This window comes from Acipenser ruthenus, chromosome 36 (genome assembly GCF_902713425.1).
Source record: "Acipenser ruthenus chromosome 36, fAciRut3.2 maternal haplotype, whole genome shotgun sequence".
NCBI lineage: Eukaryota > Metazoa > Chordata > Actinopteri > Acipenseriformes > Acipenseridae > Acipenser > Acipenser ruthenus.
In genome coordinates, this window is record NC_081224.1 from 639,129 (window position 1) to 704,052 (window position 64,924).

A 64,924-nucleotide genomic window follows, 5' to 3' on the forward strand; every position below is an offset into this window, starting at 1 on the left:
AAGCAGTTGAACGATCGCAACAATTATTAATGTCTCTAAAATATCAATTCCTTCGCTGGATGAACCCTAACCGTGGGATACAGTGCTGGTGTCTGTAGGTCTCCCTCGTTTTTAGATATACAGTAAAACATTGCTTTAAGACCACCTCCTAATTTAAGGGCACTTTTTGCAGTCTCTCCTATTGATGTCAATGCAAAGTCACTGTGGGTATTAACCCATTAAGTGCCTTTGCCCTCATTTGAGGAACAGGCCACTTTGTAATATTTTGCAGCGTTTTTAACTGGCAGCATCTCCCTGTTATTTTAAAGTTTTCTAACAGTTGCTGTGATAACTTACTCCTCATTTTGTTAAGTCCTAAATGTTTGTTAATTCAGCAAACACAGACTCGATTTATAAAATGACGCCTCAATATATAATAGGAGACTGCAGGCTAATAAATGATACATGTCTTGGTGTTTTATTTTTTCCTACCCACGGTGACGGTAAAGCTCTGTTGTGAATCTGAGAACTGAAAGGGCGTTTTTATTTATTTATTTATTTATTATGTATCCCCCCCCCCTCCTCCTCCTCCTCCTCCTCCTCGTCTGTCTTGACCAGCCCGTTCTGTGAAGGTCAAGATCAAGCTGGGCCGCAAGGAGAAGAGTCAGGAGAAAGGCAAAGGCCGGCGTCGGCTGAGCCGCGGCTCCAGAGCCAGGCCGGTGGTCAGCGATGACGACAGCGAGGAGGAGCATGAGGAGGTGAGGGCCAGCAGGGGGCGCCGTGCTGAACACAGGAGTCAGGGGGTGGGATTCGGGTTCAATTCCTCCATTTCAGATTAAACACGTTTTGTAAAGTTTTTATGTAGCTGGTGTATCGGGATCTAACGTTGGCCTTTGTTGGATTCAGTTGAAATTCCTCAATGTTTGTTTAAACTTTTAAGATTAAACACATTTTTGAAGTTTTATGTATTGCGTTAGTCGTGTTTTTGGATTCGGTTTAAAAGTAGGATTAAACAAATCTGTTAAATTTTACGCAGTTGGTAAATTCGTATCTAATGTTAGTCGTGTGGATTCAGTATGAATTCATCAAGTTTAACTTAACTTTTTAAAAAGCATTTTAAACTTTTACATGTTGCATTTAGTGATGGTGGATTCAGTTTGAACGTTGTCAGGTTAAACACGTGTTTAAAACTTTTAGACATGAAACATGTTGGGAATGTTGGTGACAACTCGGATATCCTGTCTCAAAGCGCTGCAGCAGTTTAAAATAATCGCTGACAGATTAATGTGTTTATGTGTGTGTGTGTGTAAGACTACATGTGGCCAACACTGTGTGTGGAATAGACTCTGAATAAACACATGTGTTGCTTCGTGAAATCGTTCATAGATTAAATAGGGACCCCTTTCCCCCTCTCGCACTCCTTCTGTTCATTTGTGTTGTAATACAGGGTTCAAGTAAGAGACTAATAAAGTCTTTCATCTGTAGCCTTTTACCAAGTATGGGGAACAAGATCTGTGTTTCTCTTAACAAGATCTCTCTCTCTCTCTCTCTCTCTCTCTCTCTCTCTCTCTCTCCTCCCTCCCTCTCTCTCTCTCTCTCTCTCTCTCTCTCTCTCTTCTCTCTTTCTTTCTTTCTCTCTCTCTCTCTCTCCACACACAGGAGCGGTCTGCTAGCGGCAGTGAGGAAGACTGAGCGACTCAGAAGGAAACATTCCACGTCTACTTTTTCCGAAGCCCGACTCTGTGGTATTTTTACTTAGGAATAAACTGGGTAGTGATAATTAGTGGCAGATTTTTTTTAGCTTAAAAAAAAAGACAAAAAAAAAAAAAAACATATTTATACAAGTAAGATGTAGGACTGTTTTATTGTCTTGCCTCGTCCTGGAATCTGGAAAAGTTTCAACTTTACCTGTGCAGAAAAAAACCCCATCATGATCTTGTTAGGAACAGCTGAGTTTCTTTTTTGGTTTTTTAAAGTGTTTTTTTTCTGTTTTATTTCCAATGGCAGTTCTGTTTTTGTGAGATGCAGCTGAAGGGATCGTTGTAACTCTCTCAAACCGTGAATGCGTGTGTGTGTGTGTGTAGAAATGCACTCCTAGTATTGTTCTGTATTTTAATTAAATCAGGTCAACACCCCCCCCCCCCCCCCCCCACAGTCTTTGTATCTTCCCTCGGGCATTGGGGGGTGTCTCTCTGTTTGTGTCGGTGTCACTGGATCACAAATAATAAAGAACCCTTACAAAATATGTCAAAAGTCTTTATTCTTCAAAGAATTTCGAAAGGATTTCTGAACAAGGTCTAGAGGTAGAGTTGCAGTTCAAACTGCGTTCAGTGGTACCCTCCCTGCTTGATGAAATGTCGGTCTAATTTTAGTACGTTCTGCAACGCTTGTGTCCCGTTGGCATTTTCAAGAGTTTTTTCAGTTCTTGCTGCGGGACCCCTCCCTTCTGTCAGAATGGTGTTTCTGCACCCAAAGCGATTTCTAAGCAGTGTAGTGATTATAACCAACCCTCTGCATGGTACCACACCACCACCAGAGGTCTCCTGTTGCCTGTCTAGTCTTTGTAAAGGAAGTTTGCATGTCCCAGTTCAATCTCTTGCTGAATGTGTTTTTTATGAGAACTGCTTCCACAGTGCTTATTGTGAGCAGCTTAGAGAAAAACCAACAGCTGTGGTCAAAAGTTTAGCATCGCCTAGAATTGTAGGATCGAGACGTCATTTAAAAAAAATGTATGAACATCATTTTTATATCTTTTTTTTATTTCATGTAATCCAAGAAACTACAAAATGATATCCCGAAAAAAGTCTACCAGAAGCTGTAATAGCAGTACAGTGTTTCATGCTAGATTGCAACGTCCCATTTTTTTTCAGTGTCCGTTTTTTATTAAGTATATGGGAATATGTAATTCAATATGTTAACGTGACATTATTCAGCAGGTTTCATTCCACTTTATGAAGCAAAATTAGTTAATTCTATAGGGTGACTGTGCAAAACTTTTGGCCAGAGCTGTAGTTTCCCCTGGTTTGATAAGGAGTTTCTCCCCCCATTTTCTTCAGTATTGTAAAATTATTAAACTCTTAACTAGACGAATCCCTTATTTCATGGGCAGGGCTACATGGCACATGGATTTTTTTTTTGGAATGTCCTCGAAACTCCATTATCTGGTGCCATGCAAACATTGCGCTGCATACCTGAGTGTGTGTTCACTAAACCGCAGGTCTGCAGGGTACCCTGGACTCCTGCTTCCCTCATTCCAGGAATGTGTGAGGGCTTCCTTCCTCAAGTAAGAAATCAACGTCTGCAGGGATTTCCTGAGGAGCTGTCGAATTCCACAGTGTGTCGCTACGGCGGAGCGCTGAGAGGGAAGAGAGGATGTTCAGGGAGGGTTATGGAGCAACGCTTTCAATGTAGAATTTCGAAGTTGATAAAAGCGCTGGGTTGAAGGTTTTGCATTTATTTATTTTTTTTTTAATAAGACAGCGAAGTTTAAATGGACTGGCTGTGTGTACATTTAGCAAGGCCGTGTTCCCTGATTTATGCTGCACAGCAGTGCTGTGTTAGGAATGGGACAGACTGCCAAACTGTAAATTATAAAATGTAAAATTATTTAGGTGCGTGACATGGGCAAAGTATAAAAGAGGTGCATACAGTATGTGATTATTCCCAGTGATGGACGTATTCTGGAGGCTTATGTATGTATTACATACTGTGTGTGTTTATTTCTATTTTTTCCCCTCTCTCTTAACCCTTGAAGGTACACAATGAATCGAGCGTTGTTTGTTCGAAACGGTTTCTTCTTCAAACGCATTTTGAGAGCGTCACAAGGAGGAAACCGGCAATCTGGAAGACCAGATCCAACCAGTCAGTACATTTTAAAGCCTGTTTCGTGCACCTCATTGCAAAACATCATTTTATCGAAGGGTTAAAAGTCACTCGTCCTGTTGCGATGAAACTTGGTACGGGCGTTCCTTATTGCTATGTGTTAGATACGAACATCTAATTTTGAATTATTTAATTTTGCCGACACTTGTCTGCCCAGAGCCAAGCCCCCACAGTTACAATGCCACCAGTGTGCAAAAGCTGATCTTCTGTACACATCAGAGAGGCGCGGCACAAACAGACCACAGCCAGACTCAATCACTAAATTGCTTTGAGTTTTGAGTCATGGTGATTTGAACAAACATACAATACCAGTCAGTGCTGTCGGAAGAGGGCGTCTCCCTTAAAAACTCCCCCCCCCCCAATCCCGTTCATCTGTCCCAACCCATGCACTGAGAATATTAACCCTTTCCCTGCTGAGTTTGATTCAAAAGTTTTAAAAATGTATATCTGCTCTCTTTATACTCTCTGAACACATCCCCTCTGCTCTGTGCTGGTGAAGCAGAGAAAGAGAAAGGGAGGCTCTTATACTCTCTGAACAGCCTCCCTCTGCTCTGTGCTGGTGGAGCAGAGAAAGAGAAAGGGAGGCTCTTATACTCTGTGAACAGCCTCCCTCTGCTCTGTGCTGGTGGAGCAGAGAAAGAGAAAGGGAGGCTCTTATACTCTCTGAACAGCCTCCCTCTGCTCTGTGCTGGTGGAGCAGAGAAAGTGAAAGGGAGGCTCTTATACTCTCTGAACAGCCTCCCTCTGCTCTGTGCTGGTGGAGCAGAGAAAGAGAAAGGGAGGCTCTTATACTCTCTGAACAGCCTCCCTCTGCTCTGTGCTGGTGGAGCAGAGAAAGTGAAAGGGAGGCTCTTATACTCTCTGAACAGCCTCCCTCTGCTCTGTGCTGGTGGAGCAGAGAAAGAGAAAGGGAGGCTCTTATACTCTCTGAACAGCCTCCCTCTGCTCTGTGCTGGTGGAGCAGAGAAAGTGAAAGGGAGGCTCTTATACTCTCTGAACAGCCTCCCACTGCTCTGTGCTGGTGGAGCAGAGAAAGAGAAAGGGAGGCTCTTATACTCTCTGAACAGCCTCCCTCTGCTCTGTGCTGGTGGAGCAGAGAAAGTGAAAGGGAGGCTCTTATACTCTCTGAACAGCCTCCCTCTGATCTGTGCTGGTGGAGCAGAGAAAGAGAAAGGGAGGCTCTTATACTCTCTGAACAGCCTCCCTCTGCTCTGTGCCGGTGGAGCAGAGAAAGAGAAAGGGAGAGGCTCTTACACTCTCTGAACAGCCTCCCTCTGCTCTGTGCCGGTGGAGCAGAGAAAGAGAAAGGGAGAGGCTCTTACACTCTCTGAACAGCCTCCCTGTGCTGGTGGATGCAGAGAAAGGGAGGCAGTTGTATAAAAACAATGCAACGATTTTATATGTGTGTACTGCAAACATTAGCTTAAGGAAAAGATTCATGATAAAAAAAATCGAGGCTGGCTGAGATACATGTATAGTAAATTCAGTAAAGGAAAATGATTCACCTGTTTGAACTGTTTATCCCACTTCAAACATTTTGTAATGTAACTCATTCAAAATGCCATTGCCCAATACACACATACCAATGTATTGATCTCCAGAATCGCAATAAAAGTGTTGATGATTACCAATAGCAAGCTGAATTTTCAATTGCGTTCTTAACAGCACTGAACACTTTTTTTTGGGGGGGGGGGGGGGCTGGCTCCCACAATGTTTGTTTTTTATTTGCCCCATTCAGGCATTTTGGGGGGGGGGGGGGGGTTTACCATCCGCGCTGTTTTCTGCCTTCTCACTCACTTCCTTCCTGTGTGAGTGGAGGTGGGCGGGAGGTATTGTGCAAACAGGAAGTGACATAGCGGTGCTGTCCCTGAGGTTTCTTTGTTCGGCACTTCTGTGTCACGGGTTCCTGTTTGTGTCATGGTGTTGCCGTGTTTCTTATGTATATTAGGGACGGAATTCACGCTCCGGTTACTGTAACTCCCAGAGCCATCCTCCTCTGCAATGTACCGTGATTTGACAAAACACCATGCTTCACTTCACTGTGGTGTGCAGCAGCAAAGATACAATCTGTATAGAGAGCTCTGTGTGGTACAGGCTGGGTAGAGAGCATTCTGTATATGTGTGCTCTGTGTGGTGCAGGCTGGTGTACGGGTGTGCTCTGTGTGGTGCAGGCTGGTGTACGGGGGTGCTCTGTGTGGTGCAGGCTGGTGTACGGGGGTGCTCTGTGTGGTGCAGGCTGGTGTACGGGGGTGCTCTGTGTGGTGCAGGCTGGTGTACGGGGGTGCTCTGTGTGGTGCAGGCTGGTGTACGGGGGTGCTCTGTGTGGTGCAGGCTGGTGTACGGGGGTGCTCTGTGTGGTGCAGGCTGGTGTACGGGGGTGCTCTGTGTGGTGCAGGCTGGTGTACGGGGGTGCTCTGTGTGGTGCAGGCTGGTGTACGGGGGTGCTCTGTGTGGTGCAGGCTGGTGTACGGGGGTGCTCTGTGTGGTGCAGGCTGGTGTACGGGGGTGCTCTGTGTGGTGCAGGCTGGTGTACGGGGGTGCTCTGTGTGGTGCAGGCTGGTGTACGGGGGTGCTCTGTGTGGTGCAGGCTGGTGTACGGGGGTGCTCTGTGTGGTGCAGGCTGGTGTACGGGGGTGCTCTGTGTGGTGCAGGCTGGTGTACGGGGGTGCTCTGTGTGGTGCAGGCTGGTGTACGGGGGTGCTCTGTGTGGTGCAGGCTGGTGTACGGGTGTGCTCTGTGTGGTGCAGGCTGGTGTACGGGTGTGCTCTGTGTGGTGCAGGCTGGTGTACGGGGTTGCTCTGTGTGGTGCAGGCTGGTGTACGGGGGTGCTCTGTGTGGTGCAGGCTGGTGTACGGGGGTGCTCTGTGTGGTGCAGGCTGGTGTACGGGGGTGCTCTGTGTGGTGCAGGCTGGTGTACGGGGGTGCTCTTTGTGGTGCAGGCTGGTGTACGGGTGCGCTATTTGGATGATAGAACAGTTTTTATATTATAGAGTTAAATAAGACTGTAACACAACATAGCTAATAAGCCATGTGATTCCAACTTCCCTAATGGAAATGCATCATCAGGGTTTGCTGGGTGGTTCTGTTACTACAGTTTATATAATATATTATTTTGTTTTAAACTTGCTTGGATAATCCTAAATGTCGGCACTAAACAGCCTTTCTAATTCCGTTCAAGTCATGCGACACCCCTCTGCCAACCCATCACATACTTCACATGACTTCATAGTCGGCTCTTTTAGGATGGATCTGTCTCTGTCTCTTATCTCCTGAAAGGATGCCTTGTCTTTCAGGTTCAGCTCATGTGGGGGGGAAATAAGTCTTCAGTCAGCGAATCCAGAAGTTTTCTCTTATCTAAGATGGTTTGCTTTCCCTATTGGAAGAATCTTCCTGTCCGCAAGGCTGTGGTTTGAGTGCTGTGGTAAGGATGTCAGGCGTTCTGAAGCGAGTTTGCTGCTCCTTGCAGTCAGGATGTTACCGGTGTCTGTAAGTCACTGAGCAACCCTCAAACTCTCAAAACCTAAACCAGCAGCAGCATCAGTCAGGCCTGCCTGTTTCTACCATGCTACACGAAGGAGGCCGGAAGCCACAAACGCTGCAGCGGATTATTTAAATAGTGAGTGTTTCGGTTTGTTTTATTCTTTGTTATAGATAGGTGTGAAGCAGCAACAGAACCCGTTCAGAATGATTTCAAACTACAGAAGATATATTTTTTTTTTCTACTCATACCGCTGCCTTCTGTGATGGCTTCTTTAAATTTTTTTTTTTTTCGAATTTTAAAAACACATTTTTTTTCTTTCAATCTAGTTTCAAAGGAGTTCTGTTGCTTCAATATTATGTACTTTTTTTTTGTTTGCTTGCGGACTGGAAACAAACTGATTTGAAACGGCTCGGCCAATGAGATTGTGGCATTGTTGTCGTTCAGTTTGATGGGGTGTGAGGGAAAAGCCCCCCACTCTCTCGTCTCCTCACAAAGACCAGCTCTTCAGCCTGTGCCGGACTAACCCCTGCTGCCCTGCGTCGTGTCACAGCAGAGCCCTGACACACTGAAGTCTCTCTCTTCCCAGCACAGTCACATGAAACTCACTGGAGTCACAGGGGTCTGTGTGGACGTGCGCGTAATTCCAGCAAGTTACTTGTCATCAGATTGCTGCTGTATTACAGCAAGGTATTACTTTTTAAAAAAAATGTAATCTTGATAAAGTAATCAGATTACTTTTTTCAATGCCACCTCATTTGCTTCCCTGACGACACCTAGGTTTTAAATAAGTTATCTGATTTATTGTTTTTTTTTAAACTGTGCATTGCCATTTCCTCGTCCTGTACTGTCCTGTATATACCGTGGATGAATACGTCACGGAACTTCTTCCTCGGGCTTAGGGCTCTAATATAGATCCCAAGTTTCAGCAGCTGCAATGCTGTGGTTTAGGGGGGGGGGAGTTTTCGAGACAATTTTGGACCACGATTCATCGGAGCTAAATTTTACAAGTTTATATTTCGAATCAATAAATAGGAAAAGAAGAGAACCACGAGCCTGGTTCATTTAAAATGATATAATTGTCCATAACGACAACCTTCAATGTTTTCACCTCACCCGAACACTGATCTCACACATATACGTTTGATTTTTTGCAGGTTGTGCAGCATATGGCGGGTCACTTGGCTGGTCTTATTCTGAATGTCTAGGCGTGGCGAGGCACAGTATTGACGTACTTCTGCAAAATGTAATTTTTTACCACAGTTGGCAAATCCATGCAAACATGCAGTACAGATTACAAAGACTGTTCATTTCGTCTTGTCCTTGGTGTACAAAGGCCATGGCTGTGCGGTTTGCCTGACCTTCTAAATGCGTTGCTTCTTGTATTGTGATAAGATTTCCCCCAGTCATTTAAAAACTGATTTGTTGCTCAAGGACTACACCGGGAAAGGGGGCGGGGTCATTTCTGAAGTCATCTTCCCGGGAGCCAATGAGAGACGAGGTGTGAGACAGAAGGGGGTGGAGTCTGGAATGTGGTGTGATGTAGTGACAGTAAACGAGTAAGGCGAAGCCCGAACCATAAACAATACAGCTTCCTATACAATCACCAGGATGTCACCACATTCCACACCAGCCTCTCTCTCCATTAATCACAAGAGTACTGGTTTGCAATACAGGATCCAGCAAACACACACACACATTATGAAGTATTTTTTAGAGAAGAAAGCCATTCTGAAAGTTGTTTTTATATATGTTTCTGAAGAAACCATCCTTTTTTTTTAACTATCTATCTATCTATACCTATCTAATGTGTTATATAAGGTATGGGAGAGGAAGATTGTATGTTTGTTTGGGTTGATTTGGTGATGCTGTGTTACTTGCGCGCTTCCTGTTTTTGTGTAAATAACAGCTGTTCAGATTCCTCCACACAGTGTAACTGCACAGTTTCCAGGTCTAGTCGTGTGCTCCTCACTGTGGTTCCTGTTCAGATTCCTCCACACAGTGTAACTGCACAGTTTCCAGGTCTAGTCGTGTGCTCCTCACTGTGGTTCCTGTTCAGATTCCTCCACACAGTGTAACTGCACAGTTTCCAGGTCTAGTCGTGTGCTCCTCACTGTGGTTCCTGTTCAGATTCCTCCACACAGTGTAACTGCACAGTTTCCAGGTCTAGTCGTGTGCTCCTCACTGTGGTTCCTGTTCAGATTCCTCCACACAGTGTAACTGCACAGTTTCCAGGTCTAGTCGTGTGCTCCTCACTGTGGTTCCTGTTCAGATTCCTCCACACAGTGTAACTGCACAGTTTCCAGGTCTAGTCGTGTGCTCCTCACTGTGGTTCCTGTTCAGATTCCTCCACACAGTGTAACTGCACAGTTTCCAGGTCTAGTCGTGCGCTCCTCACTGTGGTTCCTGTTCAGATTCCTCCACACAGTGTAACTGCACAGTTTCCAGGTCTAGTCGTGTGGTCCTCACTGTGGTTCCTGTTCAGATTCATCCACACAGTGTAACTGCACAGTTTCCAGGTCTAGTCGTGTGCTCCTCACTGTGGTTCCTGTTCAGATTCCTCCACACAGTGTAACTGCACAGTTTCCAGGTCTAGTCGTGTGCTCCTCACTGTGGTTCCTGTTCAGATTCCTCCACACAGTGTAACTGCACAGTTTCCAGGTCTAGTCGTGTGCTCCTCACTGTGGTTCCTGTTCAGATTCCTCCACACAGTGTAACTGCACAGTTTCCAGGTCTAGTCGTGTGCTCCTCACTGTGGTTCCTGTTCAGTTGTCCTCCTCGCACTGTTTCCTCTGCCCTTTTGGCCCCTCGTTCCATAAAGCAGGTAAAATAACAACTGTAGCTAAGAACTCTGATAGTAAAGCTCCGAATGGGAACGTCAGTCAGCGTGTGTATTTACAGTGCAGCTCTCAGCAATTCATTGATTTATTTCTGTTGTCGTCTGACCAAAACACGTTCAATGTACAAAAAAGCCAGGTTGGAACAATTAGATGATCTATTATCATTTTAAACAGATTATATAATTAGGTTTTCTGACCTTTCCCCAGTTATTCTTCTGATTTTACTGAAGCTTATTGGTAAATGGTTTTACTTTTTCCTGCAGTGCTCCAGGTGCTTGTAATATTACAATTGGAAATGGCTAATGTTCAAGAAATATATTGCTTTTGGGACATTTACAGAAGGCTTATTGTTAAAGGCACTTGGTTATTCTTGATTTACTGGTAAATGTCTGAAGGAAAGCGTTATCATGTTTACTGCTTTACCAGTACATCTTGATTTGCCAATATGGCGGTTCAGTCCTGACAGTAGGATTCCCCAGGCAAGCCCTGCAGCAGGAAAAGAGAGATTCAGAGAAAAATGATTGGGGCAAGAACCTCCACACCCAGTCACCATGATTGCAAACAGCATGCAGTAAGAGAAAGATCATCACGCTGCAATGCCATCTGAAACCGCTGGAAACGGCTTTACCCAATCCACACACTGCGATGCCATCTGAAACTGAGTTTAAGGGTTTCTTAGAAGTTCTTTAGCGATCGACACGTCAACAGGGAGAGGTGAAAGCGAGGCCGGTGTTGTGATACATTGCAGAGTGAATCTGTGTGCTGGTTTTACCTCTGGACTGCGTACAGCTAAACCTTCAGACTAGGCGATAGCACAGCCTTGGCCTGAGAAGATAGCCCAGTTTGTTTCCATGGAAACGTGACGCAGGAGTGTTCTGGTACACATGTTAGTTATCTGGTCCTAAAAACAGAGGGGATCGAAAGGGGGAGCAGTTCAGTCTCCGTGCCTCAAGCCTGCCCTGGACTGGAGGGAGCACCCTTTCTCTTAGGGGGGTGAGGGAGGGAGGGAGGGAGCAGTTCAGTCTCCATGCCTCAAGCCTGCCCTGGACTGGAGGGAGCACCCTTTCTCTTAGGGGGGTGAGGGAGGGGAGCAGCTCAGTCTCCATGCCTCAAGTCTGTCCTGGAGTGGAGGGAGCACCCTTTCTCTTAGAGGGTGAGGGAGGGAGGGAGCAGTTCAGTCTCCATGCCTCAAGCCTGCCCTGGACTGGAGGGAGCACTCTTTCTCTTAGAGGGTGAGGGAGGGAGGGAGCAGTTCAGTCTCCATGCCTCAAGCTTGCCCTGGACTGGAGGGAGCACCCTTTCTCTTAGAGGGTGAGGGAGGGAGGGAGCAGTTCAGTCTCCATGTCTCAAGCCTGCCCTTGAGGGAGCAGTTAATTGTTCACTAAAAGCCTTGCTGTGCAAGATGTGTTTCAAAGCCATTGTGTACTAATGGTAATGCTGTATGCCCTCTGCTAATGATTTTTGCCCTGATTCTAATGGAGTCCCAATGCTGCTGTTCAAAAGTGCATTTGAAAAACCTGCATTAAAAATAAATAACCCTGCATAAACACAAACACGCACACACATACACACGGCTTGTGAAGACATTAAGAGACTGGAGCTGTCTTTCTTTGTTTTTTTAAGTTCGTAGTTCACGCAGCCAGCTTCGAACACGTTCCAGTAAACGCTTGTCAGAGTCATTTAAACTTGGCTGTCCACGGGCGATGTGAATTACCTGCGATCGATCCCAGGCTGCCTGGTAACTGAATCAAAAAGTCCCCTTAAAATCCCTCTGTTAATTATACACTACATTCAAATTTTTTTCTTATGTTCTTGTAGATTAAATAAAGGGGCATTCAGAACAGAAAATAGGAGGCACTTTTTTTTACACAGAGAATCGTGAGGGTTTGGAACCAACTCCCCAGTAATGTTGTTGAAGCTGACACCCTGGGATTCTTCAAGAATCTGCTTGGTGAGATTCTGGGATCAATAAGCTACTAACAACCAAACGAGCAAGATGGGCTGAATGGGGCCTCCTCTCGTTTGTAAACTTTCTTATGTTCTTGGTGTGCTCCTATCAAGGGCTAGACCCCATACCACGTGACCAGAACACCCCCCACCAACCTTCGGTTTAGGGTGAGGTTATTGTTAAGTAATAAACTTCGTTTGAGTGCCGACATTGATCACCCTTATCGTGTGATCGGGCTGTGGCATATAATGATGACGTCATTACGAGCTATACCCTGGGGGGGGAGCCTTCGTGCTGCAGCGAAACCCCTCTCTCACCTCTGCACTTAACCCGCAGGCACAGCATCGATTAAACACCAGAGCCGCGCTTCGACTTTATTATGATATGTTTATTTAGCAGATGCCTTTATCCAAGGCGACTTACAGAGACTAGGGTGTGTGAACTATGCATCAGCTGCAGAGTCACTTACAACTACGTCTCACCCGAAAGACGGAGCACAAGGAGGTTAAGTGACTTGCTCAGGGTCACACAGTGAGTCAGTGGCTGAGGTGGGATTTGAACCGGGGACCTCCTGGTTACAAGCCCTTTTCTTTAACCACTGGACCACACAGCCTCCTTCGACTTCCGATATTCAGTAACAAAACACAAAAATAAATAAATAAATAAATAAGACACCAGCAGCTTCTGTTAATAATTTTTATTTCACTGTCTGTACTGGGTTTGTTCCCGTTGGAGTGACAAGCACCGTTGGTGCATTGCCTCCTAGGAGCTATGAATTAAAAGCAACAAATAAAATAAAATAACAAAACTAGGACTGTTGTGAAAATGGCAGTCAGCTGGGAGACTGTGTATTTATTTATTTAACTTAGTAGCACGCCTATAGCAAGCCGGGGCCGGGGTCTGGGTGGGGGTCTAATTTGTCATTTTAATTTTTTCCGGACACGAATGGGTTAACCTAGAATGGAATATGGTGCGCTGCTGGCCCCGCCCCTGGATTGTGACGCTACTGCATTTCAAAAAATCACCCCATTCCGAAAGCACCGCCCCTTTTACAACCCCTGATTGAAATAGATTAGAAAAAGCTCCCCGTTCACACAGAGTATAAAACATCACAGGGAGTGGAGGTCTCGCAAGAAATAATAATAATAATAATAATAATAATAATAAATATCAAGCCAGGCGCGGGGTTGTAATTTTCAACACCAGACGGGAAAAGCAGGAGTTTTATAAACATGATTTCGATGGCAGATCGTGTGCAGAATCGCCTCTTCTTGTTGGTATCCACGCTGGCTGCTTTGGTGATCCTGAATACGGCAAAGTCAGGTAATTTTTCACTCAACGGGCTTGAAATGTTCCTTCAGAACAAAAATGTGAAGATGAACCTAATGTAAAAGCGGCTCAGTGTAATAACATTACTAGTGCTAACACTGTATGCATTTTAATGAACTGTCCCTTTTCAAACACGTGAAATGTTATACTGAATATGTGCTTTATTATAATGTTCTTATTACTGCAAAACAATTTCTAAATAATAATAATAATAATAATAAATAGGTATCTTTTGCACTGTACTAGTTAGATGATATTGTTTTACCTTTTAAGACCCTGTGGTGTTTTTTTAAGTACTGTACGCTATTAAAAATGAACATTAGGGGAGGGATATTTTGTTGTTCGTCCAGTCTAACCGCAGTGGCGTATACTTTATGAACTCCATCTAATTACATTTTTTTTTTGGACGGTATTCACTTTTTTATTTAAAGTACTGGGTTTGTTTAAGGAAGGCATTTTCATATGCTGGAATGAATGGGGAGAGAGACCGGGGTTCTGATTGGCTGTTCCAGGAACATGAGATCCTGCAGCCAATCAGTGTGTCCGCATGTCGAGGTGGGGGCCGGCCTCGGAGCTACGTCAGAAGTGCGTGCATGGGGCGCGGTATGCTTTATATACCGATAATATATAAATTTAAATAAAATTGCAATATCGATATAAATACTTGTTTTATCAAGAGCGTTGCTGTTGTTTAGCAACCAGATTGCACCCGTGCATATCTCGGCATACCTCGGAGTTGACAAAGGAAACATAGGCGGAAAGGAATCATAAATATATATAAAATATCCGAGAATTAATACTTTATTTTGCAATCGGGCAGTCGCGTATGTTAATGCAGCGTGTGTTTTTTTTGGGTCACACAGTGTATAAATATCCACATGTCGTTTTGATTTGGTTGGTGGTGCAGTATCGTTTGCAGGTTTTTTATTTTTTTACACGGGGGGCGCGGTTAGATGTCAGAAGGTGCGGTCGCGTTTAGATATCTAGCATGGGATGTGGTGTTAACAGCACGATATGGCGGAGCAATATCTATCGTTTCATAAGATTTACAAAAAAAAAATAAAAAAAAAACTCCAACCCACGCCGCCCGCGTGCATTCCAACTGCTTAAAAAAATATAATAAAAAAATTAAAAAAAAACGAGAAAGAAAGTTAAAAAAATTCCAAAGACCGTTTATGGTTTCGGTATAGTTTTTATTTTTGTTTGTTTCTTTCCCAGTAAGGTTTTTGCACAGTTTAAGTTGGTCACAGGAAGCTTGTTGGTAAATACTGTATCTATCTCGTTTGTAACCATCGTGTACGTGTGCGTGTGCGTGTACGTGTACGTGTACGTGTACGTGGGGAGGCGCGTTTCAGAGAAGTCTCTGGTTTCAACTCGGATACTATTTTTGTAAACGATTACAAAAACTGACTGGCCTGTCCTTCCTGGAAAAAAATAATAATATCCATCGAGAAACTACAGCCTAAACCCGAGGGAACAGGGATGCACTTTTCCAGGAACAGCGGCTTAAAAAACTGGTCCCGGGAGACCTAGTTTGGGGTCGCTGTATCAAACCCCCCCAAGTCTACCCTGGTGTGCCGATTGAAAATAAGCCCCAAACCACAGAGCATCTCCGTTTTCCCTCAGCTTTAAAGGGCGACATCTCAAACGATATTCTTCTTTAAAAACAAAATACAGCAGCTCAATTTTTTTTTTTTTTCCCTGAGCTCTGTTCGTTGTCTGAATAAAGTCGGGTGAAGTCCCGTTTTTAGGTGAAGCCCACAAGGCAACAGTTTCCAAACCCAGCGATCGCTTTGTCATTCGGTGAGTTTGAAGGTTTCAAATCTAATTTATCGCCCCCGCGTTGGTTCAGAGAGAGAAAGAGGCAGGCGGGTGTGATCGTGGGGTTGTTGAAATTATTTTGTTTCGTTCTTCTTTTTTTTCCCCCCTTGTTATCAAAAAATAAAACACAAACTCGCGGGTCAAGGTTATTTTGTGAGTTGAATGCACGATCAGATAATCTCAGGCCAGTTCTGGGAGCAGTCAATAGAAATCATGATCTCTACTCGTGCTTCGGCTTCGAGTTTTGTCCTGGCGATCCCCTTCAATAGTTTATAAAACCTAAGCATGCAGCTGTGTAATCGTTTAATTAAACCACGCAGTGCTCTATTTAAGATACTTCAATGCACAGACCCAAAAAAACAAGCACAAGACACATTTATAAAATCTGCTGCTGTATTGTGAGCAAGTGCCCTGGAGAATTTCTTGTAAGGCTCTTAAATTCTGCAGTGCTGTGCCGCCTTCTGTTAGGGAACTGCACTCCCGACTGTTTTATAAATCAAGATTGAAACCCTATTTTTTTTTATATGTATTAGTTGCATTAGTTATGCAACACGGGTACAGTGATTTGCAGAATTGGTATCTGCAACAGTTGCAATTTTCAAAACATCACCCGGGTAACTGCGCCCTGTGCAGGTTTCTATTGCTGACTCTGTTGCTCAAACAAGGTCTTTGGCATGCACACGTGGCCACGCCCCTTTCCCCCTCCTATTGCGCGTATGCTAATGTTTGACATCCTTTAAAATGCGTCTGTTCAGCCAGCCAATCCCGGAGCAGTGGTGTGATTGTCAAACCACGCCCCTGCACTTCAGCCTTAAAGAGACAGTGTACAATTAATCTCTCGCAGCTGTTTCTGTGCAACTGGTTTCAAAATGCATGTTTATTTACTTATTTACTTAGTTTTATTTATTTTGGTTTCTTAAATGAAATGGTCTGTTGCCATAAAAACTGTCGAGCACATTAAGTTGTTGTTGTTGTTGTTGTTTTTGTTGTTGTGGTTTCAAACCAATTTGATAATTTGTATCTGCTTTGAAATAAATCATAGGGAGGCTAAAAAAAAGTGTGCTTTCTGAGCTAAAACATTTTTTTTAGCTTTTTAGAAAAAGTGTAGCAACACATTTGGTATTTTTTTTTTATTTTTAAATATTGGTTTACAAATGATCTGAACACAACCCACACAGTTAAGATATTACCAGTTCTGGAGTTTCCTTAGCAAGACTTTTACAAATTCCCCCTTTTTCAAAACCTTAACTAGTTCAAAAGAGCCATGCTGCGGCTCTCAGTGACTCCCAAGTCTTCTTCGACAGTTTGCATTGCAAATACTGTGCTGTACACAGAGTTACAAACCTGCCTGCTTCCTGAATGCGAAACCCAGCCCTGGTTTTATTACTGAGACCAGTCCCGTGTCACTGTGGTGTGATTTCTCACCGTCCCTCCCACTGGCACACACCTTGTCTGATGCGTTCTCCATGCCCCAGGTGTCTAGAGCAATGCTAATACTGGGAGGCAGTGACACTCACACAGGGTGTTTCGATTGGTCAGAGTGGTGTAGCAAAGTCATAAAGACGGTCCTGTGAAACACAGGGGGAGTCTGCCGTGGTGTGCGCAGGCTTGTCAAGCCTGGAAGTAGAACATAAGAACATAAGAAAGTTTACAACCGAGAGGAGGCCCCATTCAGCCCATCTTGCTCGTTTGGTTGTTAGTAGCTTATTGATCCCAGAATCTCAGCAAGCAGCTTCTTGAAGGATCCCAGGGTGTCAGCTTCAACAACAATACTGGGGAGTTGGTTCCAGACCCTCACAATTCTGTGTGTAAAAAAGTGCCTCCTATTTTCTGTTCTGAATGCCCCTTTATCTAATCTCCATTTGTGACCCCTGGTCCTTGTTTTTCAGGTCGAAAAAGTCCCCTGGGTCGACATTGTCTATACCTTTTAGGATTTTGAATGTTTGAATCAGATCGCAACGTAGTTTGATTGTCACCCAGCCTATTGAAAGGTTTGATTGTCACTCAGCCTATTGAAATACACATACCCACCCCCCTCCGCCCCCCCAGGAAAATAAATAAAGCACCAGCAAAATAATCCACCGGTAAATAACCGCCCGTAATGTAATCGCTGAGATTATTGAGAAGCAATTAGCTAACAGTGTAAGTGGAATCCGTGCATTTTCATATTATTATACATATCATATATGAACTTTATTATTATTATTATTATTATTATTGTTGTTGTTGAAAAGCAAGAAGCCTTTTTTTATTAGCTTTGTACCCTTTCTCCTAAAAACCCCCCAAAATGCTTCATCTAGCAACCCACAAGGAAAGCGTGGGTTTCTGTGTGGCTGGGTCCGTTTTAGGGAGGGCGTGTGTTCACGTTCAGTTCTGCAGTGTGCCCAGCTGGCCGGGTGTACCGATCCCAGAAGCCCTGTCCTCTGAGGAGCTAACCCTGCTGGTTTTTCCTCTCTCTGACAGGGTCGGCCTCCACCACCTGCGGCTCCAACTTCTTCCAGTGTGCGAACGGACGGTGCGTGACGTCCCGCTGGATCTGTGACGGGACCGACGACTGCGAGGATGGGAGTGACGAGCTGGAGGAAACGTGCAGTGAGTGTGCAATTCCATACGTCAGCGCCACGTTATTCAGCAGGTTTCATTCCACTTTATGAAGCACAATGAGTTCTGTAGGGTGATGCTAAACCTCAGGTCCCTTAATAAAATGCTAGGAACCCGCGTGGAATGCTGGCTTTATTTCATTTTTCTCCTTAACCCTTGTGACTTCGTACCCTCACCTAATCTTGAATTTAGTGCCCCGATCCTGTAGTGACCCGGTGAAGTGACTCTCCCCTCCCCCTGTCCCCTTCGCCCTCTATAGGAGCAAAGACCTGCAAGCCCGATGAGTTTAGCTGTGGGGGGCGTCTCAACCAGTGTGTGCCCTCCGGATGGCGCTGTGACTACAAGACGGACTGCGAGAACGGAGCGGACGAGGAGGATTGTGGTGAGTCGTCTTGCGGGGGTCTTGGGCGCACGGTACGATCTTTTAAGACTATATATATTTTTTTTTTATAGTAAACGTTGGTCTCAGGGCTGATGTGACCTCCTTGAAGGGTCACCTGAGGAAATGAGAGCTTTTTTTTCAACCGGTTTTCTTCAGTTTCAATCTAATTGCCCCCCCCTCCCTGTTTTATCAGCCTTCCTCGCCAGGTAGCACGATAACCAAAACGCTTGCCTACTTTGACTTTCTTTATAAAAATGAATCCTCACATCTAACGCTGCTTTAGAAAACTCTCAACAACACTAGCAATGATGAAAACTCCCACTGGAGGAGGGGTGCGCAGGTCCTCAGTCACGTAGACTCACGCGCTCCCTCCTGTTCTTTCAGCCCCGAAGGTCTGCGCTGACGATGAATTCCGTTGCCGTGACGGCAAGTGCATCTCGCTGCAGTTCGTGTGCGACGAGGACCGGGACTGCGAGGACGGCAGCGACGAGGACTCCTGCCCCGCGCCGACCTGCGGCTCCGACATGTTCCAGTGCAACAACTCGGTGTGCATCCCGCGGCTCTGGGCTTGTGACGGAGACTCGGACTGCGCCGACCACTCGGACGAGTCTCCGCAGAGCTGCCAAGGACAAGCCCCGCCCCCGGCGCCCTCCCCCTGCTCCAAGCTGGAGTTCCACTGCGGGAGCGGGGAGTGCGTTCACGTGAGCTGGAGATGCGACGGGGGGAACGACTGCCTGGATCGCTCGGACGAGGCCGATTGCCGTGAGTCTCCGTTTTTTATTTTTTCACGCAAGGCTAAAAGTCAAGAATTTTCACCAGCCTTTGGAATTTCCAGTTTAGAATTTTGTCAGCCCAAAATGTGTTCCGTGCCCCCCCTTTTTTATTTATTTATTTTTCCCCCCGGGATAACTGCTCACCTGTCTGCTTACTGTTTAGAATCTGTTTAGGGGCAGCAGTGTAGAGTCATGGTTAGGACTCTGGACTCTTGACCGGAAGGTCGTGGGTTCAATCCCAGGTGGGGGGACACTGCTGCTGTACCCTTGAGCAAGGTACTTTACCTAGATTGCTCCAGTAAAAACCCAACTGTATAAATGGGGAATTGTATGTAAAAATAATGTGATGTCTTGTAACAATTGTAAGTCGCCCTGGATAAGGGCGTCTGCTAAGAAATAAATAATAATAATAATCTGAGGCTGAACGGTAAACCTCAATAAAGCGCTGTTATTAAGTTTTTTTTTTTTTTTTTTGCAGCTACTACAACCTGTCGCCCGGATGAGTTTCAGTGCGATGACGGGACGTGCATCCACGGGAGCCGTCAGTGCGACAAGGAATACGATTGCAAGGACTCCAGCGACGAGCGCGGCTGTGTCAATGGTGAGCACGCTCCCTCCCACGCTCTCACCTGATTCCACACGCAGCAGGGCGCAAATCTATTACAGCACCTCGCTGCTTCCTTGCCTGTCATTTGCTGTGCAAATGAAATCAAACCACTGGAACTGAAAATCTAGGCAAATTAGTGATTAGTCTAATTTAATTGATGATTTTAATAGGCCACCCGTGCAATTAATTTAAAACAGAGAGAGAAACACAGAGCCACACACGGTGAAACGCAGGAGACTTTTTAGAAGTTGTTTAAGATGCCTGATTAAAGCACAATGCGGTCTGACATTTTCACACAGGAGCGCCTGTTGTTTCTATATCCCTGATTACTGAGCTGACAATGTAAAATCTCCCCCCCCCCCCAGAGGTTTTCATGCAGTTTGGTGTGTAAAGGATGCGAATGACAGCTCTTGAGGCGTTTCTGATAAACTTGCATGGGTTTGAATGGGTGAAAAACTGCACTCAGCGTCTTTAACGTCTCCTGTGTGTGTTTTATTATTTTTTTTTGAACAGTAACCAAGTGTGAGGGGCCGTCGAGGTTCAAGTGCCACAGTGGGGAGTGCATCCACATGGACAAAGTGTGCGACAAGCAGAGAGACTGCCGGGACTGGTCTGACGAGCCCATCAAAGAGTGCGGTGAGGATAAATACCTGCGTGAAGCCTTGGGAACCGTGGGAGGAGGAGGAGGAGGAGGGGGAGACACGGGTATCCCCAGTGGATTGATCTTTATAGACTGAGATATAAGGATTCGCAGCTGGAGAGAGAACCGGGGGCGAGGGTGCAGAATTCCTGGGTCCGCAGCCTTAAATAAACGAAAGCATTCGTTCAGCCATCCAGGGTGCAAGGTGCCCTAGGCAAGGAAAGGGTGGACACGTCATCGTAAAGCACCCAGCCCTTTATAAAACGGAAACATGTTTCTGTATCTATCGCCGTCCCTGCTCAATGAACAGAGAAGTGTATAAACACACACAGTCGCCAGCAGAGGTTCCTTTTACAAACCGCCAAGATTCCTCACCCCCAAAAAAAAAGCCACGGCCATATCGATAGTTGTATTGATTTTTCCCTTTTTCTCATCAGGCGCCAACGAGTGTCTGAAAAACAACGGCGGCTGCTCTCACGTCTGCAACGACCTCAAGATCGGCTTCGAGTGCCTGTGTCCCTCCGGCTTCCGTCTGCTTGACCAGAAACGATGCGAAGGTAAGCAAGGGGCGAGGCCGGGGCTAAACGTCTGAACGTTCCGGGGTTTTCGAGGTCCGGCGTTCAGTGACGCGCTTGCAACCCCGCTGCGTTCTGACGCCTGCGGTATTTCTCTCCTGATCAGATATCGATGAGTGCGAGAACCCGGACGCTTGCAGTCAGATCTGTGTCAACCTCCAGGGAGGGTACAAATGCGAATGCAGCGAGGGCTACCACATGGACCCCTTTACCAAGGCATGCAGAGCCATCGGTGAGTATTCAAGAAACTCCTGCCAGCCAACCCCCTTCCGAGCTGAAACCGCAGCACAGGGGCAGAACGACACACACTAACACGCGCGACCACTCTGTCAATGGACATATAAACTTGCTGCAGTCCTAACTTGTAATTCATGTTGTGTTTCAGTGGGATTACTTACTGTAAACGACACTGTATTTAAAATATGAAGCTTGCACTGTAACTCTGTACTGCCCTGTAACACCCGTGTAAGTCGCCTTGGATAAAGGCATCTGCCAAATCAATAAAAATAATAATAATAACAATCAATAAATAATCACACGATGCATGCAGTGGTCCCCGTGGGATTCTTGGATGCTGCATAATGAGATCACAATGATCATTTTGTTAAATTGCAAAATGAACAGGTGTTAGAGTGGATGTAGGCATACCAGCTGTAAAAACACGCTTGTTCTTCATTCGAGATCCGCTTGGTGATCTGCCGTTGAGATACGGTGTGCGTTTTGGTCTTGTATCCCGATACGGGACTCTGCTAACGAAAGCAGTGTTATCGTGAAAGCAAATATAATCGCTGCACAGTGAAGCGATGCACCTCTAAATACTATAACACCACCTTGAGTTTGAATTGGCCCGCTAGTGGAAAAAGAGTTTGCCTGCTTATACAAACAATTCCGATATCCGCTGCGAATGACTTCGGCCTCCCGGGCTGTGGAGCTGTCCTTAAACTGAGACGCCAGCTCCTGAAGTCTTTTGATTCGGAGAGACCGATTGGCCACGGAAGGCAGAGCCGGTGGCTTCTCTTGTAGGCTTACATTGTGTTTGATGGCCCTCCCCGCAGGCACCGTGGCTTACCTCTTCTTCACAAACCGCCACGAGGTGCGGAAGATGACCCTGGACCGCAGCGAGTACACGAGACTCATCCCTCAGCTGAAGAATGTGGTGGCGCTGGACATGGAGATCAACGCCAACAAGATCTACTGGTCAGACCTCTCCCAGAAAAAGATCTACAGGTACGTCTTGCTTGGCCGTCTCCGTACCCGGGTCTTCCAAGTTCAGATTTCTTGCCGGTTTTGGGAACGCTTGTAAAATCTTCTGTGTATTTTTAGAGGGGGTAAGAAATAGTAATGGAGGAGGCACGTCGTTTTTTTAATATGAATTGGAATAGAAGAACATTCGCATTCTGAAACGGCTCATGTCAGATGGATTAATTGATCTCTCTCTCTCTCTCCCCCTCTCCTCTCTCCCCCCCTTTCCCTCTCCTCCCCTCTCTCTCTCTCTCTCTCTCTCTCTCTCTCTCTCTCTCTCTCTCTTTCGTTGGATACGTAGCGCCCACATGGACAAGGCTCACAACTCCTCTCACCACGCCACGGTGATCGGCGAGTCGATCCAGGCTCCGGACGGCATCGCTGTCGACTGGATCCACGGCAACATCTACTGGACGGACTCCCAGATCAGCACCATCTCCGTGGCAACCACCGACGGCAGCCGCCGCAAAACGCTGTTCGTGGACGGGCTGACCCGGCCGCGGGCCATCGTGGTGGACCCACTGCACGGGTAGGTGGCATGTTCTTAAAAAAAAAAAAAAGAGAGGTTTAAGAGAAATCGTATTTTTAGGGGGGGGGTTTGTTACTGTTTTTTAGATGCCTAAATGATTTTAATTTTTTTTTAAAAGCTTCATGTACTGGACCGACTGGGGTACCCCTGCCAAGATCGAGAAGGGCGGGCTGAACGGCGTTGATCGAGTCACTTTGGTCTCCGAAGGAATCGAGTGGCCCAACGGCATCACGTTAGGTACGAGAGCACGTCTCAGCTGAAAGAAGTTTACAGAGTTAATCGACAGAGCAACATTACCTGAGCATCGCTCTGTCTCTACAGCTCTGGACAAAAGTTTAGCATCACCCTCTATATAGAGTGAACTCATTTCACTTCATGAAGTCGAAACCTGCTGAATAACATGCATATTGCATTACAAAGGGCTTTGTAGTTTTCAATATACTTAAAATCTAACATGAAATACTACTGTAGACCTTTTACGATATCATTTTGTAGTTTCTTTTGAGTACATGGTGTTAAATAAAAGATCTAAATTGTGTTCCTATAGTTTAAAACAAAAAGATGTCCTAAAATGATGCAATCCTTTTAACCACAGCTGGAGTTATTTTTTCAGAGCGATTAATATTCCGGTTCTGTCGATCGCTTTTTGTTCTCCGCAGAGTGGCGCCCACGCGGCGTTACGGGCGACCGCAGCCCGGGTCCTGTGCATTGCACAGCCCCTCTCACACTCTGTGCCTCTCTCTCTCTCTCTCTCGATCTCCAGACATGCTAAACCAGAGGCTTTACTGGGTTGACTCGAAGCTCCACACCCTGTCCAGCATCGATGTGCAGGGAGGCAACAGAAGAACGGTCATCATGAGCGAGAACAAGCTGGCCCATCCCTTCTCCCTCACCGTCTTTGAGGTGAGCCACCGCGGGCACGCCCTTCAACACCCTCGTTCATTCCCCTTTAGAAAGGACGGAGGCTTTTTTTTTTTGCAAACAGATTTTTACTGAACGCACGTACAGATAACTGCTGTTGCTACAGCCATTTGTTTACAGCGCAAGGCTCAAGAGGGCGGAGTCAGAGACTGAATCGTTAGCTGTTGCGATTTGATTACGAGGAAAGTTTTAAAAAGAGTCCCGAAAAAAGAGTTTGGGTGCCATTCAGTGTTGAACCCATGCTGTAGTTTTACTGTAGTTATTATTATTATTATTATTATTATTTATTTCTTAGCCGACGCCCTTATCCAGGGCGACTTACAATTGTTAAAAGATATCACATTATTTTTAGATACAATTACATTATTTTTTTACATACAATTAGCCATTTATACAGTTGGGTTTTTACTGGAGCAATCTAGGTAAAGTACCTTGCTCAAGGGTACAGCAGCAGTGTCCCCCCACCTGGGATTGAACCCACAACCCTCCGGTCAAGAGTCCAGAGCCCTAACCACTACTCCACACTGCTGCCCTGTTGGCCTGCTGTGTAAATGTGTCACCCGCGGCTAAGATGAAGTGTGAGATTGTGCCGCTAACGCACAACCGTTTTTGTCCTCCTCGAACAGGAGAAGGTTTTCTGGACGGACATTGAAAACGAAGCCATCTTCAGCGCCAACCGCCTGACGGGAGGTGACATCGTCGCGGTGGCAGAGAATGTGGCGTCTCCCGAAGACATCGTCCTCTACCACAATCTGAAACAACCCACCGGTATGCAGTCAGCACATGCTGCAGCTTTAGAGCAAACTGGGGGAAGAGGTTGAGGCAGTCTCCAATGCCTCAAGCCTGCCCTGGACTGGAGGGAGCACCCTTTCTCTTAGGGAGGGAGGGAGGGAGCAGTTCAGTCTCCGTGCCTCAAGCCTGCCCTGGATTGGAAGGAGCACCCTTTCTCTTAGGGGAGGTGAGGGAGGGAGGGAGCAGTTCAGTCTCCATGCCTCAAGCCTGCCCTGGACTGGAGGGAGCACCCTTTCTCTTAGGTGGGTGAGGGTGCAGTTCAGTCTCCGTGCCTCAAGCCTGCCCTGGATTGGAAGGAGCACCCTTTCTCTTAGGGGAGGTGAGGGAGGGAGGGAGGGAGCAGTTCAGTCTCCAATGCCTCAAGCCTGCCCTGGACTGGAGGGAGCACCCTTTCTCTTAGGGAGGGAGGGACGGAGGGAGGGAGCAGTTCAGTCTCCATGCCTCAAGCCTGCCCTGGACTGGAGGGAGCACCCTTTCTCTTAGAAGGACGAAGGAGCAGTTCAGTCTCTAACCTCCTGTCTCTCCTCTTATTTTCCCCTGTAGGTGTGAACTGGTGCGCGAAGAGTAACCTCCTGAACGGAGGCTGCGAGTACCTGTGCCTTCCCGCCCCCCAGATCACCAGGCACTCTGCCAAGTACACCTGTGCCTGCCCGGATCACATGAGGCTGGCTGCGGACATGAGCAAGTGTGTGCCAGGTGAGCGAGCGCCTTTAACTGGAATAGCTCAAGAAAACAGGGAGCAGGTTTGTTCCGTCTTTATTGAAGAGTGGTTCTGGGTTCTGGTGCTCCAGGATTTATTTATTTTTTTGTTGACTGCCTTCACCTGGTTTTGCCTGTCTTGGAGAATCCTAACTGCCCGGCAGCGAGCAGCCGTATTCGCTCCATTCAAGACGGCGTTACCCTTTTTCATCTGCTTTTATATAGAGAGAGAGGGGAAGGAAAGCGAAAGGGGCGGTCTTGTCAGGACACAGGCAGGTTAAACACGGACAGAGAAATAAACCCAATATCCCAGACAGAACCGACAAGCTAAAGATGAAATGACATAACTTGATACAACACGTGGGGGTGGGGCGGGATGTAAGCCAGGACTGGGATGTTTCTCTTATTAACGACCTGCTTTGTTTCCCTCTTTGGTACAGAAGGGGAGGACTCTGTGACCCCCACGAAGGCTCCCACGCAGCCCACAACCTCCACCGCCGCCACCTCCACCTCCACCACCTCCACCGCCTCCCCAAAGAGCAGCACTGAAGCTGGGGCTAGCAGGATCTCTCCGCCCAGCGACCGCGCACTGATCACCCTCTCCCATCAAGGTGAGTGAGTTTCCCTTCCTCGGAAGCAAAGATCACCTGGTCCTTTTTTAAAGAGGTCCCGTTCACAGTGTTTTTTTTTTTTTTCTCGTTTATGATTTTATCATGTTTTAATTTCTCTCTATTTTTTCTTTTCTTCCAAACAGCTCAGAATGGTGTGAATGCCGAAGCCAACACAGAAAGCCATTCCTCTCCAACTGCACTTTACATTGTATTACCAATAGGTACGTATTGTTGAACTCCTATCTATCTATCTATCTATCTAGCTATCTATCTATCTATCTATCTATCTATCTATCTATCTAGCTATCTATCTGTCTATCTGTGCCTCAAGCCTGCCCTGGACTGGAGGGAGCACCCTTTCTCTTAGGGGGGTGAGGGAGGGGGGGAGCAGTTCAGTCTCCATGCCTCAAGCCTATCTATCTATCTATCTATCTATCTATCTATCTATCTATCTATCTATCTCTTTTTAATATTTTTAGATACAATAATCAAACACGTCCGACTTCTACTCATTTGTAAATGTGGTTTATTTGGGGTTTGGCTCGTGAAACAGACAGAATCATTTTTACAACCAGGATCTTTGAGAGTATGTCTTTGTGCTCCAGTGCGGTTGGTTGTAGATTTTGAATCTTTAATAACCGTGTGTATAATCTCGCTTCATCCCGTGCTGCTGTCTAACCCCGATCTCTGTGTTTTCTTTCTCAGTGATCCTCTGTCTGGTTGGGTTTGGTGCAGTCTTGCTGTGGAAGAACTGGAAATTGAAAAACACAAACAGCATCAACTTCGATAATCCCGTCTACCAGAAAACAACCGAGGACGAGATCCATATCTGCAGAACCCAGGAGGGATACTCGTACCCCTCGGTAAGCAGCTTCTGCATGCGCGCCCGAGCTCCGAGCGCGGAGCCGGGAAGACACGGGGCAAGCAGGAGCTGATTCTGCAACTCTATGAGCAGGAAACAGCACCCTGATCTCAACAAATGCACGCCTGCTTCACAGTGTGCAGCCCGATAGAATGAACGCGAGTGAACCTGCGGAAATAATGTTAACCTACTGAATGACGTATTTGTGGTTTCCCCAGATGTGACATTTCAAAATTATAATTATTTATTTATTTCTTAGCAGACGCCCTTATCCAGGGCGACTTACAATTGTTACAAGATATCACATTATTTTTACAGGCAATTGCATTATTTTTTACACATTATCTAACATGAAATACTACTGTACTGCGATTATGGCTTCCAGGTAGACTTTTGCGATATCGTTCTGTAGTTTCTTTGATGTTAAATAAGATATGTTCATATAGTTTTAAAATATATATATAAGATGTCTCAATCCTAAAATTCTAGGTGATGCAAAACCTTTGGCCAGAGCTGTCTAGGTAACAAGCTCAGGTGTGTCTTATTAAACTCCCAGTGAAACCAGAATGGAGTCTTTCCATCCCTGGTAACTGATATTTCATACACGTGGCTGATCGCAATTTAGTCATCGTTTAAAACTTTGAAATCACTTTTGTTAACAGGTTTTTGACTGACTTTTCAACGTGTTTGTTTTACAGAGACAGATGGTCAGTCTGGAAGATGAGGAAGCGTGATCACAGACCACGAGAACGAAAAACAAATCTGGCGTGGTGGTGATGGTGGTGGAGGGGGGGGTTGAATATAATGCTGCTTTAGGGTCGATTCCTGAGACTGCTCACCTCCTGTGTCCTTAGAAGACCAAAAAAAAAAAAACTTGTGAGTGCGGACTTCACCAAGCTACAGACTTGAACTGCGGAGTTTGGTTATAGCCAAAAATCCTTTTATTTTGTATTTTTATTTTCATCTTGCATATGAAGGAGGCATGTCTGGAAACACTCTGGATGAAAAGGACACCTGGGGCGTCCGGTCACGATTATTATTATTACTATTTTTCTGGGGAGAAAGTTGTCAAGAAACAGCGAGAGAATCTGTCTCATAAACATGAGCAGTCCCTTAGACAGCAGGCGCTGCGCTCTGAAGACTTTGTTTTGTGCCTGTTGTGATCTCTTGCACACTGCGTCTGTTTATTTTGAGATCCACTCAAGTTTACTGTTTGTTAATAACATCAGGATGTATGTTTTTATTTAGATTTGTACGTATGACTGCATTGCACTTTTTTTTTTTGTTCAATCAGCAGCCAGCGAGAGCCGTGCCGCGTTTCACATTGCAAGAGGTTTTCCTTTCGTTTATTTTATTCAGTCGCGTGTGTGAGTTCTAGAAGGATCGTGCGTGTTTGTATCTGTTTAAAAAAAAAATCACTAAAGCCTTAAAAACAGAACCACTAAGGGTTAACGTTACTACAGCAATTGCCTATCTGTGTAAAGCAGGCTTGGTCGTGTTTCAATGCAATATCAGCTCAGGTCAGTAACACCTTCCAGTTGCCTTATTTTTTGATGTTTTAAAACAGACTCGGGAATGGCAACAATACTGAAGTTTGGCCAATTTAAAAAAACAAACCACTGTTGTATTCTGGCCAATCTGTTTGTTTTTAAAAGACACTAAAATGAAGGCGAGTGGTGAATATGGAGACGCTTGTGGTGGTGGTTGCATGTCTCCCACAAAAACATTTTGTTTAGAAAAGGAAAAACTGATTTTTTTTTTTTTTTTTTTTTTCTGAGATTTTATAAACTGTATATATGTTGTAAATATTCCTGTACAGAATTTTTTTTTTTTTTTGCACAGTTTATTCGTTTGTACATTTGTGTTGGAACTGGCCATCGTGGCTCTATAATATATTATTTATTGCATAAACCACTAGTGACCATATATGCTTCATTTTAAAAATGATCCATGACTGTTAAACACTGTGCCACATTTGGAAATACCAAAAGAATCTGAAATTCAAGCCTCTGAAATGTCTGGTCCTAGCGACAGGTGGTTTGTTTTCTTTTTAATTTCACATCTTATTCTAAAAGCATTGAAACCCCACTGTGCAGTGTTTCAATTCTTGCACTGTTTGAAATGTCAGTGCCTTCAAAAAGGGGTTTATTTTCGGTGAAACTATGTTTGTACCTTTTGCCTTTCCATCAAAGGTATGTTTTGCACACTATCTCGCTTCAGGTACAACAAACATTTTTTTTTTTAAAATATATCCACGATTTCGTCCAAGTGTGTTTAACTATTGCAGATCATCTAGGGTGTGAAATGAAGCTCACTGATGCAGTTTGAAGTTGATAAATCACACGGTACCATCTGTAGCATCCGTCCGTACAGATTAGCACAAGAACCAACGCGTTTACAGCAACGAGGATATCAGCTGTGAGGTCTCTTCTGACTTTCTTAAAAAAACAAAAAAACCGACATGTGTGTATAACGTATTTATTTATCAAATTGTACAGAGATGCATTGTAAAAAAGATGAAAATGATACTTGTCCCTTGTGTATATTATAAACAAATTACATTTAAAAAAAAAAAAAAAAAAAAAAAATCTCGTTCTTCTTGTTTTTGTGACTGTATGTCTGGTGATGGGGTTGTTCAGTCGGTTTGTACAGAAGGTGGACAGTGAAGGATTGTGGTTGTCTCTAAAAAAATAAAATTAAAATAAAAAATACCAGGACTGTGCACCACAGCTCTGGCCAAAAATTTTGCCTCACCCTATAGAATGAACTCCTGTTGCTTCACGAAGTCGAGTGAAACCTGCTGAATAATGTTACAGTTAACATATTGAATTACACACCACCGCGTTGTAGTTTTCCATGACTACACATTGAAAAAATGTTTCGAAATCTGACATGAAATACTACTGTACTACTATTATGGCTTCCAGGTAGATTTCATTTTGTAGTTTCTTTGACATGATGTTAAATAAAAGATCTAAATTCTATTCATATAGTTGATTTTTTAAAATGGTTTCAGCAAATATCTTCCTACACGTTTTTATGTAGCTTCAATCTGAGCTTTTCAAGTTTTTAAGTGTCACTTGGACCTCAGTTGGCTGTATTTTAATATCAAATGAAAGGCTGTGTGTATCTGGGAAAAACACTCCAGTGTGGAGTAGCGGTCAGGGCTCTGGACTCTTGACCGGAGGGTCGTGGGTTCAATCCCAGGTGGGGGACACTGCTGCTGTACCCTTGAGCAAGGTACTTTACCTAGATTGCTCCAGTAAAAACCCAACTGTATAAATGGGTAATTGTATGTAAAAATAATGTGCTATCTTGTAACAATTGTAAGTCGCCCTGGATAAGGGCGTCTGCTAAGAAATAAATAACAATAATAATGTATACATTCCCTAAAAAGCAGGTTCGCCCACAGATTAAAAACAAACGTTGCTCGTGCATCTGTAATCGCTGCACAGAACGAGAGCTTTGCCATCTTGCCGTCCTTTTAATGTGGCAACAGACCACACCAAACATGCTTATTAGGTTTTATAAACGGTCTGAAAGCTGTGTTTCCACCAGGCTGTCAGAATTCAGAAATATATAAACGCTTCTATATTTGAACGGTGTTGCGGTAGCTTCAGGTTTTGCACTGCGCCACTGATTGGGAGTTCAGAGCAAGGTTGAAAAAAAGCACACGGGACTGCAAAGAGGCCAGGTGTGCAAAACTGACACACACTGATATGTTCTCAGACTGTGCTGTTTGCTTTGGCTGAAAAACAAGAACCAATGTATCTATATTGGCAAGACGCCCCACAGAAATGATTAACATCGCTGCGTACCGGTCAGAGACAGGAAGGCACAGGGGTCATCCCGGACCATGAACAGCACAAGGAATATAAAGTATTACTAATATAAAAAGAAGGGATACCGCGTCGTCATCAGTGCCTTGAGTCGTAGGAAACGTAAATCAGACGTTACCGTGGTGTCCTAATTTATTTATATACAGAACTGTCTTTCTCTGCAGATGTGGTCAAAGGTTTTGCATCAAGTTTTAGGAATGAGATATCATTTAGAACATAATTTAGATATTTTATTTAACACCATGTAATCAAAGAAACTACACAATGATATCGCAAAAGTCTACCGGAAGCCATGATAGCAGTACAGTAGTATTTCATGTTTTTAATTGTCAGTTTTTCATTAAGTAGATGGGAAAACTACAAAGCGGTGTGTAATTCATTATGTTAAAGTTACATTATTCAGCAGGTTTCATTCGACTTTATGATGCAAAATGAGTTCTAGGGCGATGCTAAACTTTTGGCCAGAGCTGTACAAACATGCCCAGGGACACAAATAAAGCTAAAAAAAAAGAGCTCTGAAGTGCTTGCAAAGGGGAAATCAATCGTTTTAATCTTAGAAAGTTGCTCTTTGAACCTAGAAGTTATTTTCAAGGCAAAGAAGCTTGAGATGTAAGAACTGGCTTTGCAGCGTTTCGAAAGAGTTCTTGGAATGATTAAATCACTCTTATCAGCAGATCTCAGATGACAGGCTGGCTTCTAAAGAATAAGAAAGTGAAAAAAAGCCAATGTGATGAAAACAGCATTCCCCCCGTGCTTTTCTCATGTGACCATACTGCTCTGTGCTTTACAATGCTTCCCTATGCTTTACCAGACCTCTCTGTGCTTTACAATGCTTCCCTATGCTTTACCAGACCTCTCTGTGCTTTACAATGCTTCCATATGCTTTACCACACCTCTCTGTGCTTTACAATGCTTCCCTATGCTTTACCACACCTGGTAAAGTCCCCTGGGTCGACATTGTCAATACCTTTTAGGATTTTGAATGTTTGAATCAGATCGCAGCGTAGTCTTCTTTGTTCAAGACTGAATAGATTTGGTCACTGACAGCTTTTATTATGAGTCTTACTGTTTCTGGAATAGGCGTGTTTACAGTATGTGTCTGAGGAAAGCGAAATGCCTTGAGCCTGCAAATGCTGGCCACACCCGTCTCTTGTGATTTGACCCCTGGCCTTGACCCCCAGTCTCAGAAGCTCCACTCCCTTTGATGAAGCACTGCAGCCCGGGCGCTGAGAATAGCAGGCGGGTCATACATGGGAATGCCTGTGATTGGCTGAGAGCCCACAAAGGGGGCTGGTCTAGCACATCACACCACGGTTGAGGCTGCCAGAAGGGGCTGGGACTAGTTTGAAACAGAAGGCTTGCCTGTAAGTGAAGCGCGGGCACACACACGCACGCACGCACGCACGCACGCACGCGCATGCACACACACACACCCATGGACATAAACTCAAAGGGGGTAGGGCTTGCAAACTGGCAAGCATGCTTATATGGTAAAAGTCTGATACACAATAAAACTGAGAGTGCGTCTCACGAGTAGAACTGAAACACACGGTTTGATTTTCGCTGTAAACGGCAGTCGTCCCCCCCCCCCCCCCGCACGTGTTTATCCAGACAACCCGCATCAGGGTTTAATAATGACTCTGTTTATAGTTACAGGAACGCAGAGAAGGCCTCAGAGAGCTGGGTTGCCGGGCAACGAGTGGTGTGATCTGCATCACAGGCCTTGGTTTGGAGGGTGCTGACAGTTACTGACTAAACTTTCTCTTAGCGCCTCCCAAGGCTGTTTACAAATGAGTGTGTGTGTGTGCGCGTGCGTGCGTGCGTGTGTGTGCGTGTATGCCTTTCCTGATGAAACTTTTGGATTTCGGTAGGTGAAAATCATTCTCAAAAGGAAAGTGCAGTGGTCTCTCTCTCTCTCATTGCAATCATGTACAGTTCTGGCCAAAAATTTTGCATCCAGCTATAGAATTAACTCATTTTGCTTCATGAAGTCGGATGAAACCTGCTGAATAATGCTTTATTATTGTGCTTTACCAGACCTCTCTGTGCTTTACAATGCTTCCCTATGCTTTACCAGACCTCTCTGTGCTTTACAATGCTTCCCTATGCTTTACCAGACCTCTCTGTGCTTTACAATGCTTCCCTATGCTTTACCAGACCTCTCTGTGCTTTACAATGCTTCCCTATGCTTTACCAGACCTCTCTGTGTTTTACAATGCTTCCCTATGCTTTACCATACCTCTCTGTGCTTTACAAAGCTTCCCTGTGTTTTACCAGACCTCTCTGTGCTTTACAATGCTTCCCTATGTTTACCAGACCTCTCTGTGCTTTACAATGCTTCCCTATGCTTTACCACCCCTCTCTGTGCTTTACAATGCTTCCCTATGCTTTACCAGACCTCTCTGTGCTTACAATGCTCCCCTATGCTTTACCAGACCTCTCCGTGCTTTACAATGCTTCCCTATGCTTTACCAGACCTCTCTGTGCTTTACAATGCTTCCCTATGCTTTACCAGACCTCTCTGTGTTTTACAATGCTTCCCTATGCTTTACCAGACCTCTCTGTGCTTTACAATGCTTCCCTGTGCTTTACCAGACCTCTCTGTGCTTTACAATGCTTCCCTATGCTTTACCACACCTCTCTGTGCTTTACAATGCTTCCCTATGCTTTACCACACCTCTCTGTGCTTTACAATGCTTCACTATGCTTTACCATACCAGGAGTGAGGGGAATGGCGCAGCCTCATAGTTAACTTCTGCTTGGGACAATGGAGTCTATATCTTGGAAACCCAGCACTGTCTGACTGGATATCAGCCTGTTATGAATGTGTCATGTCATAGTGCAGACACCTTGTATTGTGTTATGTAAGCACACAGTGACTCTTGCGTTTCTGGCATAGCTGGTTTATGTGCAATATTCTCAGGAAAACAGGCTAGGTTGATTTCCAGGCAAACAACGCGCTTGTGTATTATTTCTATAGAGGCGTCGCCCAGTTGGCTGTGTTTGTATGTGTGCGAATAGCGACCTCTGGTGTACTGGAGAGGAATAGCAAGTGAAAGGACTTTAGTGGAAGTGTTACGTCATGCATAGAACATTTAGGGATGTTTAGAATACGCGCGGTGGCTACCGTAGCCGCCTGATTTATTTAAACAAACTCCTATTGAGATAATTATTCCCGTACTTTATTTTAAAACACGATAACATTAATTAAGTCATGTATTTATATTTGTGGCCAATTATAGTTTTTTTTAATCGTGCTAAAGCACAAATGAAAATAGTTTTTTATTTTTTTTCTTCAGGCAGTTTGTGTGGACACGTCTGTTTAGGGCGCGCTGGAGCGAAGGATTTTGAACTTTGGAAAAAAAAATAATTTTAGAGAGTTTTTATTTTGAACAGTCTTGAAAGAATCGCCTTTATTCCGTATTTTATCACAACCCTTCCTGTAGGTAATTATTCTTAACTACAATACGACTGTGTTTAAGGCGAGGTACGTGGGAATCGCGTCTTTAAATTATAAATTTAACAAGAACTTTAGCGGCAAATATTTCTTGTTTTTGTTTATATAAATTCCGCTTGCCGATATGCAGCTTCAAATTGAAGAAAACCCCACTAATTATAGTTGCGCGTTGGAAATCATGCTGGTCTGTCTGTAAAAATAAGATTTATATACTTCTAGACTAGTGTGTGTGTGTATTTGTTGCTTTGAATCTAACAGCTATTTTGCTGGGGAAAGTGTACGCGTTATCCACCCTACTGAAAATAAGTAACGCCTGGTACTAGCAGGACATTTTATTTCTGATTCGTGTTAATAAAGTTGAAATAGTGCAGAGGTATGTAAAAAATGCTGCATATACCCAGTCACTTCTGTTTATAGCTGCGTCAGTTCTGTTTGTACTTTTACGTTCAGAATACACTAGATTACAGTTTGACAAAGAAAGGGGTTCTGCTGCTGCTTGAGTTGGTATCAAAGTGAAAAACGCCGTTTATACCTGCTTGCATTGAAAACACGTTTACAAATAGCAAGCTTAAGACTTCCCAATACGTTTCCAAAAATGGAGGTTCTCATTAATATGTTAAGATAATCACATTGCGCCCTACCTGAGAACGCATGTGAACTGGGGTTAGATTCAGGGCTCTCGCATAAATCAATTTCAGCACATCATTGATCAGAATTGCAATTAGCAGTCTTAAAACGAGCTTCTCACATCGGAAGCAAATTGCTTAAACTGGAGTCACTGTTTGTTACAACATAAGAAAGTTTGCAAACGAGAGGAGGCCATTCAGCCCATCTTGCTCGTTTGGTTGTTAGTAGCTGATTGATCCCAGAATCTCATCAAGCAGCTTCTTGAAGGATCCCAGGGTGTCAGCTTCAACAACATTACTGGGGAGTTGGTTCCAGACCCTCACAATTCTCTGTGTAAAAAAAGTGCCTCCTATTTTCTGTTCTGAATGCCCCTTTATCTAATGTGTCAGTCAATTAAAATCGTCTTCAAATGAACGCAGCAGAACGATCACAGCAATGATTTATTATTAAGTTATGGGATCCGGGCGATTGATTTTAAAAAGGAATTGAAATTTAATAAACCCAGGGAGTTGACCACAGCCCCGGTTCTAAGCGGCCGGCCCTGTCTTGTCTTTGTCAGGTGTTTCTGAGATGGCGTCTCTAGATGAAGGGCTTCAGGCGCTGGAGGAGGTGCACGGAGCTCTGGTCAACATCATTTCCAGCGACTCGGCTGAGATGCTGAGGAAAGCCGTGGATAAACAGCGCCTGATCTGGGAACATTTCTACCAGACAGAGAAGACCGCGTCGCAGCTCGTGTCTGGTAGGGTTGAGGCGATACTAAAAAGTACCGGGGGGTGTAAACAAACTTAAGGTGGTGCGTTTGCGCACACGGCGAGTGAAGGGGTATGCATATGCTAAATGATCTTCCACAAGCCCACACGTCCCTGTGTTTGCAGAGCTGATGCAGACGGAGGAGCGCGTTGCTCAGAAGGTGCTGGATGCCGAGCAGCAGAAGAACCGGGGTCTGGGAGAGCTGGAGAGACTGGAGAAGGAGCTGTGGGGGGCAGCGTCTCGCAACAACAAACTCGGGGCGGAAGTGGAATATCCTTTTCATTTCTGTTTGAAATCTTTAACCCATTAGGTAGCCAATTAATTTCTTTTGAAAAAAAAAAAAAAAAAACACAACGCAAGCTGTTTATTTATGTAATTCGATACAATACATTTAGACTCGACATTTGCGGTTAACAGAATTAGAGTACGTGATGGTAACAAAATATAGTTAAAAGAGAATATTTAAATAACAGCTGCCTGTTAAAAATGATAAATGTTAAACTGTTAACATCCTCGGTAAAGATTCTGTACATGTACGTTATCTCGATACAGGATAAAAAGCACGGCATTGCCACTTATAATCCACCTAAAAGCTGAGGGGACATGGAGCAGTTTTGTGGCTTGGAACTTGTTTTCAGGAGACTAGGTTTCAGTGCCACTGCGTGGCACACCAGGGGAGACTTGGGGTTTGATACACAACCTCAAACTAGGTCTCCCAGAACCAGGTTTCAAGCCGCTGTTCCTGGGGGGAACAAACTGGCTTCGTGTTCCCTTGGCTTAACATTTTCATTTCCGAGAGAGAGAGAGAGAGCTCAGAGTTAATGAGCACGTTGTCTGACTGCTCATCACAGCCGCCCGTCACGGCCAATAGCCAGTACAAACTGCATCAGCACTGGCACGTGGTGATGCACTGTGACGCGTGCTGCTCAGGGGGACTCGTACTGCAGTCTTTCGGGTGAGCCGTGAAACCGAGGTCCTGTTGGAAGTGACTCTGCAACAGCAGAGGCTGTGTGGTCCAGGGCTTGTAACCAGGAGGCCCCCGGTTCAAATCCCACCTCAGCCACTGACTCATTGTGTGACCCTGAGCAAGTCACTTAACCTCCTTGTGCTCCGTCTTTCTGGTGAGATGTAGTTGTAAGTGACTCTGCAGCTGATGCATAGTTCACACACGCTAGTCTCTGTAAGTCGCCTTGGATAAAGGCGTCTGCTAAATAAACAAATAATAATAGTTCACCCCCTAGTCTCTCTAAGTCGCTTTGGATAAAAACGTCTGCTAAATGATTAATTAATTACCACCGGGAGATAGCTGTCCCTTGGGTTGCTTACAGCTAGAGAGAGAGACTAGAAATCGCTCTCAGCGACACACACACACAGTGCGCCCCTAACGCATCGTTATATTTTCGGGAGGGAGGAGCTGTTTGATCCTTAACTGCACCGCCACCTTTCTCCAGAAGGAGCTGGAAGCTTTGAAAGAGACGGAGAAGGAGATGCAGCACCTCCAGGAAGAGATCGACGAAGACACCACCGTGGTGATCCCGTCCGCAGTGTGAGTCACCGCAGGGTTTCTTAACCCCGCCCCACAGCATCACACTGCCGTCACAGCTCCCTGCAGGTCATCAGGATAAGCAGGGGTTCAGCTGGTTCAGATCAGGGTCAGGGGCAATGGCATGCATTTATTGATTGATTGATTGATTGATTGATTTTCTCAAGCGCAATTACATTTCCAATTCTTTATTTAAAATTGATGGTTTTTTGTTCAACTGCTTTGTAAAAAAAAAACAAACACAAAAAAAAAGCGCTTCCTCTTTTCTGTGCTAAACTTACTTTTCCTCGGCTTGCATTTCTGCTTTCTCGTTCTCTCTGTGCTAAACTTGGACTGTTCTGCATTCTGTATTCTGGAGCTGTAGCCAAAGGTTTAGCATCACCTAGAATTTCAGGATTGAAGCATAATAAAAAAATAAAGCTATGATCGTAATTTTAGGTCTTTTATTTAACATTGTGTAATCAAAGAAACTACAAAACGATATCGCTAAAAAGTCTACCGGAAGCCATAATAGCAGTACAGTAGTATTTCACGTTAGATTTTGAAATGTCACTTTTTTCAATTGTCAGTTTTTCATGAAGTATAAGGAAAACTACAAAGCGGTGTGCAGTTCAATATGTTTTCGGATATATTGTGAGAAGTGTTGAATTTAAATCAAGGGAAGTAATGTTAAAACTTTACAATGCATTAGTAAGACCTCACCTAGAATATTGTGTTCAGTTCTGGTCACCTCGTTATAAAAAGGATATTGCTGCTCTAGAAAGAGTGCAAAGAAGAGCAACCAGAATTATCCCGGGTTTAAAAGGCATGTCGTATGCAGACAGGCTAAAAGAATTGAATCTATTCAGTCTTGAACAAAGAAGACTACGCGGTGATCTGATTCAAACATTCAAAATCCTAAAAGGTATAGACAATGTCGACCTAGGGGACTTTTTTGCCCTGAAAAAGGAAACAAGGACCAGGCGTCACAAATGGAGATTAGATAAAGGGGCATTCAGAACAGAAAACAGGAGGCACTTTTTTACACAGAGAATTGTGAGGGTCTGGAACCAACTCCCCAGTAATGTTGTTGAAGCTGACACCCTGGGATCCTTCAAGAAGCTGCTTGATGAGATTCTGGGATCAATAAGCGACTAACAACCAAACGAGCAAGATGGGCTGAATGGCCTCCTCTCGCTTGTAAACTTTCTTATGTTGGAACGTGTCACAGGACTGAAACCACAGTTAAGCAACACTTCCAGGAAGATGGCGGTTCACTTGTCTGGGTTCGTGATATGTTTGTCACTTGAGTTGGTTCAGTTGGGGAGACGGAAGACGCCTGTTCTCTCGCAGACTTCTGGCGCTCAGTTGCACAGGAATTCCCTCGGCTCTTCTGCTGCAGTAAACGCGCCTCCTGTCTTCGGCTGCCACGTTTTCAAAACTTGCAGCCTTGAAGATACAGAAATCGGCTCCAGGTAGAAGATGATTTAAGACTCTCCCTTTCTGTCACTGAGCCTCGCACTGACCTGCTATGCAGTACCAGGCCAGATCACGTTTCCGCACGGACTGACATCAGCGGCGCGGTTCAAAGGAAGGTGTACTTGATTTACTTGTTGTTTTTACTGTGTGCTACCGGAATGCATAAATCTGAACTGACGTATTAGCGACGCTAGGTGGCAGTATGTATACTTTATCTTTAGTAAGTCATGCGAATGAGAAATTGATTTCTTAAGTGTGATTCGTAACTGTTGATATTTTTTTTTGGGGGGGGGGGGGGGGGTCACGGTGAGGCGCGAGTTGAGAACTCTTGTTAGCATAACATTATTCGGCAGGTTTCATTCGACTTCATGAAACAAAATTAGTGAATTCTCTCTAGGGTGATGCAAAACTTTTGGACAGAGCCGTGTCTGGCATGCATGTTGATTCTGTATAGCTGTGTGTGGCATGCATATTGATTCTGTATAGCTGTGTGGGGCATGCATATTGATTCTGTATAGCTGTGTGTGGAATGCATATTGATTCTGTATAGCTGTGTGTGGCATGCATATTGATTCTGTATAGCTGTGTGTGGAATGCATATTGATTCTGTATAGCTGTGTGGAGCATGCATATTGATTCTGTATAGCTGTGTGGGGCATGCATATTGATTCTGTATAGCTGTGTGCGGCATGCATATTGATTCTGTATAGCTGTGTGCGGCATGCATATTGATTCTGTATAGCTGTGTGCGGCATGCATATTGATTCTGTATAGCTGTGTGTGGAATGCATATTGATTCTGTATAGCTGTGTGTGGCATGCATATTGATTCTGTATAGCTGTGTGTGGCATGCATATTGATTCTGTATAGCTGTGTGTGGCATGCATATTGATTCTGTATAGCTGTGTGGGGCATGCATATTGATTCTGTATAGCTGTGTGTGGCATGCATATTGATTCTGTATAGCTGTGTGTGGCATGCATATTGATTCTGTATAGCTGTGTGTGGCATGCATATTGATTCTGTATAGCTGTGTGTGGCATGCATATTGATTCTGTATAGCTGTGTGTGGCATGAATATTGATTCTGTATAGCTGTGTGCGGCATGCATATTGATTCTGTATAGCTGTGTGTGGAATGCATATTGATTCTCTATTGATCCTGTTTGCAGGTACAAGGCACAGCTTTACCACAATGTGACAAAGATCAAGTGGGATCACGGGGCTGAGCCTCACATTCTCAGAGGAGGTATCCTTTTCAAGTGTCTGGAAACACCTGGCCACGGTGCGAGGGGGGGGTGTAAAGCAGACGGCAGGTTACTGATCGGTCAGTGCTGGACTCTCGGATCCGCAGGGTTCCAGTCCGGCCGCAGGGTGTCCGGTGGGGTCTGGTCTGCGTTGCACAGCAGGGAAGGCTTCTGTTGGTCCTCGTCTCGTGTATTTTAAGGAACAGTTTTTGTACCGCCTCAAAGCTTCAAGGTGACATTTTATAACCTAATGTTTAGAACAGCTGTGGCAAGCTGGTTTAGAGGGACCGCATTATTATAACTGCATCTCATAATTCATGCAATATAGATATATGATGAATCAACCTTTTATTTATTTAGGATGTACACAAGGTTTAAATTATTAGAGAGAATTAATTTTGTGATGTTTCGTACAAAAGCCTTTCTTCAAGCTGTGTGGAAAGAAATGTCTAGAAGGGCTTTTGTCCGAAACATTTCGTGTAACCCCCCTGCCCCCCAATATTCATGTATATAAATATATATTGAACAAATCGACCTATTGCTCCAGTAGGATGCTTTCCTTAACTTTGGTACCCAGTTCACTATGGAGCCGACATTGCAACCCCTATCAACTTTGACACCACCCAGCAGTCGGAGACCTTCGTCAGCAATTACCTGTGGAGTTTAGTCAGCACGGAGTGGTAGAGGGAGAGGAGAGGAAGGGGAGAGGGAGGGGAGAGAGAGAGGGAGGGAGGAAGGGGAGAGGGAGGAAGGAAGGAAGGAAGGGGAGAGAGAGAGGGAGGGAGGGTGAGGTGGGAAGAGGGTACTGCTTTCATGATCTAATAGATATATGTGTTTGTTTTGTGGTGTTACGTTTTTTAATATATATGTTTGTTTAAATAAAGTTTAAGGTTTGTGTCCTCCGAATCGTTCTGTGCGTAGTTGTATTTCTTTAGCGAAGCATTCCTGTTGAGGGGAACTCGAGACCCATGCAAGGTCACCAGCATCTGAAACGAGATCCACCCTGCAATAATTCAACTCCCTCAAATACAGAAACGAGACGTCTGGGAAAAATAAGTGTTCACTGGAAAAATGATCTTGCAATAAAACAAACATTTTAATGTATTTTTATTTTATTTTTTTACAATTTAAGGAGCCATTTCATTTAATTTTTTTTTTTTTTTTTAACCTGTTGTAAACTCCAGATTCTTTAACCAACAAAATACTTTTTGAAGCAACTGCTTGCCCAAGCACGGTGGGGAAGAGTGAAAAAAAACTCCCCCAAAAAAAGGTCCACAGTTTGTAAAAAGTTATTTAAATAAACTGCATGCTGATTAGACCAAAAAAAACCCAAAAAACAACAAAAAATAAACAGTTTCGTTTTTTGATTCCTGTTCATTGCAACATTACTAGCAGCAGACTTGCCTGTGATTTACAGCAAAAATATAATAACAACAACAAAAGAGGCTTTTTAAAAAGTCTCGGAGGATATAAAACATTCGACAGTCTCTTTTTTTCTTAAGAAAAACGTGTTTTAGCTCAAATGGCCGTAAAAATCTTACCCAATTCCTGCCCAAAATAAACTGATCCAGTCTGTTGGTTTTTCTCGCACTGGGTCCTGCTTTCAGTGGTGGGACAGCGCTTGACGTGAGCTGTGTTGGTCCAGTCGTTTTAAAAAAAAAAACCACAAACGCAGGCAACTTCCAGCACATTTTCAATGCAGACTCGTTAATTTAGTGCTGTGAAACGTAGGTTTGCAACCTGATCCTAATCGTATTAGTGCTGGGACAGATTTTCAAACATTACACACAAACACACACTGCTTTGTTAAAATGCAGTGGCAGAAATGGCCACGCTGGTGTTTCTTAATGTAAAGACTGGATCAAAGATACAAATATGCGTTGTCTGAAATTAACACACAGTGTACACTATGCAGAAGATCATTTCTCTCAGTACTACTAATAATAATGACTACATAACCCCAAAAAATGGCTAAAATCTGGGTTTCAGTTTGCGTGTTGAACAGAAATCAGTAAAAATAAATAGGTTTGTGTTTCAGTCTGGTCTGGACCTGCGTTGTGCTGGTCTGCGTGGTGGGTGTGGTTATTCGGTTATTCCTGGCGGCAGAGGCTCTTTCGATCGTCTCTACTGTTGTTTCGGCGACTAAAACGGTCCTGCTTTTAAAAAAAGTTACGAAAAAAAAAAAGCACGAAACAGTCAAGTCGACGTGTGAAGTTGGCAGCTCGAATCCTTTGGCTTTTGGGAGGCGGACGAGGATCGCTCTTTTCGTTTGTTTAGGTGTCACCACTTTCAAGAAATCACTTTTTAGTGAGTGTTTCTTCAGGGCTTCCTGTGCCTAAAAACCAAAACCTGTTTGAAGATTGATGGAGACGGGCGTACCCCTTTTTTGATTTAGGGGGAATGGTCCCGTGTGGTTGGTTGATCCGGCTTGGGGAACACAAAACGCCCGCTGTAAAGGGGCAGGCGGGCAGGGAGGGTAGGGGAAGGGTAAGGCCCTTACAGCCGTTTTATGTTCTGGTCCTACGGTCACTTGGCACTTACAGCTGCAGCATGCAGGCGCGTTTATCCTGCATTTACCCTCTACTCTCCCGCGGTCGCGTTCCTGGCGCTAGCACTTGGAGCACTCGCTCATGTGTTTCCGGCAGGGCTCCATAGTGACCGCCACCCCCACTCCGCTCCGGCCAGAGGTCATTTTGGTCACTTCGGTCCAGCAGTCTGTCGCGGGGTCGTAACACTCCACGCTGTCCAGAAAGATGTTGCCGTCGTAACCCCCTGCGAAAAGAAAACACAGAGACCGCACTGACAAGCTGCTTGTGATCTACAGGGTGCACAGGGCTAGAGGAAAATACTGCTTTGTACATAAGAACATAAGAAAGTTTACAAACGAGAGGAGGCAATTCGGCCCGTCTTGCTCGTTTGGTTGTTAGTAGCTTATTGATCCCAGAATCTCATCAAGCAGCTTCTTGAAGGATCCCAGGGTGTCAGCTTCAACAACAATACTGGGGAGTTGGTTCCAGACCCTCACAATTCTCTGTGTAAAAAAAAGTGCCTCCTATTTTCTGTTCTGAATGCCCCTTTATCTAATCTCCATTTGTGACCCCTGGTCCCCAGGTCGAAAAAGTCCCCTGGGTCGACATTGTCAATACCTTTTAGGATTCTGAATACTTGAATCAGATCACCTCGTAGTCTTCTTTGTTCAAGACTGAACAGATTCAATTCTTTTAGCCTGTCTGCATACGACATGCCTTTTAAACCCGGGATAATTCTGGTCGCTCTTCTTTGCACTCTTTCTAGAGCAGCAATACCCTTTTTGTAACGAGGTGACCACAATATTCTAGAGGAGGTCTTACTAATGCATTGTAAATGCATAAACACACCCTCGGTTTATCACTGCTGTAAAACGAGAGCATCTAACTCATTTATATGCATTTATTGCACGTTATTGCTTTTCAAATGTAGTGATGAATGGTAAATGCTGTGCAGGGCAAACCCTATCATTTACAAGTTCCACTCTGCACCAGTAAGTTAACTGCTGTACTGCAAAACAAAATATACTGCATTAAGTTGCTTTTTCTGCTTCTTAAAAAAAAAAAAAGTTTTTCTCCTTTTAAACTCCTGTTAATTGTAACACTCCCTAGTTAGTAGTTCTTTTTCTATCTTATTTTGCTTGTTGGCTTTTTAGAATAAGACCACACCTTTACAACAAGAGGGGGAGAGGGGACGAAACAGAGAACGAATTGTCCCTTTCAGATTTAGATGACTGCCAGAAACATCACCGATATTTTAATAGGATTCAGTGCCGATAATCTCCCGATCTGGCCGGTCCTGAGCCCCAAAGCGCCGTGCCCCTGGTCTGGTCTCTGTCTGAGCTTACCCAGGGCGTAGATCTGTCCGTGGTGTGCCGTGACTCCCAGGGCGCTTCTCCGGTGCTTCATCGGCGCCACGAAGCTCCAGCTGTCGCTCTCGATGTCGTAGCGCTCCACGCTGTTCAGCTGGTTGGTGCCGTCGTACCCGCCCATCGCAAAGATCGTGTTCCCCAGCGCGGAAACGCCTGAGAAAGCAGCAAGCCGGAGGTTAGTTAATTAATGAATCAATCAGTCATTTAGCAGATGCTTTTATCCAAAGCGTCTTACAGAGACTAGAGGGTGAACACATCGCAGGGGGGTGTGGACTCTCTCCTCTAAGCGGTAAAGTGTGAAGGATTCCTCTCCAAGAGGTGTCTGTGTGTGTGGCTCTATCTACAGCCGGTCACGTGGGCAAGGAAAGAAAAGTGAAACACGGAAAATGCATTTAAAGAAAGGAGATGTACCAGTGCCACTCACCCCGAGGCAAGGTTAATCAGAAGCTCTCTCCAATCTCTAAGAACATCTGTTGATGCAACAAATACCGCTTTGCTATGGGTATCGCGCGCAATGCGATAGTGCCCATTAATAATGTTTTCAGTCAATACAGCTTGCTATACAACACACTGTAAGAGTTACATGGCCACGGGTAAAACCAGGGAAGAAGATCCTTTGTTTAACTTGAAAAGTCCAGTGAAGGCTCTGCCCAGCCTGGACAACGTAAAAACACTCCCGTCAACAAACGAAGGATTTCATGCATTCCCCAGCCCTCTCATCCCGACGGCGCACTCACCAGCCCCGCTGCGCACGGTGTTCATGGAGGCGATGGCTCTCCACTCGTCCCTCTCTGGGTAGTAGCACTCCGCGGAGTTGAGCCGGCTGGTGCCGTCGAAGCCCCCCACCGCGTACAGCAGCCTGTTGATCACGGCCACGCCCACTCCGATCCGTCGAGTCAGCATGGGAGCCACCAGCTGCCACTCGTCCTTCTCGGGGTCGTACCTGAGGAGGCCAGCGAGGAGGCAGAGAGCAGGGTTAGGGGTCGCTTCCTTTTTGAAGTTAACAACACACAGCTACCGCACACCGTCCGCTTTTGTGTATCGCTGAGCAGCTCCAGTAGAACGAAAGTACTTGACGTTAATTACGATGAAGCACCGAGAATGACGGCAAATAATATTCAGAGTTAGAGGGAACCGTTTAATATGTGTGGGGGGACAATAGGTACAGTTTACAGCTGTGCACAAATGTTTTGCCACGCCTAGAGTTTTAGAATTGAGATTTTAAATTGAAAAACTATATGAACATGATTTTTTTAATCTAACATCATGTGATCAAATAAACTACTAAATGATATCACAAAAGTCTATTGGGAAGATATCCTAGTAGTACAGTATTTCATGTTAGATTTTGAAACGTCAATTTCTCTTTAAGTATATGGAAAAACTCCAAAGCGGTGTGTAATTCGATATGTCAACGTGACATTATTCAGCAGGTTTCGTTCGACTTCGTGAAGCAAAATTAGTTCATTCTATAGGGTGATGCAAAACTTTTGGCCAGAGCTGTATGTACAGAATGATTCGTAAGTCAGAAATGTTTCCTTTTGCATATCATCCTCCACACACCCTACAGTTCTCACAACGCTCAGACGATCTTGAGTTATGAATCACTTTTACGAGCAAACAACATGCATGTAGTCTTTTTCTTGAGCTTGTTGGGGTAAGTGAGTTATTCAGCCCACAGCATTATTCACAGCATTCCCAAACGCAGTCTGTGTTTGTGGCATCTTACTATATAATTGAAGTCAATGTATTTTATCATGCTCTTAATTGTATTAATACTTGTACTGTGATTCTTAAAATGTATTTTTTGTTTACTGACTGTAAGCCGCCCTGGATAAGGACGTCTGCTAAGAAATAAATAATAATAATAATAATAATAATAATAATAATAATAATAATAATTTCAGAAGGTGGTCACACTGGCAGGGCAGCAGCCTGGCTGCTGTAAACAGTGTGTGTGTGGGAATGTGAGGTTGGCAGGGATGGGGTTAAATCCGTCCCTGCCAGCAATCGCAGGCGTGATTTTTTTGCATAGTTTTGGAAAATGTGTTTAGAAACCTCCGTCGCTATTCCTATAAAGTGTCCTGACCTAATTAAAAGCGGACTATAGACTGAAAAGGTGTTTTATCTTTGTGAGTCGCATGATCAGCGTTGCCATGACTACACATCCTTCTTTAGTTACTAAATATTTGTTTTTGCTCGGGACTTCCTCTTCAATAAGGAAGCGAACACGTTGTCAGACTGGCTCACTGCTGCCAAGTAACTGTAATAATAATAATAATGATAATAAAAAAAACAATACCAGCAATGAAAGAAAGCTTCATGAAATACAAGCCCATTCACAGACACGGTATTTCCCTACAGTTTAACAATTGTCTGCAAATGACTCGACACAGATCAGTGTATGAACTAACAGGTATACCCCACGCCTCCTCTTTCAGAAATCAGGGGCAGACGGGAGCCACGAATCACGTCGCCCGAGAGCTGGTACTGCCGTACAAAGGTCCGCCTGACGAAAGGGGAGCACTGCGCTACATGCAGCGGCAGGTGGTTATGAGTGATGTCTGCCGGCTTCACTGAAGCTCAGGGAAGCAGCAAAAAAAAAAAAAAAACATACACTGCAGAATAAAGCAGGTGTTTTGTTGTGTTTTTAATTTTTTTCACAGCTACTGAACTACAATGTGCTTGAGCAGCGGTTCACGGATTTGGTGGATTCGTGGCTGGGCCACAGTTGCATTTAAGTGCTGTATTTTACTGTACCAGGGCACTAGTTTAGTGTTTTCGATATTGTTTTGGTGTTTAATTCAGCGCCGCGGGGGCGGGGGGCGTGGGGTGGGGGGGTACTGTATATTTTATACACGCACTCCACAGTATAGATCTCAGGACAGCAACTTGTTATTACAAATGCCAATGCACAGCTTTCCTGAAACCCAGGGACACAGCCTTCATCTAACCAGCTCGCCACCTCCTACAACTGCGGCCAAAACGTTCTGCAGCACCCTCTGTATGGAATGAACGAATCTTGCTTCCTAAAGTCGAATGAAACCTGCTGAAGAACCTATTAACCTATTGAATTGTGGACCGCTTTGTAGTTTTCCATACACTTGACTTAAAGTTGAAAAACGCAACATTTTCGAAATCTCGAACACGAACGACTGTACTGCGGTTATGGCTGCCGGAAGACTTTTGCAATGTCATTTCTATCTTCGACTACGCGACGTTAAATAAATGATGGTTCGCATTTGATTACGTCTCAATCCTAAAATTCTAGGTGAGGCCGGAGCTGTCCGTTAGCTGCACGGGGAACAACAGAGACCGAGCTGGGGGGAGTGAAGGAACCCACCTCTCCACGCTGTTGTGATGGATGCACCCGTGGGAGCCTCCGGCCGCGTAGATCATTCCGTCGATGACCCCGACTCCGATCCTGTTGCGGGGCACGCTCATGGAGGCGCAGGGAGACCACTGGTTGTTCATGGGGTTGTAACAGTCCAGGGCGTTGGAGTCCATGTTCCCGTCGGGGGCGTTGTTGCGGCCTCCCACCGCGTAGAAGAGACCGCCGACCACGCAGCCGGCTAGCCCGCTGCGGGGCACCTCCAGGTCAGCCAGCCTGATCCACGCTCCGTCGCAGGGGTTGTAGGCCTCCAGGAAGCTGAGGGACTGGCGGAAGTACCCCCCGGCGGTGTAGATGAGCTGGGGCACTTTCGGGGTGCGGCAGGACAGGACCTTGGTGGGCTTGTGGAGGGTGAGGTCCTGGAAGATCTGGGAGAGGTAGTCCTTGCTCTGGGTGTCGGACCTGAGGATCTCGCAGCGCTGGAGCTGGGTCTGGAGGAAGTGCGGGGTGAGGGAGTGGCAGCGGACGGCTTGCAGCAGCGCCTGCACGTAGGGCCGGCGGTTCTCGCAGTCGTACCTCACCCAGGCGATGCAGGCGTGGAAGACCTCAGACTCGCAACGAACGTTCAGCTCGTCACGGCTGATCAGAGTCACCAGCTGGCAGTGAGACAGGTTGAAAAACTCCTCCTGCTTCGCGATCTGCCGAACAAAACAGAAAACAGCTTTTATTAGCGGGATCGTTATTATTCATTCACTCATTAATTAATTAATTAATTAATCAATTAATCAATTAATCAATCATTTGATTGATTGATTGATTGATTGATTGGTTGATTGATTGGTTGATTAATTAAATTAATTAGCAGATGCTTTTATCCTTTGAATTTTAGGATCCAGATATAATTTGAAAAATAACAATAATTCCTATAGAAACATCATTTAAATCTTTTGTTTAACATCATGGAATCATAAGAAACTACAAAATGATAAATCGCAAAAAAGTCTACCGGAATGAAGTCGTATTTCATGTTACAAGGTGAGAGAAAAATGCTCAAACCATTGTTATTTAAGCAAAAAAAAAAAAAAAATTGTTTGCTTTGGTTCATGGGATTGTAATCGACTGTCTCATTTTAATTCAGGCACAAATGAAGACATCTTTCAGGGGTCCTGTTTGCTGTCCTGTGGTTGTGTTCTGCAGACTGGCTGTCGCCTGGTTTTTGTAAGTACCAGTTCCCTTCTTTATACCGAATGGAAAAGTCAACCACAGGGCTGGGTACTCTCTTGGCTTTGCGGACGGCAACGTCTTTATCATTTTCAAGCTGAAATAGAGGTTTCTGGCGCCTGTTTGAAACCCACAAAAGATCCACACATGGTCTGAAGGCCGTGCAAAGCCACAGGTTCAAAATAACAAGGAGAATTTTGAACAAACAGGCAGAATTTAATTTAGTGCAACTGCAAAATACTGGCTTTGTCAGCATGTCAATAAAAGGGGAGGGGGGAGGGGGGTCAATAAGTCACCCCCCCCCCCCCAGATTACCGTTCAAGGGGATGGTTATTTAGAGCCGCTGGTGTTTAGAATAAGGTTTTTTGAAATGCACGATTACTATAACGTTACATTAGGTTTGGGTGACAAGAGTGTTTTCCCAACCACTGGGACCGACTTGAAAAGTGGTTTGAAACCAGGCTCGCTCGTTTCCATCAGAGATCAAATCCATTTCAAATCGGGACTCTCAGCCAGTCAGTCAGGACTGCGGGCTGGCAGAGGGCCGTCTCTCCACACTGACGGTGAAAGCTTCCCACTGGAGCGTCCAATTGGAAGGACGCTGGAGAGAGAGAGAGAGAGAGGCGGGTTTTAAAATCTCTGAATGCAGGAAACAGTTGTGTGAACAGGAAGCCTGTGAATATATTCTACTGTCAGGGAAGTCCTGGAGGTCGGTGACTTCCAGCAGCTTCACAAAGACATGCTGAGCACAGAAGGGCTCAGACTTGTGTGTAACGTGTCCGGTTACAGAGCGGGCTGCAGAAGGAACCGGCCCCAGTTTGATACTGGGAACGAGACGAGTTTTACACACTGGTGCAGACGGACATGCAAAGTCAACTGCCACTTATGCTGTGCCTTTAAAAATAGTGCATCAAAACATACCGTATTACAAATAACACCATTTGCTGCAATATTAACCCCCCCTCATTTACAGCAGGGCAGTGCAATTCTGACACACACACACACACACAAACAGTTACATAACCTCACCAGGTATGCATGATCTCCCCTATACAGCCGCTGCTGTTTGTTCAGCTCCTACGTAGGTGACCTTGTGTCTGAAATGACTGTGCAGAAACACTGGTGCAACCTCCCTCTTGTCTGAGTTTTTACCACCTCACCTGTCTGTACTCTGTACTCTCCACGAGGTTTGCTCTTGTTGTATAGTGTTGGGAGGATGACTTTTTTTTTTCTGAACAGCCTCCCTCTGTTCTGTACTGGTGGAGCAGAGAAAGAGAAAGAGAAAGAGAAAGAGAGGCTCTTACACTCTCTGAACAGCCTCCCTCTGCTCTGTGCTGGTGGAGCAGAGAAAGAGAAAGAGAAAGGGAGGCTCTTATACTCTCTGAACAGCCTCCCTCTGCTCTGTGCTGGTGGAGCAGAGAAAAGGAGCCTCTTACACTCTCTGAACAGCCTCCCTCTGCTCTGTGCTGATGGAGCAGAGAAAGAGAGGCTCTTATACTCTCTGAACAGCCTCCCTCTGCTGTGTGCTGGTGGAGCACAGAAAGCGAAAGGGAGGCTCTTATACTCTCTGAACAGCCTCCCTCTGCTCTGTGCTGGTGGAGCACAGAAAGAGAAAGGGAGGCTCTTCTACTCTCTGAACAGCCTCCCTCTGCTCTGTGCTGGTAGAGAAGAGAAAGAGAGGCTCTTCTACTCTCTGAACAGCCCCCCTCTGCTCTGTGCTGGTGGAGCAGAGAAAGAGAAAGGGAGGCTCTTCTACTCTCTGAACAGCCCCCCTCTGCTCTGTGCTGGTGGAGCAGAGAAAGAGAGGGTTTTGTAACTGCTTCCTCCCTTCTGTTCTAAACTCTACTTCGCTTCCATTTACACCCTCCTGTTCTGCTCTCTGTGCTGAATCTGAAGTCGTGTCTTGGGTTAACTGACTTCCATCAAGTCTCTTTTTTAAAATGTTGAAAGCGTAATAGCTTTAGGCTTGAGAATCACTTCACTGAGAGGGTGGGGGTGTTCTGGAGAAACCTGTTTAAAATACTTGAGGTCTTGTGTGTGTGTGTGTGTGTGTCTCTCTCTCGCTCTCTGTATGTGTGTCTGAGTGTGTGTTTCTCTGTATGTGTGTGTCTGTGCATATGTTCATTCGTGTGTGTGTGTGTGTCTGTGCATATGTTCATTCGTGTGTGTGTGTGTGTGTGTGTGTTTCTCTGTATGTGTGTGTCTGTGCATATGTTCATTCGTGTGTGTGTGTGTGTGTGTGTGTGTCTCTCTGTATGTGTGTGTCTGTGCGTGCGTTCATTTGTGTGTGTGTATGTGGGTGCGTTCGTTCATTCGTTGGCGAGTGTGTCTCTGTGAGTGTGTGTGTGTGCGTGCGTTCGTTCGTGTGCATGTGGATGCCTTTGTGTGTGTGCGTTCGTTTTGTGCGTGCGGGCGCGGATGCCTTTGTGTGTGTGTGCGTGCGTCATCAGCTTTTGACACCCAACACATTTTCACATGTGTGTGCTTTACACAGGAGACTCAAGCCTGCAGGCTGCAGCACTGGCAATGACGCAGCAGATTCCAATAACCCTGCAAACTGCAGTGTGACCAAGAATGACTTTATTTACAACACTGCCGTTCCGCGAGAAAGACCCCGCCCCCTGCCTGATCGCTAACAAAGAACCGAGGACTCTGAGAAACACTTCTCCAGTCACTAGGTTTGCCAGAGAACCTCACACACTTCTTTTAGGACTGACACATTTTAACATTACAAGGCTTGGGCAGTGGAGCCTTGTTGTTTTGTCACAGAAACATTTTTGCCAAAACTATGAGTATAAGAGCCTCTCTTTCTCTTTCTCTGCTCCACCAGCACAGAGGGAGGCTGTTCAGAGAGTAGAAGAGCCTCCCTTTCTCTTTCTCTGCTCCACCAGCACAGAGCAGAGGGAGGCTGTTCAGAGAGTATAAGAGCCTCCCTTTCTCTTTCTCTGCTCCGCCAGCACAGAGCAGAGGGAGGCTGTTAAGAGAGTAGAAGAGCCTCCCTTTCTCTGCTCCACCAGCACAGAGGGAGGCTGTTCAGAGAATAGAAGAGCCTCCCTTTCTCTGCTCAACCAACACTGAGGGAGGCTGTTCAGAGAATAGAAGAGCCTCCCTTTTTCTTTCTCTGCTCCACCAGCACAGAGGGAGGCTGTTCAGAGAGTATAAGAGCCTCCCTTTCCATTTCTGTGCTCTACCAGCAAAAAATGAAACTAATCACGCTTGCCACTCAATCCTTTACATGGAGACCAGTTATACTGGGGCTTACAAAGGTGTTTTGTAATTACAGCACAAGATAATGACAGCCCACTCATAATACACACTGGTATGAACAGAATGACCTATCTAAAGTCACGTGGTATATTTGCATAAGGATTGCACAATCCCACTGATCTGGACCACAGCTTCTCTGTTTACCTTGCATTGTGCTCTGTGGCTGCACATTTTCAGCCTGTGACGCTAAAACAAGAAATATTAGAATTCATGAATAGGGACGTTTACTTCCCCAAAAGCGATCCCCGTTGCGCGGAGTGAACCGACACCTCTTTCTCTTTTTGGCTCTTGTGCAATGCAGTGACAATGCAAAAATGACAGCTGTTGACGGAGAGACCACGCTGTAACCTCTATTGCGTGCAATGCTCGTAATTCCTGGGTCAACAAGCCATATTTTGATGGCTCGGTTTTCAGACCCCAACGCCGCATTTTCAGCGCTTCGTGAAGCATTTACTTCTGAATGTCTAAAGCTAACTTCGTTAGCTGTAAAATTAACTGACTAACAAAACAGGGACTTCAGCTGAAATTATTTGTTGTTTGCCGCTGTTGCGAGGGGCTCGTTTTCAACAGAGTGCTCCCGACTGCAGTTTTGATCAGGGAGGTGTTGGAATTGATTAAAAGGGAATTGGGAAATTCATTTTAAAAATGAATTGACCCTGAAACCTGCTCCCTTGTTTTTGTGATTTTAATCCGCTGCGTGTCGGGTGTCAGAAACAATTAGATCAACGGAGTTAATTGAGAGCTTAAAAGTTGGAATGAAAACCAGGAGACCCCGCGGCCCCCCCAGGACTGGAGTTTGACAAGCCCCGCCCTCGAACACTGACCCGCTGAACGCAAGCGTTGCTTCAGTGGGCGGCAGCGTGTGAAGAGGCACCCACCTCGCTGAAGTTCATGTAGATGTACTCTCGTGCTTTCTGGTGCAGCTCGGTGCAGCTGATCTGCTCGGCAAAGCTGGCGATGCCGATGGCGTTGCTGGGGTCCAGCTGCTGCACCAGGAAGTCGCAGCAGGCCTTGACCACGCTGTCGATCTGGTACATGACCGCTCCGGTCATCACGTGGATGACGCACTTCTCTCCCACGGAGATGCTGGCCGTGTAGGAGAACTCGATCAGACGCTCCATGACCTGCGGAGAGAGGAACATCCGTCACTCCCCCCGGCCCGACACCTAGGACCGAGGGCAGCAGTGTGGAGTCGTGGTTAGGGCTCTGGACTCTTGACCGGAGGGTCGTGGGTTCAATCCCAGGTGGGGGACACTGCTGCTGTACCCTTGAGCAAGGTACTTTACCTAGATTGCTCCAGTAAAAACCCAGCTGTATAAATGGGTAACTTTATGTAAAATAATGTGTAAAAAATAATGTAATTGTATGTAAAAATAATGTGATATCTTGTTTGCTAAGAAATAAATAATAATAATTTGAAACTGCAGCGTGTTTTAACTCCCATTGATTGCTTCGTTAGTAATCAGTCGTTCATTATCTCTCGTGCTCTTTTTCAGATTTTTTTTTTTACTTGTTGTCTTTTCCTTCTCATAATATTATTATTATTATTATTATTATTATTATTATTATTATTATTATTATTATTATTATTATTATTATTATCATTATTTAGCAGATGCCCTTATCCAGGGCAACTTACAATTGTTACAAGATATCACATTATTTTTTACACATTTTTTTTTACATACAATTACCCATTTATATGGGCAGCAGTGTGGAGTAGTGGTCAGGGCTCTGGACTCTTGACAGGAGGGTCGTGGGTTCAATCCCCAGTGGGGGACACTGCTGTTGTACCCTTGAGCAAGGTACTTTACCTAGATTGCTCCAGTAAAAACCCAACTGTATAAATGGGTAATTGTATGTAAAAATAATGTGATATCTGTATAATGTGAAATAATGTATAATGTGATATCTTGTAACAATTGTAAGTCGCCCTGGATAAGGGCGTCTGCTAAGAAATAAATAATAATAATAATAATAATAATAATATAGTTGGGAATCAATTTTCCCCTTCAGTTGCTGCGTGCACAATTGCACCACGAAAAAGTTTCCTATCTGTGTATCTATTTCATAATGCATGCATGTTTTGGCAGGGCAACTTCTCGAACTCCATACAGTTCACGCAAACTGTTCTAAAATAAAAAATAAAAAATAAATAAATAAACAGTCGTTTCGTGCAGCACTGCTGGCAAAACCTCGTCCAGCTGACGTCTTTGCCGTCGTTTCCCTGAAGCGAGAGCGGCACTGACCTTGGGGTGGACCCCCTCGATGGACACCACTTCCATGCCGCACTCCTTCAGCCCGTTGGTGAACATGGCCCTGAAGACCGGCGAGGAGGAGGCCAGCACGATCTTGTGGGCCACGAAATCCACGGCCTCCAGGTCGCTGTACTTGACTCGGAGCGTGACGTCGCACAGCAGCTTCCCCAGCCGGAGCTCGTTCATGATCCCGAAGGCCTGTGCCGTGTGGTTCTCCAGCGTGTAGCTGAAGACGCGGTGGCCATTGCGCAGCGAGGGGGTCACCTCAGCCTTGCACTCCGTGGCTGCGTACATCTCACTGGGGCTCGCAGGCCGCCACGGGGGGCATGGCTCGCCAAGGGGGGGAGGGAGACAGAAAGGGGCGGAGAAAATCGAATAATAAACGGGTAGGGGGTTCAGACACTCAAATATAAACCAGCTGCATGAAGTAACCAATCAGCACCTCTTAAAAATGTTTTCAATGCATTTGAGTGATGTCCTTATCTCAGCGGATGCATTTCTGCTTCAGGTGCAGGTCAATTCAGGGTTGGGGGGGGGGGGGGGGTTTTCCAGACAAGTTTCAAGTCTTCTGTTCCGGTGTAAGGACTGGGAGGGGAGGGGGGTAGGTGTTCTGTAACCAGGGGGTAAGGGGATGCGAGGGTGCGTGCAGGGGTTGGGGTGGATATATTTGCGAATGGGGATTTGTTTTTCGTGCAGGCGGGGAGGAAGCGTTCATGGAACTTTTCAAGATTTGTGAAAAAGGAAATAGGAAATTCTTTCAGGTGGGGGGGGGTGGAACAGCAGAACAGGCAACGATAAAACGGGTGGGAGGGTTGTAGGTTGAAAATAAATATTGTTGTTTTTTTGTATATATAATGAAAAAATAAAAGTCTTGTTTTTATTGATTTTTGTTTGGTTGTTCTTCTTCAGTGTCCATGTCCTGGTCTTGAATTTGTGAAGGAATCAGCAGGTCTGTCCGGGCTGGTTTGGCACCTGCGTTGGAGACACAGAACTTGGTTAAGGTACTGGGAATTTGTACTTTTTTTATTTTACTGTTTTAACCATTTTTGGTGGGAAAGAAAGAAAAATTGGCAATGGACTCTGTGATTCTGTCGAGACTTGCAATTTAATTAATTTTTTTATTACATGATATAAAAACAGCTGACCTAAGCATGTGCCGTGGCCGAAAAGGCTTAAATATGCGCGGTCCAAATACTATTGGATTTCCATGAAATGTACCCACTGCCGTGTAATATGTAGATCCCCACTTCTGAAAGACTAGTGCAAATAAACGTTTTTGTTTTATCACTTAAAAATAAACACAGCAAACGTTTCTCTGATTGACGCGCTGCCTGTCACCCTGCATTCAGGAAGCTGGCAGCCGGTTTAGTTTGCTTCCTGTGAGCGATTGAACACACACTGCACCATTTCTTTAAAATGTCAACGAAAGATCAGAAATATTTCTGCTAAAGACCTCGCTCTGTCCAGCACAAGAAGGGGACATTTCACGTGTCTTTTTAAAAACATTTTTTTACATGTATCGATGTTTCTATTTTGTTTGATAATTCACTGATGGTGATGCATGTCTTTTTTTTTTTAAAAAAAGCATTTAAATATTTAGCAACAACTCTAGAGAAAAAGGATCCATTTTAAACGCGACGCTACAATGTCCATCATATTTAAATTGTGAAATATGTTTTGTGAAACACTTCTAATCATATCTGTAACCCCTTATTTGTTTCGTAACCAAGTAACCTTTCTTGACATGACAGAAGCCTATATCTGTATCCAAGCCTTTTGTTTTTCTCCCCTTATCTCAGAGTGACTCACAGGTCAACACGAGAGGAGGCCAGTTGGCCCTTGTAAGCTCACCCGGTTCCTAGTAGCTGATTCATCTAAGAGGTGTGTGTCATATCCATGTGATTCAGCCACAGCAACATGACTAGGCAGCCCATTCCATTGTTTTCTATACTGTAGTGGAAGTGGCTATAAAGTATGGACATTTACCATTACGTTTTTACAGTATTCAATACATGGGGTGCAAGTCCGCCCATATATTTGTCCACATGTCACAGTTACAGGTTTGCGTTCTCTGTTAAACCTCATTAAACTTGGTAGAAGCATATTCAGCATACAGTATGAGGAGTGTGCGGCTGTGGGGATATATAGAGGTGTCTGTGTGCATCTTGAGACCACAAGACGTTACACTGATTACAAATCAGCGATTATTAGATTTTACTACAAATCGTGTCATATGAAAATGATCTCATTCTGCCGTCTTTTCAGTTTGCACTGTGGAACACTTTTTAAAAAATTTTCCTCTCTCTCTCTGGCAAAAGCTCTGCAGTGCCACGAGCTTTCGTTTATAAATGAATCTTCTGCAGTGTGGGGGTGAGAGGGCTGCAGAGTGAAGCTACTCAAAACTATTTCTGTTATAAAGAGAGACGCCCGACCCGTATTAAACAATCACACACACACACACACACACACATGCACACACAGATTGAACTGCATTCAGAACAGAAAACAGGAGGCACTTTTTTTACACAGAGAATTGTGAGGGTCTGGAACCAACTCCCCAGTAATGTTGTTGAAGCTGACCCCCTGGGATCCTTCAAGAAGCTGCTTGATGAGATTCTGGGATCAATAAGCTACTAACAACCAAACGAGCAAGATGGGCTGAATGGCCTCCTCTCGTTTGGAAACTTTCTTATGCAGTTAAACATAAAAAAAGGATTTGTGTTTCTTTAAGAATGGTGCTTAATATGTTCTAAGCACAAGATCCGGCATCAACGCAGGGATGGGAATAAGACTCCCGTTGCACAGCAGTTTGATCCATTCCTGGTTTCACTAGGAGTTTAATAATAAGACACACCTGAGCTTGTTAGCTAGACACACTGGGGGCTGATCAAGCTGGTTGTAAAACCTGGAATGGGTGAAACTGCTGTTCAATAGGAGTCTGATTTCCATCCATGTAGAAGGCATTAAACTCAACCCCTGTGTGTGTGTGTGTCTTGGGTGCAGAAAGTCAAGGCTCCTTTTTCTCATGCAACTTTTCAAGCTACGGTTTTAAACTGCGAAAAGACCAAGCAACAAGAAACCTCAATATATCTGTGATTTGAGAAACTTGGGAGGAAATGCCACGAACATGTTGCAGGAAAAAAGAAAAAGAAAAAAATCTAATAAATAATAAAGTGGAATCATATTTCACAAACCATTACTGTACCCCCGCTAATAGCATCTTACCCTCTCTAAAGCAAGTCAGGGGTCATTAGCAGCTGATCACCAGGACTGTGCGCCCTGCACTTGCTCGTGCAGGTTAGTCTTATTTAAATATTCACTTACAGGTTTTTTTTTTACCAAACTAATCGCGTCTGCTCAGGTTGCCTAACAAACCAACCAACCAAAACCAGCAAAATGCAATGGCAAATTTTAACAGCGAAGACGTCGACCCCCTCATCTTCAGTGTATTCTTCACAATGAAGTCAGTCTGTGAAACCAGTCTTGGCTGATCCTCAAGGGAAGCCTTATCTGTGGGGATCCAAGTTTCCTAATTCCACCTTGCCCGAAGTCAGTCAATAACTGTTTTTTTTAAATTCCAATCCCATTTCCAGTTCATTTTTAAAATCAATTCCCAGTTCTAAGTCCTTAGAAGGAGTTGGAAACCATATGTTGGCGACACAATAAACAATTGCTTCCACCTGCTTTCATTTGAAGCCAGTTTGATTGACTGACAAACAGTGGCGTCGGTTTTAGGTCATTTTGTTGCGAGGCGCTCATTTTAAACAGAATACTCCTGACTGCAATTTTTTTGGATCAGTGTTGGAATTGATTAAAAGGGCACAGGAATAGGGAATTGATTTTAAAAAGAAATTGTAACTCCACAGAACATCAAACTGTGTGCCCAACAAAAACGCTCTTGCGGCCAGCAATAGAGGAGATTTAAAATGACATTTTTTCCCCCTCTCTCTCCTACAGTAACACCAACATGTGTGTAAATATTTTAACTGTGTACAAAAAACAAAACATGTATACGTCTTAGGTTTAACTCCATATAGCCTACATAACATAGTACAGTACATCAGTCAACTAAATCGAACACATTTTTATTATTGACTGTCGTTGTATATTTAATACTAACAATGTTAACAATTTCAATTAGATTATTTGAAACGCTGTTTCTAAATTTATAAAATTTACAACCCAGCCGCGTCTTCATGCAGGCCAGGCCTCAAATCCTCGGCCTAGAGTAGAAATGTGTACCCAAGTCCTGCAGCGCGACCCCGCCTTAAACTAAAATCGCAAGAAAAAAATAAAATAAAATAAACAAACAAACAAACAAAAAAAGGTTGTATATTTCCGTATTAAAACGCTCTTCAAATACTGAAGTCGCAGGATACAGCTATTTTGTTTTGTATCCAATACGTGTTTTAGTGTTACAAGACACAACTGTTTTTAAAAAAAAACAAAACTAACTTTTTTGTTCAGTTTAACTCGTTATTAGGCGTTGTTTTTCGTCAAAGATACACACATATTAAAAAGAAAACGCTGGTCCTGTCTTAAAACTGTATAAACTGTATAGAAATACAACACATTTAAAAAAAATACATTTAGTGTCATGACCAGCTTCAGCGTTTAGCTGTTTAATAATTTTAAGACATATGTAACGTTTTAAGTAACACAGTAAAACAGGTAAGCAATAATTACTTGTTGAAGTCACTCTACGGTAAATTAAAAGTTACACATGTATACGTTTTTACATCAGATGCAAAAAAAAAACATTGCGCCACTAATGATGTCTTTTTTTAGGGATTAAAGTTCTGCTTTGTGTCTTCAACTACGTTTAAAAGTATTAGATTTCATAATTCCGTTTACAAAAATTAGCAACCGCTGCAACCAAACCTCAGCACATCTGTAACAAATACAGCAAGTGTGATAAGGACAGAACTTAACAGCACCCACTTTGGATTTGAAAATAATAATAATAATAATAATAATAATAATAATAATAATAATAATAATAATAAATCAATTAAACAGGTTTGTTATTAGACTTTTTTTGCATGTTATTTTCACCGTTAGTCGCCTTTCTACACCGTAAAATATTCTATCGTGCAGTTTCTGTCGTGTAATATTCTATCGTGCAGTTTCTATCGTGTAATAAATTCTATCGTGCAGTTTCTATCGTGTAATAAATTCTATCGTGCAGTATCCACCCGTTCTGTAGCTAACGCACGGGTCCTTCTGTCAACAACAACAGCAGTGCTTGGAAAATGAAATGCACGATGCTGTGCAGCTGCCATACGCTGCTTACAAAATGTATTGCAATGTGCATCAGACAAACGAGTGGACCCCTCCTCAGAGACTTTAATTAATTGCTTTCTGTATTGAAGCACTGCCCGTTCACTGCATATGCAACACAGGGAGACCGAATGAGAAATCGAGCGCCTTGTTTCTACGCGGTCAGGATACTCACAGAAATCGTACACAGCTGCCTTGTCTCTGCTTCCTCCATAGCGCTTTACTAGCTGTTTTTAATAAGAGCAGGATAGGGGGGAAGCTAGTCTAAGTCACCATGACTAAGCATTGTCCCTCACCTCGCTGCCACGATAAGAGCCCGCTTGGAAAGGAGGGGAGCTGTCCGGCTCGTACACAAACAGGAGGGACTCTTATTATGAAACAGCAGGGGAGCGCACAGAACGCTACTCTGTTCTGGAGCGTTGCCATCCGATTCATCACACAGACATTCGGACACGATGTCCTATTTATTACATTATCGCAGCTTCAGCGATTATGTCAACATCACACAAGTCTGTTGCTAAGGGCAACATATCGTTTCCACTGTCAATACATACATTATATATATATATATGAAAAAAGAGAAAAGGATATTTGAGGTACTATATATATATATATATAATAATTTCTTTCTTAGCAGACGCCCTTATCCAGGGCGACTTACAAGACATCACATTATTTTTTTACATACAATTACCCATTTATACAGTTGGGTTTTTACTGGAGCAATCTAGGTAAAGTACCTTGCTCAAGGGTACAGCAGCAGTGTCCCCACCGGGGATTGAACCCATGACCCTCCGGTCAAGAGTCCAGAGCCCTAACCACTACTCCACACATATATATAGCAGTGTGGAGTAGTGGTTAGGGCTCTGGACTGGTGTTGTATATATATATATATACAACACACAAACACACACACTAAAGCAGGAATACCTTTGTCATGAACGAATACTTTAAAATAAATAGTTTTTTTTTAAATAAAGATTATTTGTTGAATTACTAGAGATTGTGTATTTATTTATTTTTGCTTTTGGTTCTATTAAAATTTACTAAAATGCTGCTCCTTAATCTGCCGCCTTGCATTGTGGTATAATAAACATATAGAAATGTAAGATTTTTTTTTTAAAAAAAAGAAACGGACTCGCAATTTAATTAATCCAGGTGTCCTGTCTTATATAAAATATTGAAATCCGTTTTAAAGGTAAATGCTGCCCCCTGCTGTCTGAGAACATGTCTGCAGTTGGTTTAAAAAAAATGACGTCATCTGCTATATACACACTTACCACAAGGTGGCGTATGTGAGTTAATCTGGTGAAGCTTTCCAAAGACACTAAAGTTATGCGAGAAAATAGACGCCAATTGGAAAAGATAAGGTAGGACAGTTGTACTGTGATTTACTATGTTTTTTGTTTTTTTTTACAATGCTTTATCATACTTACAGCAGTGAGAACATGTCTTCTGTAGATTCGATTTGTTGTGCGTATGAAATCAAACCACTGGAACTGAAAATCTTGGAAAATTGTCAAAACACGCAAATTAGTGCTTGTCTAATTGAATTGACGACTTTAATTCATTTAAAACAGTGAGGGAAAACGAACACAGAGCCACACATGGTGAAACGCAGGAGACTTTTTAGAAGTTGTTTTAAGATGCCTGATTCAAGCACAAAGCGGTCTGACATTTTCACACAGGAGCGCCTGATTGAAATTCTCGCACCCAGAGGTTTTCTGTCGGACCTGTCCCTCATGACACGGACTCCCCAAGGAGCTAGAAGGTGTCTCAAGGGAGCCATGCATTTGTTAACATTTCACCCAATCAGCGCAGAGAGGCGGGGTCTGGGTGACGATTGTTCAAGTTCATCGGCTGCATTATAGCCTTGAAAGCAGCCATCGCCCTCTTGTCTTGCTCATATATATATATATATGTATAGTTGTATATATGTAGTTATACCTCCAGTGTAAAGACATACATACACATTAGATACCAAAAAAAAAGTAGTCAAGTCTAGAATTAATGCCTAAATGCCAGTGCGAGTTCAGACCTGCTCCTCAAATGCTGCTGTTCAGTGTTAATCCAGCCACCTTCAAACACCTGCATAATCTTAAAATGCCCCAAGCCATCAAGACAACATGATTCCATTAGTCTCGTCCTACCAAGTCCTGTAAAAAATAAACAACACCCCCGCATTGTGCTACAGAGAGTTCGGGGGGGAGGGGGGGCAGTCGTGACTCGCTCTGGGTTTGTGATAAGCAGCGCTGGATGGTTTTTCGGTAAACCCCCTTGGGGACTGGAGTTGAGGCTTTTGTAACTGCCTCCTGGAAGGTAATTTCGCTGTGTTGCTGTAATTATATCTTCAATTACCGTTCAATCACTTTTGACATGGCTTTCTCTGGGTGGCGTGCTAAAACACATTCGTTACTATTGTTTTAGTATGTTTGGCTTGCTTGGACTTGGAGAGTTGTTTATAGTCTGAATAGCTAATCGTCTTTGAAATTAGCAAAGGATTTAGATTATCACAAATGCAGTGCTACCACAAAATGGCATTTATTTTTAGGCATATAAAATAACTAATTATCTATCTATCTATCTATCTATCTATCTATCTATCTATCTATCTATCTATCTATCTATCTATCTCTTTTTAATATTTTTAGATACAATAATCAAACACGTCCAACTTCTACTCATTTGTAAATGTGGTTTATTTGGGGTTGTAAAGCTTAAAGCCCTTTTAGATTTCAACACCTACAGCTGGGTGACTCCTCAGTGGTTAGCGCCTGGGGATGCGGTCTGTCTGCACTGCTGAGCTTTTCCTTGCCCAGGTGCGTGCTGCTCTCCCCGGTGAGGGGCTGGAGCTCTTAAGCCAGCTGTTTAGGGAACAGAGAGTTCCGCACACGGATTCCCCCTTTCCATCACTGTTAGTGTCCCCAGCGATCAGTCAGGCTTCTGATGAGCAGGGTTATTTACTGACTGTAGAGGGTCTGAGAGATCTCCCTCTGTGTACAGTAGAGGGGAAACAGCTGCATAGGGTGTGTGTAAAGGGCCGTTACCAGCAGCAGCTCAGGGCAATACCAGACACACACTGGAGAGAGAAGCTGGGGGTGGCGGACCAGATAGTGCCAGTTTGGAGAACCCTGTATAAGCCACCGCTGCCAAAGAGATCGGGGGATCTGCAGTGGAGGATCTTACATACCATCATTGCCGTTAACACCTTTGTGAGCATCATAAACCCTGAGGTGAAAGATTCCTGTCCATTTTGCTCACAAAGGGAAACTGTTTACCATTGTTTTGTGTTCTGCACCAGATTAAAACCTCTGTTTGCTGCTCTGAAGGAATTGCTGGCTGGACTGGGTTTTGTGTTCTCTGAGGTGTCTTTTATTTTTGGTTTTAAGTATTGTAAAAAGAGAAAGTACTCAATCCAGCTGGTGAATTTTTTTATTGGACAGGCCAAATTAGCAATTTTAAAGAGCAGAAAAAATAAAATGAATGACGTTTTAAATACTGATCCTTTTGTCATTTTTAGAATGCTTGTATTAACACGGGTTAGACTGGATTTTAATTTCTATAAAGCAATGCATAATATAGCAATGTTTGAGGAAGTCTGGTGTGTAGACAGTGTGTTGTTAAGGATGGTGATCTGGAGGAGTATCAGTGATGTGAATTTTTATGTGTCCATAATATTTTATGTATTGTTTTGTTCACCTTGGGTGGATCTGAATTGATTTCGTGATAATATCTGTGTTATAAATATTGATTTTGTGTATTTTATTTAATTGTTAAATAAAGTTTTTTCAAAAAGTAAAAAAAAGTATCTATCTATCTATCTATCATCTTGGTTGTGATGGAGAGAACTTGGATTATGTACATAGCTGTTTGGGTTTAGTTTCGTAAAACTAACGGGAGTCCCTCTTTCAAAGACTCGAAGACTCGACTAAATGCTTTGAAAATATGACTCTATAAATGTACACGACTGGTAAAATGTATAGGTGAAACACCTGATGCAGTAAAAAAAAAACAACACAAAACAGGGAGATGCAGCTTTTATAGAGCGCCAGCGATGCCATTTGCAGGGTCACACAGTCTTTATGTACCTTCTTTTAATAAAGAAATGCAAAACGCCTGTTCGTTTTCACTAGTAACAGGAGAAGCATTGGAACTCCCGCAGTTGCGTGCCAGTGTCGGTTCTGGGGATGACATTAGAAGCTGCTCACGAAGCTGTGGTGAGTCATCTGATGTCATAGGGCTGGCGTGTGCAGATGTGCAAGCTTGTGAATGCCACTGAAGTCGGTATGCAGGGCGAGGGGGTTACCCCATTGTGAGCTGTGTGGTAAAGCCTTGATATTTACTGGTAACAGCATGCGCTTCACGGAGCTGTGTGTGGTATTTTGGACCACAATCGCATGCTGCAAGCTTCCTGTCAAAATTCGAGGGGCACGACAACCAAGCCTTTCCATTGCCCCCATTCTCCATCAGCACTGTGCTGTTCCAGTCATACCCTCCCCTCCCTCTGCACGCAGGTTCATGCAGGTCTCAGTGTGGGGGATGGGTAGGAAAGCACTGTGCTGTTCCAGCGACTGCCCTCCCCTCCCTCTGCACGCAGGTTCATGCAGGTCTCAGTGTGGAGAATGGGTAGGAAAGCACTGTGCTGTTCCAGCGACTGCCCTCCCCTCCCTCTGCACGCAGGTTCATGCAGGTCTCAATGTGGAGAATGGGTAGGAAAGCACTGTGCTGTTCCAGTCATACCTTCCCCTCCCTCTGCATGCAGGTTCATTCAGGTCTCAGTGTGGAGAATGGGTAGGAAAGCACCGTGCTGTTCCAGCGACTGCCCTCCCCTCCCTCTGCACGCAGGTTCATGCAGGTCTCAATGTGGAGAATGGGTAGGAAAGCACTGTGCTGTTCCAGTGACTGCCCTCCCCTCCCTCTGCAAGCAGGTTCATTCAGGTCTCAGTGTGGGGGATGGGTAGTACAGCACTGTGCTGTTCCAGTGACTGCCCTCCCCTCCCTCTGCAAGCAGGTTCATGCAGGTCTCAGTGTGGAGAATGGGTAGTACAGCACTGTGCTGTTCCAGCGACTGCCCTCCCCTCCCACTGCATGCAGGTTCATGCAGGTCTCAGTGTGGGGGATGGGTAGTACAGCACTGTGCTGTTCCAGCGACTGCCCTCCCCTCCCACTGCACGCAGGTTCATGCAGGTCTCAGTGTGGGGGGTGGGTAGTACAGCACTGTGCTGTTCCAGTGACTGCCCTCCCCTCCCACTGCACGCAGGTTCATGCAGGTCTCAGTGTGGGGGATGGGTAGTACAGCACTGTGCTGTTCCAGCGACTGCCCTCCCCTCCCTCTGCAGTATAATGACTCCAGTTACAATGATATGAGAAAATCTTCTCAGCCAATCAAAACAGACATTTCCTTCAGTGTGTTTTTGTACAGAAGGGGACAAGAGACACAAATAGTATATTATTAATAAAAATGCGGACAGTTCAAACTCCTGCTGCAAGAAAAGCATTTAATAAACGCAGATTACATTTTTTTTTATTAAAAAAACACACATACACAAGTTCTGAAAAGACATATAAATTAAAAAAAAAATTATATTTTGTTTTGTAAAATATTTTTTAAATGGGCAACACATTTTCAGATTTTTTTTCATGCACGATATTTACAATATATATATATATGTGTGTGTGTGTAAAATGATTTATTTTTTAACAGACAGAATCTAATACTGTTGTTCACCAACATTCAGCAACCCATTCAATACAACACAGGCAGCTGCTGGATCTCAGTCCGCATGCATTTCTTTCATAAGTTGTGGTTTGGTTTATAGATCAGTTTGCCCTTGCACACCTCAGTCTGCTGTACAGTGAGTTTTTGACATAGTTCTCCGTGGTTCTAACAGCAGTACCTTAGCATGTCACTCTGTGCTTTACCGTGACTCCTTCACTCTGCTCTGCCACGCCTGTACCACAGTAAACGTTTAAAAGGTCATGCCAACCAACGAAAATAAGTGCTTTTTTTGTGTGTTCAGTGAATTTAATGCTCATGACTGGAGAATATTAACAGTGGTGCAGTCTAGCTTGATGGGGCAGTTTTGAAGGGAGTTACCCCTTGAAGCAGTTTCAATGCTAGATCTGCTGTTCCTCTGCTCACTGGTGCCAGCGAATGCAATTAAAACGTACATCGTTTCAGGGTTTGAAACTCACACTAGCCCTGCTGCTGCTGCTGCACCCAGTCCTGGGGCTCAGA

General features: G+C 44.4%; 5 protein-coding genes across 9 annotated transcripts in view; 3 read left to right on the forward strand and 2 right to left on the reverse strand.

Moving 5' to 3' along the window:
* LOC117966877 (transcription activator BRG1) overlaps nucleotides 1-1,818 on the forward strand; it is a 31,295-nt gene extending 29,477 nt beyond the window's left edge. For all 3 annotated transcript variants that reach the window (XM_059007861.1, XM_059007863.1, XM_059007862.1), the window contains exons 33-34: nucleotides 598-737; nucleotides 1,639-1,818. In XM_059007861.1, the coding sequence (XP_058863844.1) occupies nucleotides 598-737; nucleotides 1,639-1,671 (173 nt within the window). In that variant the 3' untranslated portion in view covers nucleotides 1,672-1,818. The remainder of the gene's footprint in view (nucleotides 1-597; nucleotides 738-1,638) is intronic.
* Nucleotides 1,819-5,892: 4,074 nt separating this feature from the next.
* LOC131706569 (uncharacterized) lies at nucleotides 5,893-10,610 on the reverse strand. The gene is made up of 2 exons (XM_059007911.1): nucleotides 10,603-10,610; nucleotides 5,893-6,817 (listed from the first exon to the last, which is right to left on the reverse strand). The coding sequence occupies exons 1-2, from the start codon at nucleotides 10,608-10,610 to the stop codon at nucleotides 5,893-5,895; spliced, it is 933 nt and encodes a 310-aa protein (XP_058863894.1).
* A 2,598-nt stretch (nucleotides 10,611-13,208) lies between these two features.
* On the forward strand, nucleotides 13,209-29,495 carry LOC117966839 (low-density lipoprotein receptor-like). Its single transcript, XM_059007932.1, has 18 exons — nucleotides 13,209-13,450; nucleotides 17,741-17,869; nucleotides 18,138-18,260; nucleotides 18,645-19,022; nucleotides 19,512-19,634; nucleotides 20,154-20,276; nucleotides 20,718-20,837; nucleotides 20,962-21,087; nucleotides 21,911-22,082; nucleotides 22,399-22,626; nucleotides 22,745-22,863; nucleotides 23,390-23,529; nucleotides 24,174-24,315; nucleotides 24,883-25,035; nucleotides 25,479-25,649; nucleotides 25,793-25,870; nucleotides 26,355-26,512; nucleotides 27,210-29,495. The coding sequence occupies exons 1-18, from the start codon at nucleotides 13,360-13,362 to the stop codon at nucleotides 27,243-27,245; spliced, it is 2,610 nt and encodes an 869-aa protein (XP_058863915.1). The 5' UTR covers nucleotides 13,209-13,359; the 3' UTR covers nucleotides 27,246-29,495.
* A 3,979-nt stretch (nucleotides 29,496-33,474) lies between these two features.
* Nucleotides 33,475-40,759, forward strand: LOC117965552 (kinetochore protein Spc24-like). Of its 3 annotated transcripts, none has more exons than XM_034910340.2 (6): nucleotides 33,475-33,837; nucleotides 34,994-35,173; nucleotides 35,310-35,454; nucleotides 36,626-36,730; nucleotides 39,357-39,433; nucleotides 40,009-40,759. In XM_034910340.2, the coding sequence occupies exons 2-6, from the start codon at nucleotides 35,005-35,007 to the stop codon at nucleotides 40,113-40,115; spliced, it is 603 nt and encodes a 200-aa protein (XP_034766231.2). In that variant the 5' UTR covers nucleotides 33,475-33,837; nucleotides 34,994-35,004; the 3' UTR covers nucleotides 40,116-40,759. The 3 variants fall into 3 exon arrangements, with proteins under 3 accessions (XP_034766231.2, XP_034766233.2, XP_034766232.2); XM_034910342.2 differs by having other exon boundaries at nucleotides 33,475-33,792; XM_034910341.2 differs by having other exon boundaries at nucleotides 33,476-33,796.
* Nucleotides 40,760-41,573: 814 nt separating this feature from the next.
* Nucleotides 41,574-58,976, reverse strand: LOC117966873 (kelch-like ECH-associated protein 1B). The gene is made up of 7 exons (XM_034913701.2): nucleotides 58,862-58,976; nucleotides 53,398-54,378; nucleotides 52,027-52,272; nucleotides 46,673-47,358; nucleotides 44,067-44,272; nucleotides 43,306-43,482; nucleotides 41,574-42,203 (listed from the first exon to the last, which is right to left on the reverse strand). Exons 2-7 carry the CDS (start codon nucleotides 53,698-53,700, stop codon nucleotides 42,040-42,042), a joined length of 1,782 nt encoding a protein of 593 aa, XP_034769592.2. The 5' UTR covers nucleotides 53,701-54,378; nucleotides 58,862-58,976; the 3' UTR covers nucleotides 41,574-42,039.
* Between the last annotated feature and the right edge of the window lie 5,948 nt (nucleotides 58,977-64,924).

Bases quoted from the DNA above. Each gene is read 5' to 3' on its own strand.
- LOC117966839 (XM_059007932.1), top strand. From the start codon at position 13,360: ATGATTTCGATGGCAGATCGTGTGCAGAATCGCCTCTTCTTGTTGGTA. The intron at 22,627-22,744 runs GTAGGTGGCATG...TTTTTTTAAAAG, and splicing joins GTGGTGGACCCACTGCACGG to CTTCATGTACTGGACCGACT. The intron at 26,513-27,209 runs GTAAGCAGCTTC...TTTGTTTTACAG, and splicing joins AGGGATACTCGTACCCCTCG to AGACAGATGGTCAGTCTGGA.
- LOC117965552 (XM_034910340.2), top strand. From the start codon at position 35,005: ATGGCGTCTCTAGATGAAGGGCTTCAGGCGCTGGAGGAGGTGCACGGA. The intron at 35,455-36,625 runs ATATCCTTTTCA...CTGCACCGCCAC, and splicing joins AAACTCGGGGCGGAAGTGGA to CTTTCTCCAGAAGGAGCTGG. The intron at 39,434-40,008 runs GTATCCTTTTCA...TTTGGTACCCAG, and splicing joins GCCTCACATTCTCAGAGGAG to TTCACTATGGAGCCGACATT.
- LOC117966873 (XM_034913701.2), bottom strand. From the start codon at position 53,700: ATGTACGCAGCCACGGAGTGCAAGGCTGAGGTGACCCCCTCGCTGCGC. The intron at 47,359-52,026 runs GTGGGTGCCTCT...TTTGTTCGGCAG, and splicing joins TCTACATGAACTTCAGCGAG to ATCGCGAAGCAGGAGGAGTT. The intron at 43,483-44,066 runs GTGAGTGCGCCG...CTGCTTTCTCAG, and splicing joins CACCGTGCGCAGCGGGGCTG to GCGTTTCCGCGCTGGGGAAC.